General features: G+C 41.2%; 2 protein-coding genes across 12 annotated transcripts in view; both read right to left on the reverse strand.

The window, feature by feature from the left end:
- Positions 1–28,445: 28,445 nt before the first annotated feature.
- Positions 28,446–36,290, reverse strand: LOC137017638 (uncharacterized). Of its 3 annotated transcripts, none has more exons than XM_067382073.1 (9): positions 36,217–36,290; positions 33,453–33,476; positions 32,992–33,309; positions 32,431–32,748; positions 32,018–32,308; positions 31,483–31,803; positions 29,521–29,841; positions 29,305–29,442; positions 28,446–29,213 (listed from the first exon to the last, which is right to left on the reverse strand). In XM_067382073.1, the coding sequence occupies exons 1-9, from the start codon at positions 36,248–36,250 to the stop codon at positions 28,867–28,869; spliced, it is 2,112 nt and encodes a 703-aa protein (XP_067238174.1). In that variant the 5' UTR covers positions 36,251–36,290; the 3' UTR covers positions 28,446–28,866. The 3 variants fall into 3 exon arrangements, with proteins under 3 accessions (XP_067238174.1, XP_067238173.1, XP_067238175.1); XM_067382072.1 differs by having other exon boundaries at positions 32,018–32,311; XM_067382074.1 differs by lacking the exon at positions 29,305–29,442 and having other exon boundaries at positions 32,018–32,311.
- Positions 36,291–69,354: 33,064 nt separating this feature from the next.
- Positions 69,355–72,089, reverse strand: part of rarab (retinoic acid receptor, alpha b) — a 123,044-nt gene continuing 120,309 nt past the window's right edge. For all 9 annotated transcript variants that reach the window (XM_067382093.1, XM_067382097.1, XM_067382091.1 and 6 more), the window contains 2 exons: positions 71,910–72,068; positions 69,355–71,833 (listed from right to left, as the gene is read on the reverse strand). In XM_067382093.1, coding sequence (XP_067238194.1) covers positions 71,634–71,833; positions 71,910–72,068 — 359 coding nt within the window. In that variant the 3' untranslated portion in view covers positions 69,355–71,633. The remainder of the gene's footprint in view (positions 71,834–71,909; positions 72,069–72,089) is intronic.

Consider the following 72,089-nt stretch of genomic DNA (forward strand, 5'->3'; position numbering starts at 1 on the left):
ATCTGGGGAAACATGTATACTTTTACCCTGTGAGCAGACGACACCTGCATCTTCACCGTGACCACAGTTATGGCTTCCAATAGGATTGTGTGAGCACTGTGTGAGGGTTAATTCACTTCCTGAACATCTCACATCATCCAACCAGATCTGACCACTTCCCTGGCCAAAACTGGCGCTGGAGGTTGCATTAACAGCTCCTCCACATCCCAACTGTCTGCACACCACAGCAGTATCATTCATGTCCCAGGAATCATCACACACTGTTCCCCACTGACCATTATGATGGATCTCAACTCTCCCAGAGCAGTCATTATTACCATTCACCAGCCTGATACTATATCCACCTAAAAAATAAAATATCTATATTATGAATCAACTCACATCTTACAACATGTTAAACATGCAAACTAGCAAAAACTGTCAGTCATCTCATGTAACTAGAATAAGATGTGAGTTTTAAAAGAGTGACTAACAGTCTGTTACTTACCAGCTGCAGAAATCAGAGCACTGGCTGTTGAGATAAAAAACAGAGACATTTAAAAACATTGTAGACTTACAACAAGATATTATTTACTTTATCATCATAATCATTAAGCTTCTGACAATTATTTCAGTCTTTATGTAAAAACATATTTTCCCTGAAATTTGGAGTTATAATAGCTTGTAAGAGTGTGATTATAAACACAACGAAGCTGTGAAAGTCAACTAGTGACATGAGTTTCTGTTCGGCTGAAGACACTTAATGTCGCAAACAACCTCTGTAGTCCCTGTTAGCCACTTGTTAACAATGTCTTTTTCAAGAAAAGAAAAATCTTTAAAGAAAATCACAAGAGTATTTTATTTGATAGAGTACAACCTGAAAATATCTTGAGCTTGTTTTAACCACAGGCCTTATTTAAGGCATTTAACCAAAAAAACCCATTTTAAAAAATCTATTGATTTCAGAATGATGAAGCCAGAAGTGCTAAACACTAACTTCTTTTTTTGAGGTTTGGCCTACAAAAATACATCATCGGTCCGTGTACGTTTTGATAGTTTGTTTTCCAATTTGAAATGAAATACGCAGAAACGAGAAAACGGTCGTTTCCCGTTTTTTCGTTTGTTAAAAAAAACGGAAAAACGAGATTTTGACTGGATTTTCGTTTTTTTCGGGTCACGGATAGAAAACGGAAACACGACTTCAAAACTCGTTTTCCACATGTGGGCGGTCATTACACGCCCCTTTCAGCCGATTGGTCAATCAAATCTGAGCCAGTGACGTCATCTTCAGTTCGTTCAACAAAATAATAGTCCTCTGCCGCTATATCAGTATGTCATAAATCGGCTTTCTTCTGTGCAACCTAACGCGTATTTCACAGAAATATGTTTGCACAGATAAAAAAAAGTTTTAAAAAACCTACAGTAAATTTAATTAAGTCTGTTTTTAAGCTGTTTTTAAAATGTAAATGCCTCTACATCTGTTACTAAGCGCATGACATCCTTTGGGCTACTACCACCGATCAATAGGCTATACATAATTTTCTTATTTTAATGTTTTGTTTACATTTTATACATTTAAATTCAATAATTTAGCAGACGCATTCCTTGCAGTAGACTATACAGTCATATTAGAAAATAGGCTATCCACTAGGTGGCAACACCTAATAACGGTATCACCATCGGGGGGCTTTTTAGTTTTCCTTAGCTTATAAATGGCCATACAGATTTTATCTCTTAAATTAAACACTTTTATTAACACAGTGAACATTACTATTATATGTCACAGTTTACTTGCTATCCTCACTTTTTCTGTCTTTCCTTCGCTTTTGAATGAATTAGCTATAAATGGCCCTGAACATTTTACTTTCAATTTCGATTTAACGGCTATTGGCGATTCTGCGTCAATTGCTTCAGTGGACAACAGCAAAACAAAAACTCTCGTATATTAAACATAGAAGTTTTATTATCTTTGTAATTATTTTATTTTGTAAATATTCGTGGCTTAAACAGCGGGAAAATTTACTGTATGCAGTTCTGTGGATGTTTTGAAAAACTTAAACTAAACGAAAATTATTGTTGCCTTGTCAATATAATTTCTGTTTTTTCCCCCTGACTTTCAACTGATGCGATCATCGTTTCATTAACCGATAAAATTATATTAAATTAGAATTAAACGAAATTTGATAAATGTCTGTGAATCATTAAAAAATTCCAGGGGTTTAGTTTTAGCCTACATAAACAAATAGCAGAATAAACAACAGAACATGAGGATTCATTATCATCACGCACCTGCAGCGCTTCTGTGAACGGAGAACAAAGGATTCAAAAAGGAATAGGCTAAATAGCCTATGTCTATGCGCGAAATTTATTTCACTTAAGTAATTAATATTACCAAAATGAAAGGGGAAAAAATGCGACAATATGAGTGTCGGTTTATTTTTGAGAAGTTCACAGAAAGGAAACCAATACGGCAGAAAATTTCTTTGTTTATTTTACGAGCAATGTTTTGTTTGTGAGTGTACAAAAATAATAGGCCTATTTAACCTTTCACAGATTCGAATGGTGTTACATATATTTGACCATAAATGTCTAAGTATTAAGTTGTTTCCGCTTTTATAAGAAAATTCAAGTGAACGCGCCGGCGCCTCACGCACACACAACATCAGTTTTAGGAACTTGACGCCACAGCCTGTTAACTGTCAAAATATGTACATTCAACCAAATATATAAAACGTTATAGGCCTACTGCTCATTTTAAGTAGTCTGTGTAGGCTACAATAAAAGCGTTTAAATAATAAATATAGTTTAGCCTCCAAATCGTGAATATTGAAACATTTGGATTTGTGTCAAATTAGAGAGGTAGTTATAACGCCGGTTTCTGTTTCAGTTCAGCTTTAAATTAATTCGTTTTGGCTTAACATTTATATATTATTTTTGTCATAACTAAAAAGGCTATGTAGCTGTAATTTTGATCTTTAATGTTTGATCTTTACATATTCCCTCAATCTTTTAACCAAAGGGTTATTAACATTTCAGCAGGCAATTAGGCTATATAAAATAAATAAATAGAGATGAGCGATTGTTCGTTTTTCAAAATTGCTATTTATTTATTGTGATTTATTCTATTTATTCAAAATAGAATAAAATAAAACCTGTAGGTTTTTTTTTTTTTTTTTTTTTTTAATCTCTGCTTTTCATCCGCTCCTCTGTGTGGGTAGTTTCACTATTAAACTACAAACAGCATTACAACAGTCTGTGTGCTGATTAACATTTCTGAAATAAATATTTCTGTGAAATACGCGTTAGTTTGCACAGAAGAAAGCCGATTTATGACATACTGATATAGCGGCAGAGGACTGTTATTTTGTTGAACGAACTGAAGATGGCGTCACTGGCTCAGATTTGATTGACCAATCGGCTGAAAGGGGCGTGTAATGACCGCCCACATGTGGAAAACGAGTTTTGAAGTCGTGTTACCATTTTCTATCCGTGACCCGAAAAAACGAAAATCGAGTCAAAATCTCGTTTTTCCGTTTTTTTTAACAAACGAAAAAACGGGAAACGACCATTTTCTCGTTTCTGCGTATTTCATTTCAAATTGGAAAACAAACTATCAAAACGTACACGGACCGTCAATCAAATCTAAGCCAGTGACGTCGTTCAACAAAATAACAGTCCTCTGCCGCTATATCAGTAGATGTCATAAATCGGCTTTCTTCTGTGCAACCTAACGCGTATTTCACAGAATATTTATTTCAGAAATGTTAATAAATCAGCACACAGACTGTTGTAATGCATAGTGAAACTGCACTACCCACACAGAGGAGCGGATGAAAAGCGCAGATTAAAAAAACAAAAAAACAAATAGTTTTTATTTTATTCTATTTTGAATAAATAGAATAAATCACAATAAATACGTAAGAAATTTTGAAAAACGAACAATAGCTCATCTCTCTTTATTTATTTATTTTATATGGCCTAAATATAGGCTAATGTTAATAACCCTTTGGTTAAAAGATTGAGGGAATATGTAAAGATCAAACATTAAAGATCAAAATTACAGCTACATAGCTATTTTAGTTATGACAAAAATAATATATAAATGTTAAGCCAAAACGAATTAGTTTAAAGTTGAACTGAAACAGAAACCGGCGTTATAACTACCTCTCTAATTTGACACAAATCCAAATGTTTCAATATTCACGATTTGGAGGCTAAACTATTATTTAAACACTTTTATTGTAGCCTACACAGACTACTTAAAATGAGCAGTATAACTTTTTATATATTTGGTTGAATGTATGTTATTTTGACAATTAACAGACTGTGATGTCAAGTTACTAAAACTGATGTTGTGTGTGAGTGAGGCGCCGACGCGTTCACTTGAATTTTCTTATAAAAGCGTAGCCTAAACAACTTAAAATACTCAGACATTTATGGTCAATGTAACACCATTCGAATCTGTGAAGGGTTAAATAGGCCTATTATTTTTGTACACTCACAATAAAAACAAAACATTGCTCGTAAAATAAACAAAGAAATTTTCTGCCGTCTCGGTTTCCTTTCTGTGAACTTCTCAAAATTGAACCGACACTCATATTGTCGCATTTTTTCCCCTTTCATTTTGGTAATATGTTAATTACTTAAGTGAAATAAATTTCGCGCATAGACATATGCTATTTATTCCTTTTATATAATTTAATCCTTTTTTTCGTTGACTGAAGCGCGGCAGGTGATGATGATGAATCCTCATGTTCTGTTGTTTTTCCTGCTATTTGTTCATGTAGGCTAAAACTAAACCCATGGGATTTTTTTTAATGATTCACAGACATTTATCAAATTTCGTTTAATTCTAATTTAATATAATCTTGTCGGTTAATGAAACGATGATCGCATCAGTTGAAAGTCAGGGGAAAAAACAGAAATTATATTGACATGGCAACAATAATTTTCGTTTAGTTTAAGTTTTTCCAAAACATCCACAGAACTGCATACAGTAAATTTCCCCGCTGTTTAAGCCACGAATAGGTATTTACAAAATAAAATAATTATAAAGATGATAAAAGATAATAAAATAATTACAAAGATAATAAAAGTTCTATGTTTAATATACGAGAGTTTTTGTTTTGCTGTTGTCCACTGAAGCAATTGACGCAGAATCGCCAATAGCCGTTAAATCGAAATTGAAAGTAAAATGTTCAGGGCCATTTATAGCTAATTCATTCAAAAGCGAAGGAAAGACATGAGTGAGGATAGCAAGTAAACTGTGACATATAATAATGTTCACTGTGTTCATAAAAGTGTTTAATTTAAGAGATAAAATCTGCATGGCCATTTATAAGCTAAGGAAAACTAAAAAGCCCCCCGATGGTGGTAGCCTACCGTTATTAGGTGTTGCCAATAGCCTACTGCATAGTCTACTGCAAGGAATGCGTCTGCTAAATGATTGAATTTAAATGTATAAAATATAAACAAAACATTAGAATAAGAAAAAAATGAGTGCAGTAGCCACTGATCTATAATAGAGAATTGTCTATCATTATAGCCTATTGATCGGTGGTAGTAGCCCAAAGGATGTCATGCGCTTGGTAACAGGCATTTACATTTTACATTTTAAAAACACAATGACAGCTTAAAAACAGACTTAATTAAATTTACTGTAGGTTTTTTAAACTTTTTTTTTTTATCTGTGCAAACATATTTCTGTGAAATACGCGTTAGGTTGTACAGAAGAAAGCCGATTTATGACATCTAACGTTACTGATATAGCGGCAGAGGACTGTTATTTTGTTGAACGAACTGAAGATGACGTCACTGGCTCAGATTTGATTGACCAATCGGCTGAAAGGGGCGTGTAATGACCGCCCACATGTGGAAAACGAGTTTTGAAGTCGTGTTTCTGTTTTCTATCAGTGACCCGAAAAAACGAAAATCGAGTCAAAATCTCGTTTTTCCGTTTTTTTTAACAAACGAAAAAACGGGAAACGACCGTTTTCTCGTTTCTGCGTATTTCATTTCAAATTGGAAAACAAACTATCAAAACGTACACGGACCATCATCCTTGCCATAAAAAAGTATATGCAGATTCACTGTGTCTGCCATCTTGGAATGGTCAACATTTCATTTCAGATGCTGTCGTCACTCACAGTAAAAATCAGTGAGGTTTCATGTACTTCACAGCCTCTTTTTAAAACCACAGAAATTTAAATTCCCAAAGAAATGGGATAACATTTCTCAGGTGAAAATGTGTTGGTTTGTTTTTATATGTATTAACTCAATATTACAGGTTTTTAAACTATGGTCACTTTTTTAATGTCATGTTAGCTTACACCTTGTCTTATATAAGATTAATGATAAACTAAATCCTATGAATATCATCTGCTGAAGTCTATTTCAGACAGATATACATGTGTATAACTATACAGTTGCAGATACACAGTCAACCGTTCTCTCGGCTTTGACCATTCCAATATGGCGGACTGCTTATGTATATGCTAATGAGGCATCTGTGAATATATTGATCCCTGCAGCTCTCTAAATGTTGCAACACCATAAAAGCTGATGTGTGACGTCATACTTAACAAGCGGATTGGTTTGATCTGTTCAGACCTTTTTCACATTTCTGGGGTTTTCAGAAGTGAAAGTTGTCATAGTTGGGCCAACTTCTGTAGCGGTGAATGGGAGATGATAGCAAATATAATGTTTTGTGTTTGCAGTTGCTCCAAAAGCAAAAGAAAAAATCTTTGATAAAACTTTAATGTTAAATGACAAAACGGACTAAGATCGGTTAATGGGTGCATTTCAATCAGCTAGTTCAGTAGACAGGACACTGATCAGAGAGTCGGCCATTTTAAGGGCTGTCTCAATTGAAAAATCCTACCAGTGCACTGAGACGTTTGCTCCCTAAAAAGTCCCACGATGCACCATGAAAACCAGGGACTTGCCAAAAGTGTGAAACAAATCATGAGATATAAGCTATGTTTTTTTTTTTTTGTTTGTTTGTTTTAATACCATTATTTAATTATGTTTCAGCATAAACATACTTTGCTAGAATGGTAATGAACATAATCTAGCTAACATTTATAATTGATTCACGGCTGGAATGTTGCACGTATACATAAAATATAGTCTTTATCATTATTGTTACGGATGCTGGTGTAGAGATGAGGCTGATACGGATTTCCACAATCATACAATACTTTAATGAACACAAAGGCAGAGTACATGCAACATACGGTAACATAAACAGAGAACGGACCAGGAGTGAAGGGAGTGAGTGCAATATATAGGAGTGCTAACAATAGAGTCCAGGTGCAGGTGATCCGTGATGATGAGGAACTGACGAGGGAAGTGTGTGCAGGTGAGGAGAACAGGAGGATTCTGGGAAATGGAGTCCAGGGAAACAAGGGATCTGTAACAGTACCTCCCCCCGGGAGGGGGGCGGGCGCCCTGGAGACCTCAAACCGGAGCAGGGGGAGGAGTAGACTGGAGTGGAGGTCTCCAGGGCAGGTCCAAAAATCATAGCGGGTCAGGAGCCGTGGGCAGCCATGGTGGATCTGGAGCCGAAGGCGGCCATGGAGGGTCAGGGGCCGAAGGCGGCCATGGGGGGTCAGGAGCCGTGGGCAGCCATGGGGGGTCAGGAGCCGTGGGCAGCCATGGCGGGTCAGGAGCCGTGGGCGGCCATGGCGGGTCAGGAGCCGTGGGCGGCCATGGCGGGTCAGGGGCTGAAGGCAGCCATGGCGGGTCAGGTGTAACGGGCAGACATGCAGCGGGCAGACATGGCGGGTCAGGTGCAGCAGGCCGCCATGGCGGGTCAGGGACCGAAGGCTTCATGCCGTAGTGCCCAGGCGGCGCTGAAGGACCGGCGGGAGATGGCGGAACCAGCGGCTCCGCCGACCGAAGCGCAGCCGGTGCTCCAGAAGGCCGCAGTGTAAGACAGATGACATACAACAAAGTGAACACTGGGGAGAGTGAGGAGGCCAACTGGAGCTGAGGGACGGAGTGACGGAGCGAAGACGGAGAAGTGCAGTCCAGAAGTGAGGGCAGGCCGACGAAGGAACAAGGTGTGAACGGGGGCAGGATGGAGACTGGTGACACTGGTGGACTGCTGGACAACGGTGGAGCAGAGGGAGGTTGGAGCCGGGGTGTAGGTAATCGCCCAGAGGTCCGAGGTGGAGATCTGGGCGAGGGGGCTTGAGGTGGAGGTTCAGTGTAAAGACAAATGGACGGAGGCGGGAGAGGGAGGCAGGGAGGGGAAACAGTCTTAGGGCTGGCAGGTACAAAAACAGAGTTCATAATAGGGGTAGCTGGCTCGGCGGCGACTGGAGCTGAGGGCTCGGCGGCGGAGACTGGCGCTGCTTGCTCGGCGGCGGAGACTGGCGCTGCTTGCTCGGCGGCGGAGACTGGCGCTGCTTGCTCGGCGGCGGAGACTGGCGCTGCTTGCTCGGCGGCGGAGACTGGAGAACTTGGCTCGGCGGAGACTGGAGAACTTGGCTCGGCGGAGACTGGAGAACTTGGCTCGGCGGAGACTGGAGAACTTGGCTCGGCGGAGACTGGAGAACTTGGCTCGGAGGAGACTGGAGAACTTGGCTCTGTCCAAAAGTCTATAAGCCAGTTCATCCCCTCAAATCCAATTAAAATCCCCACAGGCACTGGAGCTGGCTCTGTGGGGACTGGAGCGGGCTCTGGAGATACTAGAGCGGGCTCTGGAGATACTGGAGCGGGCTCTGGAGATACTGGAGCGGGCTTTGGAGATACTGGAGCGGGCTCTGGAGATACTGGAGCGGGCTCTGGAGACAGATTGATAGTATCGCTTAAGGAGAAACAAAAAACAGGTTCATCAAAACGGATAGTGTCGTCATCCAATCCATCCAAAAACAGGGAGATCAACTGAGCGTCGGGCCAGTTAGTCAAGTAAGCAAGCTCAACAAACTCCTCCACATACCTCTCCAGCGAACGTCCTACCTGCAGGAGCCCGATAAGGCGTTCGCTGGCTGTTAGGGTGAGAGGCGATGGAGGAGCTGGATCCAGGGAGCTGGGGAAAGTCTCCATTTTTTTTTTCTGTGGAAATCCCAAGTTTTGGTCCGTTCTTCTGTTACGGATGCTGGTGTAGAGATGAGGCTGATACGGATTTCCACAATCATACAATACTTTAATGAACACAAAGGCAGAGTACATCCAACATACGGTAACATAAACAGAGAACGGACCAGGAGTGAAGGGAGTGAGTGCAATATATAGGAGTGCTAACAATAGAGTCCAGGTGCAGGTGATCCGTGATGATGAGGAACTGACGAGGGAAGTGTGTGCAGGTGAGGAGAACAGGAGGATTCTGGGAAATGGAGTCCAGGGAAACAAGGGATCTGTAACAATTATGTACATTAAATAACTTTAAAAGTAATGGCAGAAAGATATCAGTTTTGCTGTTGTCCATAAATACCAACAGTGATGTTGTACAATGATGATATTGTCATGTAGACGGAAATCAAGTGATCAGTGTCCCAATGTGTAGAGAGCCAGAGTCCTTACTGTCCTTACCAGTGCCTGAATTCATGTACACATGATTCATATCATAAATCACCATCTAAGAAGCTGATTGAGACGCACCCATAGTTGAATTTGTTAGAATGTAGATAGACCTGGGCTGTGTTTCCCAAAAGCTTCTTAAACCAAAGCAGACTGTAAAAACCAATAAGCTTACAATGCTTCTGGGAAACGCAGCCCTGGGCGTCAACAGTGTGAAAGGCCAACGCTGTGACTCTGACTGCGGCAGGAATGAGCGGTGGGTCTGTGGTGAGGCATAGGTCTGCGTCATAGTTTCGATCCCTTTTAGTATAAATCCTGATGTCTAGATGATTATGAAAATTACCTGTTCAATAAACTAAAATAAAGGGGCACTAACAGAAATATATTTATATGGCTTCTCACACCTGAATGCAGATATTTACAGGTGCATGAAGCTATATAAATATATTTCTGTTAGTGCCCCTTCATTTTAGTTTATTGAACAGGTAATTTTCATGAAGCAGCTAAAAGATATTTAGAGCAGTTAACTTGTTGTTGAATGTCTTTTCAAAATCATGTCAACTCAAACATAAAGATAATCTATGTTTATCATTTTGATATTAGCCACGAGTTTCAGTTAAAAAAACACATGAAAACTCAGTAAAATTCTGAGAGAAAATGAAACAAATATAAAAGATGTAGACTATTGCAAGATTTATACAGTTCATAATCTTTAAATAGATTTATGTTTAATAATGTTTTATTAAGAAAGAAATTTTAAATTATGACTATACTATAAGAAGAAGTCTTTTACAGTCCTGTTCCGCATGTACAAACTATGTACTTATTATAGCAATTACAACAAATGGGTAATTAATAAACTAGGTAGTAACCCTAAACCTACCCCTAAACTTAAACCCATGAAGTTACCTTATGTTACCAATACTTTCTTGGGTAAATAAACTTTAAGTACACGTACAGTAAAATAAAGTGTAATGTCAATATTTTGATCTGTCATAAAAAAGTGCAAGAATTAAAAATTTACCCAATATAAAAATGTGAAGATAAGGTCTTGGCATTGCAGTCCTTGCTATGTTTCAAAGTGCCAATGAATTGAAGATGTTACTTCCTGTCTCAAGAGAAAAGCTGATGGTGCTTTAATAAGAACTGGAACTAACACTTTGTGGTAAGAATGATCTGCCCATCAGTCTATTATAAGACTGTGCCCATAAATAAGACATACCACATACCAAAATAGTTTGAGCATATAGATAAAACAAATAATGTTTTTATTTGTATTCTATTTTGTTTTATTTTTTATTGATAATATTGGTGAGACCTTCACAGTTTTTACCTGGGGGTCAGGAATTGTTTCTTTTCAGGTGTAGCCAACACTTCTAACTGTGGCATTCAAACACAGCTTGTTTCTTCAAATGAAAGTGCTTGAAATCTCCTCAAAGGCTTGTGCTCTATGTGTTGCTGCAGATTCTTGTTAATCTGATTTCAATTTGCAGTTTAATCTTCTCAAATCCACCTGTGGATGGAGGCACATGCTTCCAGCATCAAAGGAGACACGTGGAGACAGCGGTTACCCCCTGTGCTGTAGTCACATTTACCAATGAAGCGGTGGTCCACCAATGACATCAGTGCTGAACAACACTGCAGTATGGATGATAGCAACCTTGAGTGTCAGAATAGGAGGGGCTGTTGAAAAAGAGGAAGCTGTTCTTTGGTGAGCCAAGATATGTAACATATGGCTAGTTTTCACACATGGCAGAAAGTCACAGATATGTTTCACCTTATTTTATCAGACTTAAAAGTCATCGAAACATTTATCTCTTACTTTCCTGTATTAAGTTGTCTGCAACAATCATGCCACAAATTAGTTTGTAGCAGACCATGACCACACAAATTAGAGTATTTGACACGTATATTATTAATCAGTGCACTTAATTACTTATTCATTATTCTGTTCAAATTTTATGCATGAATTTAAAATAGAAATCATTTTGAGTACTTGTTGAAGTGAATATTACTTTGTCTATCAAAATTACAGTCATAAATGTAGCAAGTTTAGCTGTAATTTTGCAGAAGATGCAGCTCAACACTCTTAAAAATAAAGGTTCCAAAAGAGAGTTTTCGCAGATGTCATGAAAACCATCTTTTTTTTTCTCCCTTAGAGTGAAGAATATTTTACGGTAACGCTTTGGATTACAGCCCGGTAAGTACTGCGTAATTACAACGAATTTACAGCATAACTTTCAATAATTATAGTGTAACTATACAGTAAGTACATGTAAGTATAGGGGAACAATATGTAAAGTATTGGGAATAAAGGAGTAACAACCAGGAAACTATCAAATTATTTATACTGTAAGTATTTTAGAACTAAGGGGTACTTACAATGTTATGATAGACAACAAGTTTATGTTTGGGAGCAATTTAGTGAGAAAGTGCACTGATTAAGTTGTTTCAAGTAGAAAGAACTATTGCAATCTTTTTTAATACATGGGGAAATATAATTTTTCATGTAGTTACACGGTAAGTATGACATTGCGGGCCGTAAATTAAATTGGTGCTTGTTACCCTCTTGTTTCATGTAGTTACAGGGTAAGTAAAAAAAAAAAAAAAAAATGCAAACAATCTGATATCACTTGGAAACCTTTATTTGAAAAACAACTTATTTCAAAACAGATTTAAAGTTACAACACTTCTTATTACTTTCTCTAATACTTCTTATTACTTATTACTTTCTCTTGCTTGGCTTCCTCCTCTTCTTGTTCCTCTTTTTCTTTCTTTCCACTAATGAATCCTAAGAGGGAATCCCATTTGCTATTCTGTATTAAAAGAAAGTACAGTAGCCTACAGCCGGAAATGTGCTCGTTTACTCATCTTTTACCCTCATGCCATCTGAGATGTATACTGTACGACTTTCCTTCTTAAGATGAACACAAAAAGGTTTTTAGGAAAAAATAAATAATCTGGAAATGCTTTATAATGCAAGCTCACGTGTTCCTGAAAATCGAAGCATCAAACAGCACAAACAGTAATAACTACAGTAATCCATACGACCCTAATGGATGAATTGATGTCTTCTGAAGTGAAACGATACGTATTTGTAAGAAAAATACCAATTATTTTAAAATTTTAAACTTTCGACTGTCTTCTACGCGTGTATGCGAGGGTTGAGAGTTCATGCTTGACGTAACTTGAAGCGTGACGTAAGCGTGCCGAGAAACTCACGCAAGATGTTGGATGCCGTCAGTTTTTTTTTTTTTTGTTATTTCTTTATTAATGCTCAAAACAAAATACACAGAACAACAGATCACGAGAATGAGAAACAAACAAGACAGAATAACAGAGACGGCAGTTCTCGCGCGAGTTTCACACGAATCTCCCGTGAGAACGTCATGAAGCATGAAGCTTCACGTTGCTCATTTCAATGTTTTTCGTCAAACGCAAAGTTGACTCTCATGCAGGCGCTGGTGACAGTTGGTCAGAAGCGAAAAGATGAATAGCCTGAATCTGCAAATATGAGTGTTGAAAATTATGGTGAAATATCGCTCTTAAAACTTGTGGGCAAATAGGGGCCGGTGACGATGGAGACTGTGCATTATCAATTGTACCACTTCAAGTTAAATCCAGTAAGGGACAAAGGGTAATTGAAACTTATGCATTTTTGGATCCTGGCAGTTCTGCCACATTTTGTTCAGAACGCTTAATACACAGCTTGAAATTAAAGGGAAAGAGAACTAATATTGTCTTGAAAACAATGGACAATCAAAAGGCTACTAATAGTACTATTTTGACTGGATTGGAAGTGTCTAGCCTTTCTGATGACATCTTTTACAGCCTTCCAGAAGTCTTCACTCAAGAGAAATTGCCTGTGTCCAGAGACAACATTGTTGGGATTTAGATAAATGGTCTTATCTGAAAGGTGTTAAGATTCCTCAAATTCCTGCTGATGTGGATTTGCTGATTGGAGCAAATGCTTCCAAGGTAATGGAGCCCTGGGAGGTTATAAACAGTGATGGAGAAGGACCTTATGCAGTTAGAACCTTATTGGGATGGGTTGTAAATGGACCACTCCAAGGAAGCAAGGATAATGGGAACAAGATCAAATGTCCAGATCTTATTGTTAACAGGATTTCTGTAAGCAAATTGGAGGAGATGCTCAACAAACAATATAATCATGACTTCAATGAAAATGCTGCTGATAAAAAGAAAATGTCAAGAGAAGAGCTTGCATTTATGGAAAAGGTTAGCAAGTCAATTGAGCTTCAAGATGGACATTACAAAATGAATCTTCCTTTCAGGATGGAAAAACCTGTGTTACCCAATAACCTTTGTGTGGCTAAACAGCGCTTAATTGGATTAAAAATGAAATTTCAAAGAAATTATGTTTTCCATCAACAATATAAAGATTTCATGGATGAGGTAATGAAGCAAGGTTATGCTGAAAAGATACCATTGCATCACTTAAAACCGGATGAAGGGAAAGTTTGGTATATCCCTCACCATAGGGTTTATCACCCCAAGAAAGGAACATTAAGAGTGGTATTTGATTGTGGAGCCACTTTCAAAGGTACATCGCTTAATGATCAACTTCTACAGGGTCCTTATTTGACAAGTTCACTGTTAGGATTTCATGTGAGGTTTTGGCAAGAGCCAACTGCATTTATGGCAGATGTAAAGGCAATGTTTCACCAGGTCAAAGTTGCAGAAGAGGATACTGATTTTCTTTGTTTTCTGCGGAATACAGGATGAACGTGCATTTGTTTGGAGGCGTGTGATCTCCAAGTTGTGCTTGCTATGCTCTACGCAGAACTGCTGAAGACAGTAAAACTGACTTTCCGGAAAAGGTAATTGACACAATTCACACAAACCTTTACATGGATAATTGTCTGAAAAGCGTAGCCTCAGAGGAGGAGGCCATATTGATGATCAAAGATCTCACGGATATTTGTTTAACAGGAGGTTTCCAGTTAACAAAGTGGGTTAGTAATAGCCGTGCAGTGCTGCAAACTGTACCTGAAGAGCAAAGAGCCCATGACATAAAAATGATGGATCTGGACAAGGATCAACTACCAATGTAAAGGGCTCTTGGTTTGTGGTGGTGTGTTGAATCAGATACTTTCAAGTTTAAAATGACTATCAAAGATCATCCTTGCACCAGGCGTGGTGTTCTGTCGACGGTATTCTCTGTGTATGACCCTTTAGGATTTTTGGCACCATTCACTCTTACAGCAAAATTTCTTCTGCAAATGTAGGACAAAATGTGGTTGGGATGATCCGCTACCTTCAAATCTCCAAAGACAATGGTCTTTTTGGTTGAAAGAGCTTGGGAGGATGGTAGATTTCAAGGTGGATAGTCATGTTGCACGATATACCGGTACTAGAAAGTATCGCGATACCCTGCTTTTAAAAACGGTTCGGTTCTTCATTTTATTAGTAACGGTACTTTGAGTGCCAGCTGTATTTCCTAATGTGCGACAGCAGGGGGCAGTGTACGTGCAGCGTGCTGCTTCACATTGAGTGCGTGTTTATTCCTCTCAACTGCGCAATGGCTTTTATGGTGACGAAACGAGAGGTGTGGTTGCAAATACAGCTGCTCTTGCAGACCGTCCACAAATTGTTGAGAAAGCAGATGCACGAAGTGAAATGTGGCATTATTTTGCTTACATTCCCGACTGTCAGAGCAAGTCCACGGACAACACAAAGCCCGTCTGCAAAAGATGTTACAAAATAACGCAAGCGAAGGGAGTCAAAAGCATCTTGCCGAAAAACATCCCGATTGATACAAAGAATTTAAAGAGCGACAGGTTAGTGTGATACCAGCATTATGTTTATGCTCTCAAACATTAAATGAGTGTTATTTACTTATTTTACTCATGCAAGCAGACCTCAGAAAAGAGGTATTATTAAGTCTAAGTTTAATAAGTGATATCTGGTGGCAAATTTAAAAATACATAAATATGTGAAGGGTATATACAGTTATTTTAAACCAATTTATGCTTTAATAACATTGCTTTTAAGTATTTACAGTAATCTAAATTTTACAATAATCTTACTGTCAAAAACACCTACATATATATATATATATATATATATATATATATATATATATATATAAAAGCATAACAGCAAATAATTTACAGTTTTATTGAGCATGAAAATAATAAACATTAAAAATTATATTAACTCTAACAACTTCATGGCAATGAAGCTAAAATCCAGAATTATCAGCCTGCACACTGGTGAAGAAAGAAGTTCTGTCATGTGTCATTTATTTACTTTTCCTGCTGTCTTAGGTTTTTGCCGTAGTAACGTCTGTAAAGTGTCGGTATCGTGATATTTAATTTAGGTATCGTATCTCAAAATATCGTAAGTCAAAATTTTGGTAGCGTGACAACACTAGTGGATAGATGTCTAAAACCAACAGGGATGGACAAGTTTACCAACATTCAGCTGCATCATTTTGCAGATGCAAGTACACTTGGATATGGCACTGTAACATATCTTAGAATGGAGACAAAGCATGATGTCCACGTAGCTTTTCTACTTAGCAAAGCTAGAGTAGCACCTTTGAAACAAGTAACCATTCCACGTGTTGAATTGACAGCTTCTGTACTTGCTGCTCGAGTGGACAAAATGTTGAGGGCAGAGATACAGTTTCCATTGGTGGACTCGGTGTTCTGGACAGACAGTACGTCTGTATTAAAATACATAAAAAATGAGGACAAACGTTTTCTTACCTTTGTGGCTAACAGAATCTCTGCAATAAGAGAAATTACAACACTGTTACAGTGGAGATACATACCTACATCTCAAAATCCAGCAGACTGTTGTTCCAGGGGTCTGAAAGCAGACCAGATGCTAACAAATGGAGAATGGATCAATGGACCAGGTTTTTTGTGGAAATCAGTGGAAGAATGGCCAGTGCAAGTATTTGATTCTACTCTTAAAGAGGATGATTCTGAGACTGGACAAAGTTGAAGGTTGCTGTTGCTTGGCTCTTGAAGTTAAAGAAAGTTCTGAGACAACGAAGTCAAAAGCGGAAAGGAAATTCAAGCCTCTGTAGACTCTTCTTGAGTATTAGAGACAGAGCTTCAAAAACTAACAGACTCCGCGATCACACAGAATCTAATTTTGGAGCACCTGAATGAAGCTGAAGCAGCTATTGTCGCATTCAGTCAACGGCAGAAGTTCAGAAAGGAAATTGCTGCTTTGTCGTCTTCACCTGTTTCAAAAATAAAAAGAGACAGCAAGTTGTATAAATTGGATCCTATCTATCAACATGGTCTTTTGAGAGTTGGAGGACGATTGAGGAATTCTGCTATGCCTGAGGAAAGAAAGCATCCGATTATTCTGGCTAAGGATCCGCATATTGCCACACTCATCTTGCAGCATATACAACAGTTAAGCCACAGTGGAAGAAATCATATGCTTTCCAAGCTGAGGAAAAGATATTGGATCATTAAGGGTAATGCAGCTGCCAGAAAGATCATGAGCAGTTGTGGTTTATTAGACCATTATTTTGGTCCTGTGGAAGTTAAAAGAGGACGTTCCACTGCAAAACGTTACGGAGTCATCTTTACTTGTATGGCAAGTCGAGCAGTTCATCTGGAAGTCGCCTATTCTTTAGACACGGATTCATGTATCAACTCTCTATGAAGAATTATTTGCAGACGAGGGCAAGTAACTCACATAAGATCAGACAACGGTACAAATTTTGTTGGAGCCGAAAGGGAGTTAAAGGAAATGCTCAGTTCATGGAATAAAAATAAGATTCAAAAGGAAATGCTTGTGAAAGGTGTCCAGTGGAGTTTCAATCCTCCGGGAGGTTCACATTATGATGGAGTGTGGGAGTGTATGATCAAAATGGTCAAAAGAATTTTGAGTTCCATCTTACATCAACAAAATTTGGATGATGAAGGATTCCATACTGTGCTGTGCGAAGTTGAGGCCATTCTTAACGATCGCCCAATAACCAAGCTGTCAGAGGACCCAAATGATTTAGAGCCACTTACTCCAAACCACCTTCTTCAGATGAAAGGTAAACCAGTATTACCACCTGGACTATTTGACAAATCTGAAAAGTTGGAAACAGGTCCAGTATATGTGTGACTTATTCTGGAAAAGATGGACAAATGAATACTTGCCTTTGCTTCAAGATTGACAGAAATGGAATAAGGAAAGGAGAAACTTTGCTCCTGGTGACATTGTTTTCATTGTGGATTCAACAGCTCCACGTGGATCTTGGTTAATGGGATGAGTTCTGGAAGTCTTTCCAGATAAAAATGGACTTGTACGTTATGTGCGAGTACAAACTAAAACCAGTGTACTCGAGAGACCTGTGACAAAGCTTTGTTATGACCGCATGGAAATATAATGGACTGATTTCAAAGACTGTGTTTAATTTCTAACCTACAGAGGACTGATTGATGCAAGGTTTACAGTGTTGCTTTGGGCTTTAATGGCTCTTTGTATTTGTATTGAATTGTAATGTCTATTTGCCATGTACAATAGGGGCTGGGGTGTAAGAGCCATTATGTCTGTAATTCTGTTCTTTGACCACTGGGTGGAGTGTTGGCCTTAATGAGTATATAAGCAGGCAAAGAGTAAGAAAGGGCAGGTGTGTAATTAGAGGGAAGCACAACATTTGCACTGGGCAGAGGAACTATGAGAGAAAATGACCTGTATGAACTGTGTGATGAATACATTTGATAAAGCAGTATTTGGAGGACGATTTATCGATCTCACGCATCAGAAACCACCCTACAACACCTCAAGTGACAAAATGGCTATTTGTGTCACTACAAATACTATACATACATTTATAGGTAAAATCGAGCTCCAAGCCTCCTGTATCCATTCTGTGACGTCAAACAACTTCCCTGTGCAAAGGATCATGGGGGCCCGAAGTGTCCATCAGTTGTACCCTTCGAAATCCTTCATTCCGAAGGGCCCTTTGAAGTGGCCAGTTTTGAGCACTTCAGTTTGGAACGACCCTTCAATATAGCGGCCATGATTGTTTTCACTCCGAAGTGCCCTTTCAGTGTCAGACCATCTGAAAATGTCATGATATCCTGATCCGGTGTGTAGCATGTACATATTCACAGAATCTGTGGAAGCAATTTAAGACTGCACTAAGGTCCATGAGATTTGGACAAGAATATGAGTGTGTCGTGCTCTCATCAGGATGTCAAGACAGGTGGCCTTTAAGAGAGTGATCTGGGGCCGTATTCACAAAACATCTTAAGGCTAAAAGTAGCTCCTAACCCCAGTAGCCCCTCACTGCAGAACACATGAAATCCAGGGGGCAGAGATGGGTATAAGGGATACATAAACTGGGAGGAGTTGGATCCAGATCCAGGGGGTGGAGATGAGTAGGTTTAAAAAAAGAAAAAGATTTCTCCTTCTCTACTTAAGCAATGTAACAGGAGCAAGAGTGCTGCTGGTCTGTGATGTGAATCTCTGCTGTCCTTCATGACTGAGGAAGAGTCACAGAGTCATTAGTTCTGTGAGAACATAATTACAAGGAGAGATACTAAATTTCTCTGCCGATACTGATAGTTTGCTAAAAATATATCTCCCAACTAATGCTGTAAATATACAGGAAACTCTCTCATATTAGAGGTTCAAATTAACAACAGAACCCAAACTATTATATTCAACTGCTATTTGTTTTCAGAAATAAGTACACTCTAATGAAAGAAACAAAATGTTTGTATAAATAATGTTTATTGTAGGGAAAAATTACAGACCTGAACTACAAATGATTTAGGGTCAAACAGACCCTGCTTTAGAATCACTGTTTTTTTGTTTTTTTGTTTTTTTTAAATGTTGATGCGTTATTAACCAGGGACGTGCACAGACATTTTTGGGGGCAGGGGACAAAAGGGCACTTCTCATAATTATTTATTAAAAAAAATAAAAAATAATTAAACCCATAAATATTTTAAGACAACTCTGACTTGCTTACCAATTTATTTTTATTCCCTCACACTCATGAAATTGTTTTATACTCCACAGATTTCTACAAAATAATCAGTTCACACTTTAGAAGGCAACAGCAAAGGAAACTATGCCACAATGTTCATGTTTTCAAGTAGCTATATATTTACAATAAATGACTGCACTGAGGAAAGGGACATAGTTTCAGTAATAATTTTATTTTGCACAAATCAATAAATCGATTTAATTCTTTTGGTGTTATTGGAATACTTTCAGACAATTTTAAGATTGTGGTCCATTTTTGCTTCCATGTCTTTTACTCTAATGGAAAGAAAACGTCTCTGGTTACGAGTGTAACCCCTGTTCCCTGAGTAAGGGAACGAGACGCTACGTCAATGACGTGATGGGAACCCTCTGCATTTTGTGTTCGTGAAGCACCTCTGTATCCAACCAATGAGAAGATGTGACGTCAGAGGCGGGTGACGTCACGGACCAGGAAACTATAAAGCATACCCAGAAACAGAGAACGCCAGCTTCTGGAATATGTCTGAAGCAAAGCGCTCCAGGTATGAAGGAGGTACGGCAACGCGACGTAGCGTCTCGTTCCCTTACTCAGGGAACAGGGGTTACACTCGTAACCCGAGACGTTCCCTTTCGTGGGAACTATCGACGCTACGTCAATGACGTGATGGGAACGCTGTCCCAACTACGCCGTATCTTCAAGTGCCTGGCTGCTATCTTGCAAGACCAAGGAACCTGGAGTAGAACTTATATTAAGATTATAAAATCTGATGAAAGTGTGCTGGGATGACCATCCAGCTGCACCACATATGTCGTCCAGAGACACTCCTGACAGAAGAGCTTTAGAAGCGGCCATACCTCTTGTAGAATGAGCTCTAACGGCTAAGGGACATGGCTGTCCCACTGCTTTATATGCAAGTGAGATGGCCTCGACCACCCACTTGCTCATCCTCTGCTTGGATGCTGGGCCCCCTCTTCTAGGGGACCCGTAACATACAAATAATTGATCTGTTTTTCTCCACAGGGCAGCTCTGTGGGTGTAGGCATCCAGCGCCCTCACAGGGCAAAGCAGATTACGTTTTTCCTGATCCTGATTTTCAAATGGTGGAGGACAGAAAGCCTCCAGTACAATGGGACCTGGGACTCTAGTGGGGACCTTTGGCACGTAGCCCGGTCTAGTATGTAAGAAAGCCTTGATCATACCAGGCGTAAATTCTAAGCATGATGGAGCAACTGACAGTGCTTGCAAATCACCAATCCTTTTCAAGGAAGAAATTGCCAACAGAAAGACTGTTTTTAGTGTTAGAAATTTATCTGACACTTCTTCTATTGGTTCGAAGGGAGCCTCAGCTAACCCTTGGAGCACAATAGATAAGTCCCAGGTCGGAGTTTTTGTGCGCACCGCAGGCCTCAACCTCAGTGCACCACGGAGGAAGCGTATGACTAGGGGGTCTCGACCCACCGAGGAGCCCCCTACCGGGTTATGATAAGCCGAGATGGCTGCAATATATACCTTCAATGTTGAAGGGGTTAAGCCTTCTGAAAATTTTTCCTGAAGGAATTGTAGCACACAGCTAATAGGAGAGTGGACGGGGTCCATATTACGCTGGCCACACCATGTGGCGAACAGTTTCCACTTGTACATATACAGCTTCCTCGTGGAGGGAGCTCTGGATTGAAGGATGGTCTCCACAACCTCGGTTGGGAGACCAGATTCTATGAGCCTTGCCCCCTCAGAGGCCAGGCCCATAGCTTCCACATTTCTGGGCGGGGATGGAGAATCGTGCCGCCTGCTTGAGACAGGAGGTCCTGTCTGAGAGGAAGCTCCATTGGAGAGCCGTGAAGGAGAGATATTAAGTCCGCAAACCATATTCTTGTCGGCCAGTAAGGAGCCACCAGTATTATGTCGGCCCTTTCCTGGCGAACCTTGTCCAGAACTCCCGGGAGCAACGAGACTGGGGGGGAATGCGTACAGACGTAGCCTCGGCCACGTCTGTAGCATAGCATCCAGCCCTAGGGGTGCTGGGTGCTCCAGAGAGTACCACAGAGGGCACTGAGTTGACTCCTCTGTGGCAAATAGATCGACTTGAGCTCGTCCGTAGACTTTCCATATCAACTCCACCACCTCGGTGTGGAGTTTCCATTCCCCGGCCTCGCGCCCTGCCTCGACAGGGCGTCTGCTCCCACATTCAACCGCCCGGGAATATATGCCGCTTTCAGTGAAAGGAGTTTTCCCTGGGCCCACAGGAGGATGCGGCTGACCAAATTGCATAGCAGGCGAGACCGCAAGCCCCCCTGGTGGTTGATATATGAGACCACCGTAGTGTTGTCCGTGCGGACCAACACATGGTTTCCCCTCAGGTCTGGGAGGAAGTGTTTTAGAGCTAGAAACACCGCCATCATCTCCAGCCGATTTATGTGCCAGGAGAGCTGGTGGTCCTCCCAGAGACCCTGAGCTGAGCGACCACTCATGATCGCCCCCCAGCCCGTGAGGGAAGCATCTGTCGTTAGCATTACGCGACGACGAGGAGTTCCCATCACGGGTCCTTGGGACAGGAACCAAGGCTTTTTCCACATGACCAGAGCACGAAGGCATCGCCGCGTGACTTTGATCATGCGAAAAGGATTTCCCCTCGGGGAAAACCCCTTGGTCCTGAGCCACCACTGTAAGGGTCTCATGTGCAGAAGGCCAATAGTAATAACGTTGGACGCAGCTGCCATCAGACCCAGCAGTCTCTGAAACTGTTTTACAGTGAGTGACTGGCCTAACTTCACCCCATTCACGGCCCCGAGAATGGCATTCACACGAGCAGGAGTCAATTGCGCCTGCATCGTGGTGGAATCCCAGATTACACCTAGATAATTCGCAACCTGACTCGGGACCAGCACACTCTTTTTGGCATTGAGTCTCAACCCAAGCTTCTTTATGTGTGACAGAACAACATCTCGATGTTGAACTGCTAGTCGCTCTGTTTGAGCTAGTATCAACCAATCGTCGATATAGTTCAGTACGCGGATGCCCTGGAGTCTCAGCGGAGCCAGCGCTGCATCCACGCACTTCGTGAACGTGCGGGGTGATAGAGATAGGCCGAAAGGAAGGACCCTGTATTGGTAAGCTTCGCCCCTGAAAGCGAACCTGAGGAACTTCCTGTGAGAAGGATGGATGGATACATGGAAATAGGCGTCTTTCAGATCTATTGCCACAAACCAGTCCTCGGACCTGATCTGTGGGATAATCTGTTTGAGTGTGAGCATTTTGAACTTCAACTTTTTTACAGATCGATTTAACACACTTAAATCTATGATCGGACGCAACCCTCCATCCTTCTTTGGAACAATGAAGTAGCGGCTGTAAAAGCCTGACATTTTGCTGGGAGGAGGAACCCTCTCTATAGCTCCTTTTTGCAAAAGCGTCGTAACTTCTTGTTCCATCACCAGAGACTGCTCTGGGGCTACCACTGTGTGGAGAACCCCATTGAACTTGGGCGGTCGAGAACCGAACTGAATTCTGTAACCCTGTTGTATCATGAGCAGCACCCATTTCGAAATGTTCGGGAGACGTTTCCATTCTTCCATATATTCTACTAAGGGAACCAGTCTCTCGAGACTGGTCTCTGGTGTTTTTTGAGCACTTGGCTCGTTCATCTGGCGCGGCGCACCGGCAGACAAACGAATCGAGCGCTGACCGATCCCCCTCGGAGGATCGGTGGAGACCGCTGCGCCCTGACGCACGCTGGGTGGCAGGGTTGGCAGGACGGCCCCCTGAGGGCACCGGGGTAAAATGGGCGCCCGAGATGATAATTGAATTACCCCGGAGGGGACTGCCCTCAAAGGTCCCAAATGATTGGCGTCAGGACCTTTTCTTCGAAGCCTTCCGGGAGATAATGACGGTCCTCAGATCCGTCCTACCCCCGGAAGGCTTCGCCTGTGCTGACCGCCCCGGTCCCCAAGCTTTCTGCGGGGGAGCCCGGGTGGCCACACTGGCTTTCTGCTGCGCCCTGTGCACCGAGGAGCTGGCTATCGGCCGAGACTGCTCCCGCCCAGCAGTCTCGGGGGGATGAGAGCGACGGGGGAGAAGCTTTTGGAACGCCGCTGACTGTTTGCGTGTCTCCTGAAACCTGTCGACGACAGATGTCACTGCGTCGCCGAACAGGCCAGCAGGAGACAGCGGCGCGTCCATCAGGACGTTTTTATCCTTCTCTTTGATGTCGGATAAATTAAGCCATAGATGCCTCTCCGTGGCCACCAGGGCTGCCATAGAGCGGCCGATTGATTTGGCCGTCTCCTTGGTGGCCCGGAGAGCTAGATCTGTTGCCTTTCTAAGTTCCTGAATGGCTTCAAATGATGCTTCCCCACTCTCATCTATTTCCCCCAGCAGGTCGGCTTGGTATGCCTGCAAGATAGACATAGTATGCAGGCATGCCGCCGCTTGACCTGCCGCCGAATAAGCCTTGCCCACTAAGCTGGAGGTTGTTTTTAATGGCTTAGTGGGCAACGTCGGGGTCTTAAGGGACGATGCAGACTCGGGAGAGAGATAGCTCGCGAGCGTCTCTTCCACCCGAGGCATCGCCCCATAGCCGTGGTGTTTCAGCCCCATGATGTTACTGTATAATGATGTTTGGGGGCTGTAAACACGGTATTGAACTGGTTTCTTCCACGACCTCGACACCTCGGTGTGGAGGTCGGGAAAGAACGGCAGACCCCGGCGCTGGGGTAGTGACCGCGTTGGAAGAAATCTTTCATCAAGCTTGCTTTTAGGTTGATTTTCCCTTTTTTCTACGGGCCAGTCTATGTTTAACTTTTCAACTGCCCTGGTCACTACCTCCAAAAGCTCCTCGTGCGCTGGAGATGAGGATGGCGGTCCCTCATCTCCTTCTTCGGCACCCTCCACATCAACCTCCTCGGAGGAAGACATGTTGAGTGCCGGTGTCTCTCTCCGGGGGGAAGAAACCGCAGCGCGTGCTTCCGCCACCAGAGGAGAGACACTGGGTTCAGCAGGTAAGGGGAGCGATAGGGCAGGACCCGTCTCTCCCCCCTCTGCTAAATCCATTTGTGAACCCCACGAGTGCAGCCTTCGCTGTGCCTCAGCAGCAGCGGGACCAGACCCGCGGGGAACACTCGCTGCGGCGCCCTCCTCAAAGAGCGCCCGGCGTGAACGCAGCACTCTGAGAGTGAGCCGTTCGCAGTGCACACAGACAGCTCCCTCGAGAGCTGCCTGTGCGTGCTCAACTCCCAGGCATTTTACACACATATCGTGTGTATCCCCGTCCGTAATGAAGCGCGGACAGGGAGGAACACACTTAGTAAAGTTTTGCTGCTTTTCCGCCATTTATATATATATATATTTGTCTTATTTTGTGACTGTGAAACTCTTGTCCTCAGACGAAGAGATGAGTGTATGCAATGTGCAGGGACAAACAACAGTAAATAAGACAGACAAGATACAGATAGCGCTTGCTGAAGACAACAGAAGCTGGCGTTCTCTGTTTCTGGGTATGCTTTATAGTTTCCTGGTCTGTGACGTCACCCGCCTCTGACGTCACATCTTCTCATTGGTTGGATACAGAGGTGCTTCACGAACACAAAATGCAGAGGGTTCCCATCACGTCATTGACGTAGCGTCGATAGTTCCCACGAAAGGGAACTTAACCCTAACCCTACACATTTAGATGGTGTTTGTTTTAATTACGCCTACTACCCTCCTTCTGTTTGCATCAGTAGATTTCTTCTAAATTAACCAAAACAAGCTAATCTGTATATTTGAACACATCAAGGCTTTTGGCGCTCTCTGCAGGCATTTGTTATAATATATATATATTATGTACTTATAACATTTCAGGGGAAAAAATATGGAGGACCACAAGTGTCACAGAAATAGTAATAAAGCATAACTAATTGTAGGCCTACAATAAAAATGTGCATTAGTCCATTTGTTTACAAAAATAATTAATCTAAAAATAAATAGATTAAATTGCAAAGTAATTCATTATTTTATTTTTAATGGCCAAAAAAAGTTGTTTTTATTGAAATTATGAAAATAATTTATAAATGAAATATTAATGCATCAATAAATGGTTCAAATTAAAAAGGGATTTACTAAAAACAACATAAAACACTCAATAAATACATAATTTAAAAATACATTTATGAATTCATAACTAGTGGAATTTTAAATTGTACAAACCCGATTCCAAAAAAGTTGGGACACTGTACAAATTGTGAATAAAAAAGGAATGCAATAATTTACAAATCTCATAAACTTATATTTTATTCACAATAGAATACAGATAATATATCAAATGTTGAAAGTGAGACATTTTGAAATGTCATGCCAAATACTGGCTCATTTTGGATTTCATGAGAGCTACACATTCCAAAAAAGTTGGGACAGGTAGCAATAAGAGGCCGGAAAAGTTAAATGTACATATAAGGAACAACTTATTTGGTCAGTTGGCAACATGATTGGGTATAAAAAGAGCCTCTCAGAGTGGCAGTGTCTCTCAGAAGTCAAGATGGGCAGAGCATCACCAATTCCCCCAATGCTGCGGAGAAAAATAGTGGAGCAATATCAGAAAGGAGTTTCTCAGAGAAAAATTGCAAAGAGTTTGAAGTTATCATCATCTACAGTGCATAATATCATCCAAAGATTCAGAGAATCTGGAACAATCTCGTAAGGGTAGTGATGGGCAAATGAAGCTTCATGAAGCACTGAGGCTTCGCAACCCATTGCTTCACCAAAAGGTTCATTACCCGAAGCTTCATTCAGCATTGCTCACTAGTGACACCTAGCTACTGTGCAAAGAAATAGCAGACAAAATTAATCCTGAGCCTATGACCTGAATAGACATTTGTCCATTGCCTGAGTATAAAATAAAATATGTATCTTCTCTGTCTGACTTTACTTGTGCAGAGACAACTGGCTCAGACACACACACACACAGATAATTAATTATTCATAAATTATACCATACAAACCTAATATAACCTAATATAATGTAATAATATAGCTCTAATAATACAATAACAGCAATGACACAACTCTCTCTGACTCTCCGACACTCTACTACTATTGGTTATACTACTCCTGAAACACCCACAAGGTGGCGTGTGTTTCAAACCCCCTTTATCTGGAAGCGACACTCAAACCGAACCGATGACGTATTCCACACAAACCGAGGCCTCGTTTGTCATCGGTCACGTGATTTCTACATTCCCAACACAAGCCTCGAATCGACGCTTCATCTGGCACGCCCATTTATGCTCGACACAAGCTCCGACGCCTCGGTTCAAATGTCCCATCACTACGTAAGGGTCAAGGCCGGAAAACCATACTGGATGCCTGTGATCTTCGGGCCCTTAGATGACACTGCATCACATACAGGAATGCTACTGTAATGGAAATCACAACATGGGCTCAGGAATACTTGTCGGTGAACACAATCCACCGTGCCATTCGCCGTCGCCGGCTAAAAATCTACAGGTCAAAAAAGAAGCCATATCTAAACATGATCCAGAAGCGCAGACGTTTTCTCTGGGACAAGGCTCATTTAAAATGGACTGTGAACTTACCTGGGTAGAAACTAAAACTGGCTTTGTGCAACAGGCCAAAGGTAAGTTATCTTCAGGATCAGGTAAGTTATTTTCAAAAATTAGTTGTATTTTGTTTTGCTACAGAATTTTCACTCACCATTTCTACCTTGCACTGTCTGTTCATCTTTATTGGTGCTGTGGATAACAACAGGTTTTGTCGTAAGTGCATTTGTGTGTGTGCCTTGACTTTGTTACAGTTTCACCATTGAAAGGATGAAATGTGCTGCCAGACAGGGAGTGAGCAGAACATGCTAGGAACCCTCATGCTAGGAACATGCTAACATGCTAGGAACCCTCGAGAATCAGAAGAAGAGTAAATGGCAAGATCATGTCAAACCGTTTGTACTACACACCTATAATTGTACTAAAAATTAAGTGACCTCTTTTACCCCTTACGAGTTGATGTTTGGACGACAACCAAGACTGTCTGTCGACTTAGCCACTGGCTTACCAGTCAGTCATCAGCAGGCTCACACCCCCAGTATGTCAACAACTTGAGGCCCAAGTTAGAGAGAGCTACAGGTTAGCTACAGAGAGTCCTATTGAAACACTCAATGGGGTTCCCACTCAGATGATAGGGCGTTGTTCATACTTTCTAGATGCCAATGAGCTTGCACAATTCTCTTATGATCCGGGACTTAAAGTCGGGCCCTTTATCACTATGGATTTTCTCAGGGATGCCGTAGTGGACAAAGAAGTGGCCCCATAAGTACCTAGATCCTTTTGGTTTGGGGTGGGGACAGCCACTGCATACTTAGTGAATTAGTTGGTAACGACCATAATGTCTTTGATATGGTTTGAACCTGGCTTCACTGAGATGAAATCCATGCATACAAGTTTAAGTGGCCAGATTTTTCAGGTAAAGACTTGCGCCATACACAGCGGTGACAGGTTTTGATCTTGCTTTCCACTTCGGCTGACATCTTAGACCAATAAAAACATTTGCGAACAAGGTCTAAGGTTCACTCTACACACCACTCCATGTGACCCATATCATCATGCATACTTTTCAGAGCTAAGGGTCTTCACTTCACCAATTTCGTTTTTTTAGCGTGACCGTCACTGATTCTGGAAATCAAATTTTTGAGAAGTTAAGAGAAATTTGAATGCGTGCGTCACACAGTAAACAGGTGTAAAATCAGTTCCTGAAATATTTCCACTGGTTCAAGCTGGCATGAATATTCATGACAATATTCTTACAAAAGCATAATAGACAATAAAAGTTTGTATTATGTTATTTACATTTAATGGTTTCTTTTAGTGTAGGTTCACAACCTAAACTAGCCCTTACTTTCAAGACACACAAGATTTTTTTTTCTTTAAAAGCAGTTTTATTCACTTTCTTTAGCAGTATATCACAATCTTTAAATTTCAACATTAAAATTTTATCCTTCAAAAATTATTTTAAATCATCATTTACAGTTCCCCTGCAGTACCTCCATGACCCACTGGGGGTGTGGCGCACAGGTTGAAAAAGACTTTAAGAGCACTTTATATATTTCTAATACTAGTAGTATTAAACAACACCCTGTTGAGTTTGTTCATTTTCCAATATTTGACTCATATGCCATTAAATTGTTTGTCTATACCCAAAATAATGTATCTCCTTTTATATTCTTATTTTAAACTTATTTTAAGGTTACCATTAAAAGTGTTGCAAGTTTTTGCTAATGTTTGAATTAAAAAACAATCTTATTAATAAAAATATAGTTTGCGAGATTTATTCATCTGTTGTCTCTCTGTTCATCACACCATAAAGGTCTTTTTTCATTAAAACCATCTGTTTGGAGCCTCATTAATTACAGTATTTTGGATTCACTCACAACAGCTTTCATAAATATTATCATCAGATTTGTGTACCACACTTTTATTCTCTGTAACATCTGCATTGACATAGTCCTCTTCAGAGTCATCCTCATCCACATTGACATAGTCCTCTTCAGAGTCATCCTCATCCACATTGACATAGTCCTCTTCAGAGTCATCCTCATTCACACTGATATAGTCCTTTTCAGAATGATCAGAGTCTATATTAATATAGTCCTGTTCAGAATCATTGTGATCCATGTTTTCATCAAGTTCTACATTTTCATAATCAGCCTCATCATCATCTTCATTTTTGTTATCTTGGGATCCACCTGCATATGTATTAGCTGATCCTCCTAGAGACATTGCATAGAGATGAAGGGACATAATTATTAAAGGAATTTGTTAATAAAGACATCCTATAGTTTTCATGAAATGCTATATTACGTTTTTTAAAAGAGCACTTCAATTGAGTTTCCTTATTCTTTTGTTTTTGTCTTCTCTTGACCAGGAGGATGATTATGAGGACAGACAATAAGAGCAGCACAGCTGACACCGCAGCACCAATGACAGGAAGCAGGGAGGCTGAGACAGACACACGGTTTTGAGTTAAACTTTCATTATTATCAGTCCAGCTTGTTTTAGACTCTTACACATCAATACCTGTGATAGTGATGACCAGCAGTTCAGAGGCAGGTGAACGGAAGGAGCGTGAGGACAAAATGACTTCATAAACACAGCTGTAGTTTCCCTCGTGTGAATAATCTGCCTCAGTAAAGAAGAAGGAGGCAGAGAGATTGAAAGCTGACTGATTTCTGGTGATATTGGCTTCTCTAAACAGGTGGAAGGAGCCTCCAGTATACTGGGATTGAGTGGAACAGATGATAGTGAAACTGTGACCCCTGGTGATCACTGACCCCTGAGGCCCAACATCAAACTGTCCATCAGGAGCAATGCGGGGAATGCTGGGCTGCTGCAAGTGCACTAGAAAACAAAAACACATTTATATTACAGAGCCTCAAGCATTAAATACGGACAGTTTTAAAAAATAAATTAAAATGTATTCAAGAGCTGCATCCTCTCAGGATCAAAATGTATACATGTAAACTTCATTAAACAAAAAGTATACATGAATACATTTATATTACAGAGCTTCAAGCATTAAAAAGGTCATATGCTGCTATTTTAAAAGTTGATTATTTTGTTTTGGGTGTAATAAAATAGCTCAACATGCTTTAATACTCAAAACACATTTTTCACATACTGCTCAGCATTGCAATACATTTATTATGTCTGAAACGCACTGATTTCTACAAAGCCCCACATTATGATTGACTAAACACCTCAAGCATGTGTTGGAAATGTAATGCCCCTTGATATAATCGCAAGGCTTCTATACAATTGTAAACACACAGTTAATAATGTCGTCAGTATTAATGTATCAGTTTGAGCGCAAGTAAGATTCTGAAAATGTGGATGATCAAGAAAATAGACCAGAACCAGTTTTGTAAGCACGACTTCACAGTTTCACAGTGTTAAGTTTTTATTTTGTAACTTTCTTACCAATCAGATACTGTCACGATCACCAGTGAGAGTGCCTGTCAGTGCCACCAGAGGGCACTCCAATCTGGACTACACACATCATTTGGACTCCATTTCCCATCTACCCTCATACCTTGGATTGATCACCCTGCACCTGCTACCCATTATACTATCACTCACTCACACATAAAAGACACTTGCACCCACACCTCCATGCAAAGTCTTGTTTAGCGCCGTCTGACATTTCTGAGCATTTCCCCTGGATTCTTGTGTTTGATCTTGGACTGTTACTCATTTCTGATTCTCTGCTGCCTGCCTTGACCCTTGCCTGTTCCTGGATTGTGTTTGTTTGCTGCCTACACTGATCTCTGCCTGTTACTGTTTCTGCCACTAGCTAATCTTTGCTGTTATTTTGTCTGTGAACTTGACTTTAATAAAAGCTGCAGATGGATCCTCACTTTGTTGACCCAATCCTTACAGATACGATGTTATAATAATTTAATTGGTCTTCTTCACTGTAACAACTTTATGTCCTGAAGTGACATAAAATACAGTTTAAAAAACGTACTGAGGCATATATTTCTAATTTATTTAGGTGTGCAGCTGCCAATTAATCAAGTAAAGTGTGCTGTACTTGATTAAAACTTTTGGGTTGTATTGCTTAGGAACCACGTTATTTCTCGTGTTTTTTTTTTTGTTTGTTTGTTTTTTTTTTTTGTTTGGTTTTTTTGCGTCTTTGTATGTAATTACATTATTGTATCATTTCACATTGTGACAGACGTTTGCGGAAGTAATATCTGGAGTTTGATCGAGTTGTAGGCAGGGTGTTTTCTGTTAGATTAAATAAATCCCTTTGTGGGAGACTGAGCTTTATAACTTTGCAGATTGTATAGATGCACAAACAGATCATTACACACTAAAAGAAAAGAAAAACATAAAAAAAAAAAAAACATCATATGACCCCTTTAAATTCAAACAGTTTTAAGTAAAAATTACCTCAAGAAAAGCATCTTGTCGGGATCAATATTTATTCCACAGCTATTTTGCAAATCAGCAGCACAAACACAAAAAAGACATCAGTACCTGTGATAGTGATGACCAGCAGTTCAGAGGCAGGTGAACGGAAGGAGCGTGAGGACAAAATGACTTCATAAACACAGCTGTAGTTTCCCTCGTGTGAAAAATCTGCATGAGGAAAGAAGAAGGAGGCAGAGAGATTGAAAGCTGACTGACTCTTGGCGATATTTGCTTTTCTAAACAGGTGGAAGGAGCCTCCAGGATACTGAGATTCAGTGGAACAGATGATAGTGAAACTGTGACCCCTGGTGATCACTGACCCCTGAGGCCCAACATCAAACTGTCCATCAGGAGCAATGCGGGGAATGTTGGGCTGCTGCAAGTGCACTAGAAAACAAGAATACATTTATATTACAGAGCCTCAAGCATTAAATTCAAACAGCTTTAAACAAATAAAAATGTCTTCAAGACCTGCACAAACCTCAGCAGCACAAACAAAACATAAGACATCAATACAGAATGAATTCACTTTCATCTAATCAAACTAATTTAACAAATGTATTGATATGATGTAGATAATGAGCTGAGATCAAACACTCACCCACAGTGATTTTAACAGTGTCACTCCAAGGTGACTTTATAATGCTGTTTTTGTAGGAGTAATTACAGCTGTAGCTGCCCTGATGTGAGACGCCTACATTAACAAGGTTGAAAGTCACACTAGATACATGTTTCTGGGAGGATAATATAGATGATCCATTTATGAAGAGGTGGAATTCAGCATCAGCATTGCATCTTGATTTAGGTGTTGTGCATCTGAACTGAATGTTTTCTCCAGGAGAAACAACTGCATGTGTGGAGATCAGGGAAAGAGTGGGCTTCTGCAGGTCACCTGCTAAAGTAAAGAAATATGCATCTATTTAAAATTACTTGTTAAGATGTGATGAAATACATGAAGCTTAATGTATTTCTATTGCTCATTTCTCCCATAATGTCAGGATGCAAAAGATTTACCTGAACAAACAACACCAGCATCTTCACCATGATTACAGTCATGTTTTCCTAGTCCACTGTGTGAACATTGTGTGAGTTTTCCTTCACCTCCTGAGCATCCGACATCATCCAGCCAGATCGATCCACTGCCTTGACCAAAGGCAGCACTTTGAGGTGCACTGATGGCTGATCCACACTGTAACTGTCTGCACACCACAGCAGTATCATTCATGTCCCAGCTATCATCACACACGGTTCCCCACTGACCATTATGATGGATCTCCACTCTTCCACAGCAGGAATCAGATCCACCGACCAATCGTATGCCTGGTAGCTTGTCTTAAAAATGTAAGTACAATGTGATTAAAAACTATGTTGTAAGTTTATTGTAAATGTTTGACAATGTTTGGAGCCAAGCACCTAATGTGCAGAGCCCCTTTTCTTTCTCTTGTTTTTTATTTGATATTATTATTTGGGGCCAAACATTGTAGGTTTGTGTTGTTTTAATTTCTTTGGTACTCTTTCATCACAAGCAAAACAGCAAATATACAATGCCATCTGGGGAAACATGTATACTTTTACCCTGTGAGCAGACGACACCTGCATCTTCACCGTGACCACAGTTATGGCTTCCAATAGGATTTTTTGGGCACTGTGTGAGGGTTAATTCACTTCCTGGACATCTCACATCATCCAACCAGATCTGACCACTTCCCTGGCCAAAATAAGCCTGGGACTTTGCACTAACAGCTCCTCCACATCCCAACTGTCTGCACACCACAGCAGTATCATTCATGTCCCAGGAATCATCACACACTGTTCCCCACTGACCATTATGATGGATCTCAACTCTCCCAGAGCAGTCATTGCTACCATTCACCAGCCTGATACTATATCCACCTAAAAAATAAAATATCTATATTATGAATCAACTCACATCTTACAACATGTTAAACATGCAAACTAGCAAAAACCACCAGTCATCTCATGTAACTACAATAAGATGTGAGTTTTAAAAGAGTGACTAACAGTCTGTTACTTACCAGCTGCAGAAATCAGAGCACTGGCTGTTGAGATAAAAAACAGACATTTAAAAACATTGTAGACTTACAACAAGATATTATTTACTTTATCATCATAATCATTAAGCTTCTGACAATTATTTCAGTCTTTATGTAAAAACATATTTTCCCTGAAATTTGGAGTTATAATAGCTTGTAAGAGTGTGATTATAAACACAACGAAGCTGTGAAAGTCAACTAGTGACATGAGTTTCTGTTCGGCTGAAGACACTTAATGTCGCAAACAACCTCTGTAGTCCCAGTTAGCCACTTGTTAGCAATGTCTTTTTCAAGAAAAGAAAAATCTTTAAAGAAAATCACAAGGTTTTTTATTTGATAGAGTACAACCTGAAAATATCTTGAGCTTGTTTTAACCACAGGCCTTATTTAAGGCATTTAACCAAAAAAAACATTTTTAAAAATCTATTGAATTCAGAATGATGAAGCCAGAAGTGCTAAACACTAACTTCTTTTTTTGAGGTTTGGCCTACAAAAATACATCATCCTTGCCATAAAAAAGTATATGCAGATTCACTGTGTCTGCCATCTTGGAATGGTCAACATTTCATTTCAGATGCTGTCGTCACTCACAGTAAAAATCAGTGAGGTTTCATGTACTGCACAGCCTCTTTTTAAAACCACAGAAATTTAAATTCCCAAAGAAATGGGATAACATTTCTCAGGTGAAAATGTGTTGGTTTGTTTTTATATGTATTAACTCAATATTACAGGTTTTTAAACTATGGTCACTTTTTAATGTCATGTTAGCTTCCACCTTGTCTTATATAACATTAATGATAAACTAAATCCTATGAAAATCATCTGCTGAAGTCTATTTCAGACAGATATACATGTGTATAACTATACAGTTGCAGATACACAGTCAACCGTTCTCTCGGCTTTGACCATTCCAATATGGCGGACTGCTTATGTATATGCTAATGAGGCATCTGTGAATATATTGATCCCTGCAGCTCTCTAAATGTTGCAACACCATAAAAGCTGATGTGTGACGTCATACTTAACAAGCGGATTGGTTTGATCTGTTCAGACCTTTTTCACATTTCTGGGGTTTTCAGAAGTGAAAGTTGTCATAGTTGGGCCAACTTCTGTAGCAGTGAATGGGAGATGATAGCAAATATAATGTTTTGTGTTTGCAGTTGCTCCAAAAGCAAAAGAAAAAATCTTTGATAAAACGTTAATGTTAAATGACAAAACGGACTAAGATCGGTTAATGGGTGCATTTCAATCAGCTAGTTCAGTAGACAGGACACTGATCAGAGAGTCGGCCATTTTAAGGGCTGTCTCAATTGAAAAATCCTACCAGTGCACTGAGACGTTTGCTCCCTAAAAAGTCCCACGATGCACCATGAAAACCAGGGACTTGCCAAAAGTGTGAAACAAATCATGAGATATAAGCTATGTTTTTTTGTTTTTTTTTTGTTTTTTTTTTATAATACCATTATTTAATTATGTTTCAGCATAAACATACTTTGCTAGAATGGTAACGAACATAATCTAGCTAACATTTATAATTGATTCAAGGCTGGAATGTTGCACGTATACATAAAATATAGTCTTTATGATTATGTACATTAAATAACTTTAAAAGTAATGGCAGAAAGATATCAGTTTTGCTGTTGTCCATAAATACCAACAGTGATGTTGTACAATGATGATATTGTCATGTAGACGGAAATCAAGTGATCAGTGTCCCAATGTGTAGAGAGCCAGAGTCCTTGCTGTCCTTACCAGTGCCTGAATTCATGTACACATGATTCATATCATAAATCACCATCTAAGAAGCTGATTGAGACGCACCCATAGTTGAATTTGTTAGAATGTAGATAGACCTGGGCTGTGTTTCCCAAAAGCTTCTTAAACCAAAGCAGACTGTAAAAACCAATAAGCTTACAATGCTTCTGGGAAACGCAGCCCTGGGCGTCAACAGTGTGAAAGGCCAACGCTGTGACTCTGACTGCGGCAGGAATGAGCGGTGGGTCTGTGGTGAGGCATAGGTCTGCGTCATAGTTTCGATCCCTTTTAGTATAAATCCTGATGTCTAGATGATTATGAAAATTACCTGTTCAATAAACTAAAATAAAGGGGCACTAACAGAAATATATTTATATGGCTTCTCACACCTGAATGCAGATATTTACAGGTGCATGAAGCTATATAAATATATTTCTGTTAGTGCCCCTTCATTTTAGTTTATTGAACAGGTAATTTTCATGAAGCAGCTAAAATATATTTAGAGCAGCTAACTTGTTGTTGAATGTCTTTTCAAAATCATGTCAACTCAAACATAAAGATAATCTATGTTTATCATTTTGATATTAGCCATGAGTTTGAGTTCAGTTAAAAAAACAAATGAAAGCTCAGTAAAATTCTGAGAGATGATGGAACAACTATAAAAAACTTATACAGTTCATAATCTTTAAATAGATTTATGTTTAATAATGTTTTATTAAGTAAGAAATATTACACTATGACTATATATCTTTTACAGTCCTGTTCCGCATGTACAAACTATGTACTTACTATAGCAATTACAACAAATGGGTAATTAATAAACTAGGTACTAACCCTAAACCTACCCCTAAACTTAAACCCATGAAGTTACCTTATGTTACCAATACTTTCTTGGGTAAATACACTTTAAGTACACGTACAGTAAAATAAAGTGTAATATCAATATAATATTTTAATCTGTAATAAAAAAGTGCAAGAATTGAAAATTTACCCAATATAAAAATGTGAAGATAAGTTCTTGGCATTGCAGTCCTTGCGTTGTTTCAAAGTGCCTATGAATTGAAGATGTTACTTCCTGTCTCAAGAGAAAAGCTGATGGTGCTTTAATAAGAACTGGAACTAACACTTTGTGGTAAGAATGATCTGCCCATCAGTCTATTATAAGACTGTGCCCATAAATAAGACATACCACATACCAAAATAAAACGTTTTTATTTGTATTCTATTATGTTTTATTTTTTTATTGATAATATTGGTGAGACCTTCACAGTTTCTATCTGGAGGTCAGGAATTGTTTGTTGCAGGTGTAGCCACTTCAAACTGTGGCATTCAGGTTTATGTGAAAATAACAGGCAGGGGTGTTGGAGCAGGGCTGGAAGTGACGTCTATGGGACAGTAACTCTTTGGGAGCGGGATGGACACCCCTGGTCTGGTTTGCTAGATGCTGTAACTACACCACACTCTAAAAAATGCTGGGTTAAAAACAACCCAAGTTGGGTTACATATGGACAAACCCAGTGATTGGGTTAAATGTTTGCCCAATGTGCTGGGTAGTTTTACTTAACTCAACTATTGTTTAAAAATGACTATATGGCTGGCTTAAAATGAGCGCAAAATATGTTGGAAATTAAAAATCAGACCCATAATTACTAGAGGCAACAATAATAATCAAAAGATGAACATATATTAATAAGCAATTTAATAAATGTTTATTATTTAATTATTATTAATTAAACATATTAATAAATGTTATTTTCCAACCTATTTTGGGTTCATTTTAAGTGATCAATAAAGTGATTTTTATTCAATCCAACAGCTGGGTCAAAACAACCCAATCGCTGGATTTGTCCATTTTTAACCCAACTTGGGTTGTTTTTAACCCAGCATTTTTTAGAGTGCATTATAGTGGTAAAATACATGTTTCTTCATTAAGGGGGAAATGCATAATGCATGCCCACACAATGTGTTGCTGTGTATGTTAATTTAAAATCTGTAACATAAAGGGAAATGGCACTACTGCATGTGAAACCCCTTGAATGATCTCTGCAACAAATGTGAAACTCTTTAACTTTAAACCATGAATATGCTCCTATACAATACTTGGAAATTGAGATGAAGTTGAGCATTAGAAATCATACTGAATTAGCAGAATGCATTCAGAGAATATAGCTCTGATGTTAAAAGAAGAACTAGTTAACAAGCTGAAAAAACTGTGAAGCATATTTGAGGAAGTACTTTTGAGCAAGGAAAGATGAAATTTAAATCCTCATTATACAGAGTACAAGGAGATGTTAAGCTTTTTGTTTAAAACTATATTTTATTTGAAATAGAGTCAGAGTTAGAGTTGACATCTTCATGATCTCCATCATCCATATCTACAATCTCATAGTCATTAGCATCTCTTCATTTTGGTCTCTATGGAGCACATCTGCATATTATCTGCAGGATACAAAGTAGACTAAAAAAAGTGTCCGTGGTAAAAGATGAGTGGCAGGAAAATCAAAGAAAGGAACACAGGAACTGAAAAAATACAAAATAAAATGCATGAACAAAACTAAACTGAGCATAATGTTGACACCTTTAAAGTCACTGTTTTTTAAACTGTTAATGCATTATTAACCCGTTAACTTTGACAGCCCTAAATCCAACACAAGAGAAATTTTCTTTACACACAGTATGAATTGCAGTATGACACATTTTCAATGGCTGATAGTGAAAATAATTGTTTTTATCGGCCAACATCAATAATTGCCCGATACATTGGTGTATCCTTAATTACAAGTTTTGCATGGCACTATCCCTCTCAACAAAAGTACATCAGGAGAAAAAGTGTCAGTATTATTTTGTTCAATTTGTGTTTCAGTCGTGTTCTACATTTACATCACATTGACTATTTAGATGATGTTCTTTCTAAATGATAAGCTGTTTTAAGAAACCATCCTCACTAAAAATACCCGATACACTCCTGTACTAAACCTGCAGAACTTGCTTGTGTTCAGCTACACTTTTCAGCATTCTGCTCACTGATGTGAACTTTATTCTAGTCAGTTTGCACTAGACTTGCATTTTTTTTGCAAATAATTAATTTCCTGTCAGCTTATTTTGTTCTTTAGGAAGCAAACACAGCTTGTTTCTTCAAATGAAAGTGCTTGAAATCTCCTCAAAGGCTTGTGCTCTAAATGTGTTGCTGCAGATTCTTGTTAATCTGATTTTAATTTGCAGTTTAATCTTCTCAAATCCACCTGTGAATGGAGGCACATGCTTCCAGCATCAAAGGAGACACGTGGAGACAGCGGTTACCCCCTGTGCTGTAGTCACATTTACCAATGAAGCGGTGGTCCACCAATGACATCAGTGCTGAACAACACTGCAGTAAGGATGATAGCAACCTTGAGTGTCAGAATGGGAGGCGCTGTTGAAAAAGAGGAAGCTGTTCTTTGGTGAGCCAATATGTAACATATGGCTAGTTTTCATGCATGGCAGAAAGTCATATGTTTCCCCTTATTTTATCAGACTTAAAAGTCATCGAAACATTTATCTCTTACTTTCCTGTATTAAGTTCAATCATGCCACAAATTAGAGTATTTGACACATATATTATTAATCAGTGCACTTAATTACTTATTCATTATTGTATCAAGTTTTATGCATGAATTTAAAATAGAAATCATTTTGAGTACTTGAATATTAGTTTGTCTATCAAATTTACAGTCATAAACGTAGCAAGTTTAGCTGTAATTTTGCAGAAGATGCAGCTCAACACTCAGAACTCATAAAGGTTCCAAAAGAGAGTTTTCGTAGATGTCATAGAACCATCTTTTTTCCTGTTAGAGTGAAGAACTTTTTCCCACTATAAAGAACCTGTTGTGCTTTGAAAAGGTTTCAGAGATGTTAAAGTTTCTTTATGGAACCATTAATGCCAATAAAGAACCTTTATTTTTAAGTGTATAGCGAAGAACAAATAGATGAACAATATAATGTAATATGAAAAAATATTCCATTTTAAGTGTGACATCTGAACACACAAACAATGTTGATGTGACACACCCTGAGAATGTTATTAATATTTTACGTGAAAAGGAAATTTGTAATTCACAACAACAAAAGATCACAAATAAAAACCCACCATGGTCAGAAACACACACAAAACTAGGGTTGCCACCTTCAATACAGAAAAATAAGGGACGCCTACCGCAGCGGGGGCCACACCCCTCGGGACCACGATGACCACAGTCCCGATGGCGTGCCAGGGGTGGTATATCATAACTTAAAATATGTTTTCATAAAAATATTAAGATTGATACCATTGGACATTATAATAAGATATCTGCTATTGAAATCAGTGTGAACAGATGCCGTCTCACACTATCACAACTTGAATACACAGCTATGGTAATTATAATCATAGGCCAACAAAGTGTGACTGAGACCACAAAAAATAAGCTTTTGGAGGAACTTGTGAGATGTGAACCATATTTTACTAACTTATTAAATTAACAGATCCATAACTTAGTAATTATAAATTAAACAAATTGTAAATTGTCATTGTTGTGAACAAAGATTTTGGCTAAAATATTTGTCATTGTTTGCAGTAACACCATCTAAACAGTGAAACCACACCTAAATAACTGTGAATGATATAATATCTACAAACATTTCTTATTTAAGTAAAACACTTAACAATATTTTTATTATTGGTAAGTAAATATATTTATGTATTTATTTATTGCATTTTTATATTGTCTATTGCTAATTCTATAGTATTGAATGATGCAATTATTTAAATTGGTTAAGCATAACAAATAGTTGTTTATTTTTTTCACATAGGTACTATATTTTGATTAAATATGTATTAAATATATCTCTTTTATCTCTTATTAAAGTAATGCTTATGTGTCTGACTGTACAAATTAACCTTAACCAACAAATCATACCATAAAATGATTAATGCACATTATTAACATTATTTATTAACCCTTTGATGCATAACATGGGTCAAAAATGACCCGGCTGAGTTTTTATTTTCTATATCTTTGCAAGAAATTAATTTCTTCATTCAGTATTCCAGGTATTCCTCAATTAACTTGTTTTTGATCATAACAAATCCTCATTTTAATTTTTTCTTTCTTACTTTTTTAATAAAAATCACCCTTCTAATGCATAACATGGGTCAAAAATGACCCGTATTCATTTCCTATGTAATTTCAATAACGGTTGAGTGTTTCTTTGCTGAATCTTTAAAAGAAATGTATTTTATCATTCATTTATTCCAGGTATTACTTAAATATCTTGTTTTTGATTGTAAAAAATCATGATGTTCATTTTTTCTTTCTTACTTTATAAACAAACACAGTTTTTGTTTGTCTACATCAATTTTACACACATGGGTCAAAAATGACCCGTATTCATTTCCTATGTAATTTCAGTCATGACTGAGTGTTTCTTCGCTGAATCTTTGAAAGAAATGTATTTTGTCATTTATTTATTCCAGGTATTCCTTAAATATCTTGTTTTTGATTTTCTACAAATAATTATGTTTATTTTTCTTTCTTACTTTATAAACAAACACAGTTTCTACATCAATTTTACACACATGGGTCAAAAATGACCCATATAGAAATCTTTAATATTTGCAAATTTTTGCAAGTAGAAAAATATTTACTGCAGACATCTATTCATCTGCCACACATTTCACATCTTAACAAGGCTACTTTTGTATATTTGATGGATGTAAGTCTTATTATATTTAATATATTAGGCTATATATTTCATAATTTTTTATTTTTTGTCATAAATCAATGCAATTGGTCACCCTTTATGTCTGTCAGCGTTCCTGAAATGTAACAGTTTTGGACAAATACAACATGAGTCAAAAGTGACCCGAATTAGTTATTTTCTATATCGCATATATTACAATAAATTAATTTTATCATTCATTATTCCATGTATTACTCAATAAACAAATCCTTGTTTTGATTTTTCCTTTCTTTTTGAATTAAATTTTTTTGTGTGTCATTACCTTTCTAAAGGCCAACGTATACTTCACTTTTTATGTGTACGTGAGGGTCAGCATACAGATTTTTGTAACTTTTTATAATTTCCGCCGGATTTCTGTAACTGTGTATGTGCAACCTGCACATACACATTTAAATTGCGTTTGTGCGCAAAGTAAACTTTCATTTTTTTTTACAGTGATGTCATCATCCACCTCAGTTCTGTTGAGGACCAGCCGCTAACACTCTAGATAAACAAATTCAAAATCACTGTTGATCGATACACTTATTATATATTTTCACTGTTGGACAGAAACCTTGTTCAAAACTGTTACTTTTCAGGAACACTGATAGATGTAAAAAGTGACCAGTAGCATTGGTTTATGACAAAAAATACAAATTATGAAATATAATATACAGCCTATTATATAAAATATAATATGACTTTCATCCATCAAATATACAAAAGCAGCCATGTTGAGACATGAAATGTGTGGCGGAGGAACAGTTGTCTGCAGTAGATATGTTCGTACTTGTGAAAATTTGCAAAGGTTTCTATATGGGTAATTTTTGACCCATGTGTGTAAAATTGATGTAGAAATACAAAAGCTGTGTATTTAAGATATTTAAGGAATACCTGGAATAAATAAATGACAAAATAAATTTCTTTCAAAGATTCAGCAAAAAAAAACTCTCAGTCTTGACTGAAATACCTTAGAAAATCAATACGGGTCATTTTTGACCCATGTGTGTAAAATTGATGTAGACAAACAAAAACTGTGTTTGTTTATAAAGTAAGAAAGAAAAAATGAACATAATGATTTTTGTCAATCAAAAACAAGATATTTAAGGAATACCTGGAATAAATGAATGATAAAATACATTTCTTTTAAAGATTCAGGGGCAGAATAGGACGTGTCTTCACACAATGCGGGTGGGGTGATTTGTATGGGATGCTGCATAATGTGGACCTATGTCATTTTGCCTGTAAATACGGGACGATTCCGTATTTCACGGGACGGGTGGCAACCCTACACAAAACAGAAGTCTTTATTAAACATTACTCTTATCATCCAGGGACCTGACACAACAGAAACATTTTGTGCGTTTGACTGTATAACAACTGTTAAAGCAGTACAGGGTTTGTGCTGTACGTCGTGTAGATCTCGGTTTGTCATCCTTTGAGTGAGAAAAGAGGCCCGTCGCGCTCTGTGACGCAGTATGGCTCAATAGCAATGAACCTTTGGGCAGCGACTGAATGCAGAATCAAATGAAACGAACAGTACTGAGCAACTGGAAGAGGCTTGTGATTTTCACAACAGGTAGAGAAGTGAATAGACTCGAGCTCTGTGCATGTCGTGTGCATAGTTGCAGTGAAACGGTTCAGACTCCACTCTCAGCAGAACATGTTGAGGAGGAAGTCATTTCGGCCCACCGCACTGGCCAAAGGTTCATGCGACGGGTTCAGCAGACGTAATGCAGAGGCAGAGCTGTTGTAAACTGGTACAATAATGATATGCTGACACTGATCCACCAGAACTGGATCACATGGAGATGCCCTTTCATTTTATTGGTCCATTTCATCTATTGTTTTTATTCAAAGGAAATCTCCTAAAAAAGAAAATTGTGTCATTTACTCATCCTCACATTGTTCTAAACCTGTCAATTTCTTTCTTGTGCAGAACTCAAAGATGCTTATATAACGATAGTCAAATGGTGATCAAAACCACTTTGGACCCCACTGACTTTCATAGTATGGGAAAAAAAAATGTTTAAACATCTTTAAGTGAGTTTAGTAAATAAATCTCAGAATTGTGAATTTTGATGCTTTTTAATAAATGTTCAGATATGGGGACAGACGTGTTCACACATCGGTGAATGCTAGCGCTCTCATGAATCCAGCTGTCTGGCAGGGATCAGTGTGTTACAGAGGCAGAGTGGTTTGTGAGCTTTACTTAAAGTGATTGTCACACAGAGGCAGTGTTGTTGTTGACAATTGTTCAATGATTGTTGCAGGAGAGCAGAGGCAGTGATGTTGTAAAGTACAGAGGCGGTGAAAGCATCTCAGCACACGTGACAAATGATTGAATACAAACCTAACAAACCAAGTTCCGTGTGAAATGCTCAGTTACAACATTCTCAATACTTGTGAAATGATGTGGTGGTTTTCACATGAGCGTTTAGCTAAAAATACATTTTGTGTTCTTTGTCTGCAAGTCATTATGTTTGGAAATCTCCTTTTTTATTTTAGAATCTGATAATACTGTGTAGAAGGGGTATCAGTGTCTTTCGACAGTTGACAATTACAAAATTAAAAGTTCATTAAACAATATTAAAAAGCTACAAGAAGGCATTTACCACACCTTTAAAATCTATAAAAATAAAAAAAACTTGAAAGTTAAAACATAATTAAAAAAAAAAGTCCAATATAAAATAAAAACATATGAATGAACGAAAAAACAAACAAACAAACAAAAAAGCCAATACTTGCGGAAAATGGTTGTAGGGCAATATTTGCATGGCAAGTCCAGAATGATATAATTGATTCTATAAATGATTCTCCAAGATATATCATTCTGGTCAGTCCGCCCTCCGTCGCGCCTCAAGTCAACTCCAAACCGTATCCTGCAATCAGTTTCGTTTATTTCAGTGACGCAAACAGCATCACTCTAGTGCGGCGAAAGTCCCTTCAATATCAACAAACATTGTGCACGGGAGACCCGAGAGTTTGTTTTATTCAGCCGTGAATTCAGTTTTAAATGACCAAAAACACATTAAGTCATCAAAACCCCAGCAGTTTATTTACTTTTCGCTGTTGACTCTCTTGTCGCTTTGCTAACGTCATATCCGCCCTTCTCTGATTGGTTTACTCCGCTTCCTGTTTGCTCGGATTTGCTCCGCCCTAGAAATCGAATTGATTCAATGGCGACCAGACTCATCCGCTGGTACAGCAGTGAGGCTGGATTTTCCAGGCAAGGGCAATATATGTATATAATACGTACATAAATTATATGAATCACAGATAAATCTATAAAAACCTAGAAAATTATGACCAAAATCAAATAAATAAATAAATAAGTTCCTCTTATATATTTAACTGCAGTTTTCTTTTTTTGGGCTTTACAGTTTAAAAATAGAGTTAATAAACATAAGTCAATATGTAATTCCATATTATTACTGACTGCATGGGAAAATTCATGAAGACAACATTCACAAATCAAAACCAAATGTATCTAATCTGGTTGAAAAAGCTGCAGTACCTCCACACAGCAGACAGATGGCGCTAAGAAGCCCAGTCTCCGCATCATCCATCTCCAGAGGCAGGAGCTGGTTGGCGAAAGCAAATACCAGATCTGTCAGTGGACCGAAACTGGCGTTGTGCATCTGCGTCCGATTCACCCTGCGTTCCTTTCGGATGGGCTCATCCTTATTATTCCCTAATCCATTCAAAGTGTTTACCCTCCGGAGTGAGAGATTTGAAGGGATGAAGGGTGTAAGGGTAAAAAAAAACCTTTTTTAGAATGCACTTCTGTGACTTAACGATCTTAACGAGACAATCAAGGAGGATAGATTGTGCAAGCTGCGTCCTTTGTTTAGCGTTAGTTCATTTATTTAGTTAGGGTGAATTGCCCTAAAGTGGGACACCGCCTAATGTGGGACACCTAAGGTTTAGTGTTTGTAGGTCCCGCATAAATACATGAATGTCAGCGAAACTATAGGTTATCTGAAGCTGTGGTGCCATGTGACCTCTCAAATGTCCAGTCATGAGACTGTAGCAATCATCAAAAAGGAAGGACCTTGTATGAAAGCCACCCAAAGGTCAATGACAGAGTTTTGACAAACTTGACATTAAAGGCAGGGTAGGTCAAAAATGTATAAAAAAACTTTTTTTCAAAATTTGTTTAAACTTTATTTATATATCAATACATAATTAAAATGTAAGTACTCTGAAAAAGAAAGTATAAAAATCGAGTGTCTGTAGACCTCTCAAGACTGTTTTAAAGACAGCTCATTATTTCCATTCACTCCACCCCCTCCCTTCTGGGCTCCTTCCAAAGCCACGCCCCCAAAACGCATGAACGCGCGACTCCGACCACTGAGCTGGAAGACGCATTATTTACCTGAGACGAGCGGAGAGGAAGGAGCACAGTGCATGTAGTGACATCATGTCAGAATCACATGTAATAAAAAATAACTTTATAATTATGAAGATAAACAAACAAGATGTATTTTAGTACTCACTTTCAAGCTAGCATGTTGATATTGGTAAAGTTTAAAATATATATTTTTTGATTCGCTAACGAGCTAGTTATCTATAAGGCAAAGCTAAAAACAGGTTGCATGATACACGTTTTTCCATTACCATCATTTACACTGTGATGAAGATGAATTTCGTGTAAGATTCATATATACGTTGTTCTACAGATAAACAGAGTAACATACACTCAAATATCAACTCACAACTGCATTGCAGACACAAAATAATAACACACAATTACAACAAAGTGTGTACGACACACAGATACAAGATAAAGACATCAGTAAACATAGGTAGAGAATATAAAAACAAAACAAAGGCGAAAACATGGTAAAAGAGTTAGACAGAGGGTAAATATAGTTCTAAGAAAAGTTCCTAGATGCGGAGTAACGTTAGGCCTACTATCTGTTAAACATGTATTTAGTTATCTAAAGCAAAATTATGCACAATTCAACACTATAGCTTTCATCTTGAGCTAGGCCTATAGATTATTTATAGTCTCTACTACGGCTCGCTAAGTAAGGTTATGTTAGCTATATTACGCAGCTACGTGTGCTAATGACACATGCTTCATGAACAAATAAACAAAAAAATATGTATGATCAAAATACAAAAAGAAAGATTTACCTGTCCAGCAGAAATAAAGCCATCAAGGAGTCACTTTTCAGCCCCTTGAGTTCCCTCAGTTGAGAGGGACTAAAATCTTTGCGTGGCAGGGGGAGCTGCCACTGGACCTGCCACGGTTATGCGCGCCTGCCTCGGGACCTGCCACTGTTATATGATGCATATATGATAAATGCCGATTGATGCATGCGTGCAAACTGTGCACAATCCTGCTCTCAGTTCTCGCCATCGCTGGAAAGCCACGCGATATTAACTCGCGTTTTATTTCTTTGTTTATCCAAATACTTTTTGTTCATTGCCTTTTAGTGTACTGTTACTGTCTTCCTTTTTTTGCCTGGTTTGCCTTCACTAACTGCATAGGCCGGTACTGTGAATTTTGCTTGCTGTTTCTCTGCCATTGTTTTGGTATTCCTAGGATCCATGCCTCTTGAATTCCCCAAATCAAACGTGCACGCGCAAGTGGGCAGGTCATGTGTGTCAAAAGGGTGGTTGCCATGGTTACGAGAGAGTGACAGTCGCCTAAGCCAATCCTATGTTTCGTCCCGGATGGAAATAATGAGCTGTGTTTAATACAGATTAAACGGTCTAGAGTCACTCGATTTTTATACTCTTATTATCAGAGTTCTTACATTTTAATTATGCATGGATATATATAGAAAGTTTAAACAAATTTGGAACAAAATTTTTTGCCTACCCTGCCTTTAAGGAGTATAAATTAATTTTAAACAAAAAAATCAAGATATCTTTTGGCCTAATGTGCTTATGAAATGTATGTCCATCAAAAAATACTATAACATTGTATGTGTAAACTATATATTTTATATTTTTATCAAATTTCCTACTGTCCCACTTTAGGAAATGTGGTTTCAAAAAGTGGGACAGTATGATTGCCTAAGTTGGGACAGTACTTTAGTCAGTCAAAAATGTGTGGTGGGGCATGGTTTGTGGGACAAAAATGGTTATTTAAAGTGTTTTAGTGTTGCTATGTATTAAATTAATGATTGTGTGTGTTTGTTGTTTAGTGAAATAGAAAACATTAGGCCAAATAAACATTTATGCAGTTCACAGCACTTTTATGAATTTTGACTCAATGTTAAATCCAGCCTAAAGTTTGTTCAAGGCTTTTTTAAATTTATTTTTTGCAGGTTGCAAGATTTTATATTTTGCCTTCAAATAAGCCTAGGCTATATGTTGAAGAGAACAGTAAAGAATTCTGACTGTGCATTTAATTATTTTCTATATATAACATAACATAGGATTTACTAAAAACAACATAAAACACTCAATAAATACATAATTTAAAAATACATTTATGAATTCATAACTAGTGGAATTTTAAATTGTACAAACCCGATTCCAAAAAAGTTGGGACACTGTACAAATTGTGAATAAAAAAGGAATGCAATAATTTACAAATCTCATAAACTTATATTTTATTCACAATAGAATACAGATAATATATCAAATGTTGAAAGTGATACATTTTGAAATGTCATGCCAAATATTGGCTCATTTTGGATTTCATGAGAGCTACACATTCCAAAAAAGTTGGGACAGGTAGCAATAAGAGGCCGGAAAAGTTAAATGTACATATAAGGAACAACTTATTAGGTCAGTTGGCAACATGATTGGGTATAAAAAGAGCCTCTCAGAGTGGCAGTGTCTCTCAGAAGTCAAGATGGGCAGAGCATCACCAATTCCCCCAATGCTGCGGAGAAAAATAGTGGAGCAATATCAGAAAGGAGTTTCTCAGAGAAAAATTGCAAAGAGTTTGAAGTTATCATCATCTACATTGCATAATATCATCCAAAGATTCAGAGAATCTGGAACAATCTCGTAAGGGTAGTGATGGGCAAATGAAGCTTCATGAAGCACTGAGGCTTCGCAACCCATTGCTTCACCAAAAGGTTCATTACCCGAAGCTTCATTCAGCATTGCTCACTAGTGACACCTAGCTACTATGCAAAGAAATAGCAGACAAAATTAATCCTGAGCCTATGACCTGAATAGACATTTGTCCATTGCCTGAGTATAAAATAAAATATGTATCTTCTCTGTCTGACTTTACTTGTGCAGAGACAACTGGCTCAGACACACACACACACACACAGATAATTAATTATTCATAAATTATACCATACAAACCTAATATAACCTAATATAATGTAATAATATGGCTCTAATAATACAATAACAGCAATGACACAACTCTCTCTGACTCTCCGACACTCTACTACTATTGGTTATACTACTCCTGAAACACCCACAAGGTGGCGTGTGTTTCAAACCCCCTTTATCTGGAAGCGACACTCAAACCGAACCGATGACGTATTCCACACAAACCGAGGCCTCGTTTGTCATCGGTCACGTGATTTCTACATTCCCAACACAAGCCTCGAATCGACGCTTCATCTGGCACGCCCATTTATGCTCGACACAAGCTCCGACGCCTCGGTTCAAATGTCCCATCACTACGTAAGGGTCAAGGCCGGAAAACCATACTGGATGCCTGTGATCTTCGGGCCCTTAGATGACACTGCATCACATACAGGAATGCTACTGTAATGGAAATCACAACATGGGCTCAGGAATACTTGTCGGTGAACACAATCCACCGTGCCATTCGCCGTCGCCGGCTAAAAATCTACAGGTCAAAAAAGAAGCCATATCTAAACATGATCCAGAAGCGCAGACGTTTTCTCTGGGACAAGGCTCATTTAAAATGGACTGTGAACTTACCTGGGTAGAAACTAAAACTGGCTTTGTGCAACAGGCCAAAGGTAAGTTATCTTCAGGATCAGGTAAGTTATTTTCAAAAATTAGTTGTATTTTGTTTTGCTACAGAATTTTCACTCACCATTTCTACCTTGCACTGTCTGTTCATCTTTATTGGTGCTGTGGATAACAACAGGTTTTGTCGTAAGTGCATTTGTGTGTGTGCCTTGACTTTGTTACAGTTTCACCATTGAAAGGATGAAATGTGCTGCCAGACAGGGAGTGAGCAGAACATGCTAGGAACCCTCATGCTAGGAACATGCTAACATGCTAGGAACCCTCGAGAATCAGAAGAAGAGTAAATGGCAAGATCATGTCAAACCGTTTGTACTACACACCTATAATTGTACTAAAAATTAAGTGACCTCTTTTACCCCTTACGAGTTGATGTTTGGACGACAACCAAGACTGTCTGTCGACTTAGCCACTGGCTTACCAGTCAGTCATCAGCAGGCTCACACCCCCAGTATGTCAACAACTTGAGGCCCAAGTTAGAGAGAGCTACAGGTTAGCTACAGAGAGTCCTATTGAAACACTCAATGGGGTTCCCACTCAGATGATAGGGCGTTGTTCATACTTTCTAGATGCCAATGAGCTTGCACAATTCTCTTATGATCCGGGACTTAAAGTCGGGCCCTTTATCACTATGGATTTTCTCAGGGATGCCGTAGTGGACAAAGAAGTGGCCCCATAAGTACCTAGATCCTTTTGGTTTGGGGTGGGGACAGCCACTGCATACTTAGTGAATTAGTTGGTAACGACCATAATGTCTTTGATATGGTTTGAACCTGGCTTCACTGAGATGAAATCCATGCATACAAGTTTAAGTGGCCAGATTTTTCAGGTAAAGACTTGCGCCATACACAGCGGTGACAGGTTTTGATCTTGCTTTCCACTTCGGCTGACATCTTAGACCAATAAAAACATTTGCGAACAAGGTCTAAGGTTCACTCTACACATCACTCCATGTGACCCATATCATCATGCATACTTTTCAGAGCTAAGTATGTATTTTCACCAATTTCGTTTTTTTAGCGTGACCGTCACTGATTCTGGAAATCAAATTTTTGAGAAGTTAAGAGAAATTTGAATGCGTGCGTCACACAGTAAACAGGTGTAAAATCAGTTCCTGAAATATTTCCACTGGTTCCAGCTGGCATGAATATTCATGACAATATTCTTACAAAAGCATAATAGACAATAAAAGTTTGTATTATGTTATTTACATTTAATGGTTTCTTTTAGTGTAGGTTCACAACCTAAACTAGCCCTTACTTTCAAGACACACAAGATTTTTTTTTTCTTTAAAAGCAGTTTTATTCACTTTCTTTAGCAGTATATCACAATCTTTAAATTTCAACATTAAAATTTTATCCTTCAAAAATTATTTTAAATCATCATTTACAGTTCCCCTGCAGTACCTCCATGACCCACTGGGGGTGTGGCGCACAGGTTGAAAAAGACTTTAAGAGCACTTTATATATTTCTAATACTAGTAGTATTAAACAACACCCTGTTGAGTTTGTGCATTTTCCAATATTTGACTCATATGCCATTAAATTGTTTGTCTATACCCAAAATACTGTATCTCCTTATATATTCTTATTTTAAACTTATTTTAAGGTTACCATTAAAAGTGTTGCAAGTTTTTGCTAATGTTTGAATTAAAAAACAATCTTATTAATAAAAATATAGTTTGCGAGATTTATTCATCTGTTGTATCTCTGTTCATCACACCATAAAGGTCTTTTTTCATTAAAACCATCTGTTTGGAGCCTCATTAATTACAGTATTTTGGATTCACTCACAACAGATTTCATAAATGTTATAATCGAATTTGTCCAGCACACTTTTATTCTCTGTAACATTCGCATTGATATAGTCCTCTTCAGAATGATCAGAGTCTATATTAATATAGTCCTGTTCAGAATCATTGTGATCCATGTTTTCATCAAGTTCTACATTTTCATAATCAGCCTCATCATCATCTTCATTTCTGTTATCTTGGGATCCACCTGCATATGTATTAGCTGAACCTCCTAGAGACATTGCATAGAGATGAAGGGACATAATTATTAAAGGGATTTGTTAATAAAGACATCCTATAGTTTTCATGAAATGCTATATTACGTTTTTTAAAAGAGCACTTCAATTGAGTTTCCTTATTCTTTTGTTTTTGTCTTCTCTTGACCAGGAGGATGATTATGAGGACAGACAATAAGAGCAGCACAGCTGACACCGCAGCACCAATGACAGGAAGCAGGGAGGCTGAGACAGACACACGGTTTTGAGTTAAACTTTCATTATTATCAGTCCAGCTTGTTTTAGACTCTTACACATCAATACCTGTGATAGTGATGACCAGCAGTTCAGAGGCAGATGAGCGGAAGGAGCGTGAGGACAAAATGACTTCATAAACACAGCTGTAGTTTCCCTCGTGTGAATAATCTGCCTCAGTAAAGAAGAATGAGGCAGAGAGATTGACAACTGACTGACTCTTGGTGATATTTGCTTCTCTAAACAGGTGGAAGGAGCCTCCAGTATACTGGGATTGAGTGGAACAGATGATAGTGAAACTGTGACCCCTGGTGATCACTGACCCCTGAGGCCCAACATCAAACTGTCCATCAGGAGCAATGCGGGGAATGCTGGGCTGCTGCAAGTGCACTAGAAAACAAAAATAAATTTATATTACAGAGCCTAAAACATTAAAAAGGTCATATGCTGCTATTTTAAAAGTTGATTATTTTGTTTTGGGTGTAATAAAATAGCTCAACATGCTTTAATACTCAAAACACATTTTTCACATACTGCTCAGCATTGCAATACATTTATTATGTCTGAAACGCACTGATTTCTACAAAGCCCCACATTATGATTGACTAAACACCTCAAGCATGTGTTGGAAATGTAATGCCCCTTGATATAATCGCAAGGCTTCTATACAATTGTAAACACACAGTTAATAATGTCGTCAGTATTAATGTATCAGTTTGAGCGCAAGTAAGATTCTGAAAATGTGGATGATCAAGAAAATAGACCAGAACCAGTTTTGTAAGCATGACTTCACAGTTTCACAGTGTTAAGTTTTTATTTTGTAACTTTCTTACCAATCAGATACTGTCACGATCACCAGTGAGAGTGCCTGTCAGTGCCACCAGAGGGCACTCCACTCATTTCTGATTCTCTGCTGCCTATTCCACAGCTATTTTCAAATCAGCAGCACTAACACAAAAAAGACATCAATACCTTTGATAGTGATGACCAGCAGTTCAGAGGCAGGTGAACGGAAGGAGCGTGAGGACAAAATGACTTTATAAACACAGCTGTAGTTTCCCTCGTGTGAAAAATCTGCCTGAGGAAAGGAGAAGGAGGCAGAGAGATCGACAACTGACTGACTCTTGGCGATATTTGCTTCTCTAAACAGGTGGAAGGAGCCTCCAGTATACTGAGATTGAGTGGAACAGATGATAGTGAAACTGTGACCCCTGGTGATCACTGACCCCTGAGGCCCAACATCAAACTGTCCATCAGGAGCAATGCGGGGAATGCTGGGCTGCTGCAAGTGCACTAGAAAACAAGAATACATTAATATTACAGAGCCTCAAGCATTAAATTCAAACTGCTTTAAAAAAAAAAAAAAAATTTCTTCAACTGCATCCTTTCAGGTTGAAAATTTAATTCACAGCCATTTTATAAATCAGCAGCATAAACACAAACATAAGACATCAATACAGAATGAATTAACTTTCATCCAAATAATTTATTGAATATAATGAGCTGAGATCAAACACTCACCCACAGTGATTTTAACAGTGTCACTCCAAGGTGACTTTATAGTGCTGTTTTTGTAGGAGTAATTACAGCTGTAGCTGCCCTGATGTGAGACGCCTACATTAACAAGGTTGAAAGTCACACCAGATACATGTTTCTGGGAGGATAATATAGATGATCCATTTATGACGAGGTGGAATTCAGCATCAGCATTGCATCTTGATTTAGGTGTTGTGCATCTGAACTGAATGTTTTCTCCAGGAGAAACAACTGCATGTGTGGAGATCAGGGAAAGTGTGGGCTTCTGCAGGTCACCTAAAGAAATATACACTTGTTAAGATGTGATGAAATACATGAAGCTTAATGTAATTTCTATTGCTCATTTCTCCCATAATGTCAAGATGCAAAAGATTTGACTTACCTGAACAAACAACACCAGCATCTTCACCATGATTACAGTCATGTCTTCCTAGTCCTCTGTGTGAACATTGTGTGAGTTTTCCTTCACCTCCTGAGCATCCGACATCATCCAGCCAGATCGATCCACTGCCTTGACCAAAGGCAGCACTTTGAGGTGCACTGATGGCTGATCCACACTGTAACTGTCTGCACACCACAGCAGTATCATTCATGTCCCAGCTATCATCACACACGGTTCCCCACTGACCATTATGAAGGATCTCCACTCTTCCACTGCAGCATGAATCAGACCCATTGACCAATCTTATGTCTGGTAAGAAATAAAAATGTAAGAACAATGTGATTAAAATTTGATTTAAATATTGTACGTATTTGTATATTATATGTGTTTGTCATTGTTTGGAGCCAAGCACCTAATGTGCAGAGTCCCTTTGCTTTCTCTTGTTCCCTTTCGATACTTCACTCGTACTGCGTATGGGGAAAGGTCTCCTTTTCCCCCATTACTGAAGCCTTTTTCAATAACGCAGTAACTGCATCGTCATTGGTTCACTCATAGACAAGTTGTTGAACCAATGACGGCGCGACCTATGGCAACAGAGTGCGCAAATATTCCTGCCGAAATGGGCGGGGTTTAGGGCTATATAAGCGGGCGTTTCGCCATAGGATTTCAGTTCTCTCTCCTTCAGCGACGACTTCACATCGCTCCTCGCTGATCTCCGGCTGCAGCCTTCGCCGCCTGGAAGAAGCTCGTCTGGAAAGAAGCTCTCGCCGCCGTCGAAGAGGCTCCCACAGCGGACTGCTGAGCTCGCAGAGGAAGAAGCGCCGGCGCCCTCGTCGACTGCCGTCTCGAGCTTCCCGCTTCCGGCCGCCTGCCAGCCCGTCTCCTGCCGGCATCCGGCGCACCTAAAAGAGCGATTTTCCCGCGGTTTATTGCCGCTCTAAAAGAGCTTTCCAACAGCGGTTTTCACCGCTCTAGCGGCCCTCGCCACTCTAAAAGAGCCCCTCAAACACCGTTTTCACGGCGGCGGCGTTGTTACAAATGCCGCGCCACTCGTGTGGCACATGCAGAGCCCCTCTGCATGACGACGACGGACACGGTGAGTGCGTTGGCTGCCTGGGCAGACCCCATGCAGAGGCCGCTTTCACCAGGACCTCGTGTTCTCACTGTGAGAACATGAGTCTCGCCTCTCTGCGCTCACCGATCGCCTTCTTCAGTGAAGGTGATCTCGCCGCTCGCGTCCTCCCGTCTTCTTCCTCCCGCGAGCCGGCTAGGAAGAGACAGCGGGGCAGAGCGGCCCAGTGCACGGAGTTGGATGACGTCACGCCGGCTTCCCTGCGTGCCTCACCCTCTCCCCCGAGAGAGCAGTCCCCCGTCCTGTTCTCCCGCCCTGAGCTGCGTCCCTCGGCAGATTTGAGCGACCTCATCTCTTTTGGCGGTTCTGAGGACGAGCCGCTTGATGACTTCATGTCTCTCGCGGCCTCTGAAACCGAAGGTTGGGCCGGTGATTCTGACCCCGCCCGCTTTCCCTCGCTGGAGCCCATTGACTGCAAGCCAGATATGGATGCCGAGCTCTTCCGCATCCTCTTGAAAGCAGTAGAGGTTTTGGACCTCGAATGGACTCCGCCAGAGGAGCTATCACGGAGCAGGCTCGATGAGTGGTTCCTGACGGGTTCCGGCCAGGCCCCTCATCAATGCGGCGCACCGTTTTTCCCAGAGGTTCACAACGAGCTGACGAAGTCGTGGCGTGCCCCGTATTCTGCCTGCCTATGTACTACGCATTATTCATCTCTCACCTCTGTGGACGGCTCTGAAGAGAAGGGTTAAGAGCATCTACCGCCCCTGGACGAAGCAGTGGCGGCTCACCTCTGTCCCCCCACAGCTGTGGGTTGGAAAACTAAGAGGGCCCTTCCATCCAAGCCCTGCAGGACCACTTCTGCCCTGGCTGGCAGAGCATATACGTCCGCGGGTCAGGCTGCCTCAGCGCTGCACACCATGGCTATTCTCCAGGTGTTTCAAGCGAAGCTCCTCCGTTCTCTGGATGAGTCTGGCGTCGATGCACCTGCCTTCCGTGACCTCCGCAGCGCCACTGACTTAGCCCTGCGTGCCACAAAGGCCACAGCTCAGGCCATTGGATGATCCATGGCCAGCCTGGTCGTGCTTGAGCGCCATTTGTGGCTCAACCTGACCGAGATTAAGGAGATGGACAAGACGGCCTTTTTGGATGCCCCGGTCTCTCCTTCAGGTCTCTTCGGGCCAGCAGTAGAGGGCTTTACGGAGCGTTTTACTGCAGCACAAAAGTCGTCTCAGGCTATGCGACACTTCCTGCCTAAACGCTCTAGCTCCACGTCTGCTTCCAGCCACCCCAAGTCTGCGCCGGCTCAGCAGAACAAACCTGCCCCCTCTACCTCTCAGGCAGCACCACCGAAGGAACAGCGCCATCGTAAGCGCTCCTCCTTCCCGAGGCAACGTCAGGGACCCCGGCCTAAGATTACGCTGGACTCAAAACCTCCTAAGCCCTCCTGATGTTTCAGGAAGGAAGAGGATGGGGCAAAGTCTCGCCACGGCCGGACCACCCCAAAAGCTCTTTCGTTCCACCCCCCCCCCCCCCCCCCCCCAGCTCCGGGCGTGGGAGATATGTTCAGTGTTGTGCTAACTGGGCCCAGTGCTGTGTCCATGCAAAACGCTATTCTTATGGTGAACACTATGAATATTTTACCTTCGCTAAGAAAGAGCGAAGTTCCTCTTCCACTCTCTCCGGTGCACGGGCCCCCGATTGGCGGCCCATCACCCGATACCATTCAACCCCTTGTCACGCGGGCCGAGGCCTGGCGGGCCATCCCCGGAGTGTCAAGCTGGGTTCTGGGAACCATAAGTCGAGGCTACTCGCTTCAGTTCGCCCGAAGGCCCCCGCGCTTCAGTGGGGTGCTTCAGACTTCAGTCAACACGGATGACGTTCATGTCCTCCGAGCTGAAGTCACGTCTCTTTTGAGGAAAGGAGCTATAGAAATAGTCTCCCCCTCAGAGAGCAATTCAGGGTTCTACAGCCGTTATTTTCTAGTTCCCAAAAAAAGATGGCGGTCTCAGACCCATCTTAGATCTCAGGCTCTTTAACCTCTCCCTCATGAGACGGAAGTTCAAGATGCTAACGCTGAAGCAGATCCTCGCGCAGGTTTGCCCCGGGGACTGGTTCTGCTCGCTGGACCTGAAAGATGCATACTTTCACATCCAGATAGCCCCCCATCACTGGCGATTCTTGAGATTTGCGTTCAAGGGTGTGGCTTACCAATATACGGTCCTTCCATTCGGACTGTCCCTAGCTCCTCGCACTTTTACCAAGTGTATGAACGCTGCACTTTCCCCACTGAGACAGATGGGAATCCGGGTTCTCAATTACCTCGACGACTGGCTCATCCTAGCCCAGTCACGAGCCGAGCTGGAGCATCACAGATACGTGTTACTCAGCCACTTGGAGTGCCTGGGTCTCAGGATCAACTTTGCCAACTTTCCTGGGTGCGGTTTTCGACTCAGTCCGTATGACGGCTGTAGTCTCTCCAGAGCGCTCTGGCCATTCAACAGCTCGCGGCATCGGTCAGGAACAGAGCCTATTTCCCTCTGAAGTTTTTCCAGAGGATGCTAGGGCTGATGGCTTCCGCCTCCCCGGTTCTGCAGCTCGGCCTTTTTCGGATGCGGCCTTTGCAGTACTGGTTGAAGTTACGGCACGGCCGCCTGCGTCTCAGGGTCAATCATGCCTGTTTGGCAGCTCTGAAACCCTGGATGAACCCTGTATGGTTCAGCCAAGGGGTACCCCTACAGGCGGTGTCCAGAAGGATGGTGCTCTCAACGGATGCGTCCAACACAGGTTAGGGCGCTCTTTGCGAGGGCAGACCGGCCTTCGGCTCGTGGTCTCATGAGGCATGCCATCTGCACATCAACTACCTCGAGATGTTGGCAGTGATTCGAGCCCTTCATGTGTTCCAGGCACACCTGACAGGGCGCCACGTCTTAATCCAGTCGGACAGCATGACAGTGGTGTCATACATAAATCACTAGGGTGGTCTTTCATCCAGTCGCTTATGCGCTCTGGCGAAACGTCTTCTGGAATGGGCATCACCAAGGTTTCAGTCGCTCAGGGCGACTCACATACCAGGGAGAACAAACTTGGGAGCAGACATGCTATCTCGGAGCAATGTCCCCTCAGATGAGTGGATGCTCCACCCCCAGACGGTTCTCATGATCTGGGAGTTCTTCGGAAAGGCAGAGGTAGACCTCTTCGCTTCAGAAGGCAACTCTCACTGCCCAATTTATTTCTTGAAGGAGGAAGATGCGCTTGCCCATGTCTGGCCCAGCACCCTCCTTTACGCTTTTACCCCGATCGCTCTGATCCCACAGGTCGTCAGACGAATCAGGGAAGACAAGCACAGAGTCCTCCTGGTGGCCCCGCTCTGGAGGAGCCAAGTTTAGTCCTCAGAGCTGTACAGGCTTTCCACAAAAGCTCCGTGGCCGATCCCCCTGAGACGGGACCTCCTCTCTCAGGCGAACAGGACGATTTGGCATCCCCAGCCAGAACTCTGGGCTCTGCACCTCTGGTCCCTCGACGGGAGCCTGCTAACCTCCCTGGGGACGTGCTGAATACCATTTCTCAGGCGAGAGCTCCGTCCACGAGACGCCTCTACGCCCAGAAATGGTCGGTCTTTGTTGACTTGTGTTCTACACGCAACATTGACCCAGTGGAGTGTGACGTATCTCCAATACTGTCTTTCCTCCAGGAGCGTTTGGATCTGGATCGCACCCCTTTAACGCTCAAAGTTTACGTAGCAGCCATTGCAGCATTTCACGCTCCTATTGCTGGCCAGTCAGTGGGACGAAACAACCTCGTGGTGCTTTTCTTGAGAGGTTCTAGGCGATTAAATCCTCCTCGTCCTCTCACTGTTCCCACCTGGGACCTCTCTTTGGTCCTCAGAGCTCTTAAAGGGCCTCCCTTTGAGCCACTGCGTTCAGCTGACCTCAGGCCCCTGACGCTCAAAACCGCTCTGCTACTTGCACTAGCATCGGTTAAGCGAGTTGGTGACTTGCAGGCCCTCTCCGTGAGCCCTGCATGTCTTGAGTTCGGGCCCAACGACTCCAAAGTCGTTTTGAAACCTAGGCATGGCTACGTCCCTAAGGTGCTCTCGATTCCATTCAGAGAACAGGTTATTTCCCTCTCAGCGCTTCCTCCCTCGTCGGACGAGTGAGAGTTGGAACTACTCTGCCCTGTCAGGGCATTAAGGACCTACGTTGATCGATCACAGCCTTTTCGGCAATCTGATCAACTCTTTATCTGCTTTGGTGGCCGCACTAAGGGGTCTTCGGTCTCAAAGCAACGTCTTTCGCGTTGGTTAGTCGACGCTATTCCTCTTTGTTACTCCTGTATGGGCCTCGACTGCCCCATAGGAGTTAGAGCTCACTCTACTAAAGGAATGGCTTTCTCTTGGGCCTGGTCTAGTAGAGTTTCGATTAAAGACATCTGTGAGGCGGCCGGCTGGTCCTCGCCGTCCACTTTTGTCAGATTTTATCATTTGGATGTCCCGACCTTACAAGCTCAGGTCCTCTCGGTATGATCCAGCGGCCTCTATCGAGCTCCGCTTCATGCCACTCTGGGAGTTAACTCCCTTTTTGTAGTGTAACGAGGGTTCGACGGCTCCGGCCTTCTCACTTGTCCTCTGGTTCCCTCAAGGTGCCCAAGACAAGTCCAGTCGTTCCCTGCTGTGGCACGGCGTGGTTGAATTCGTTCCCCATACGCAGTACGAGTGAAGTTTTGAAAGGGAACGTACTCGGTTACTAACGTAACCTCGGTTCCCTGAGATACGTAACGAGTACTGCGTTACATGCCGTGTCACAAGGCTGCGGCTTCAGTGTCGTCACTTCATTCGAATGACCTGAAATCCTATGGCAGAACGCCCACTTATATAGCCCTAAACCCCGCCCATTTCGGCGGGAATATTCGCGCGCTCTGTGGCCATAGGTCGCGCAGCTATGCCGCGCCGTCATTTGTTCAACAACTTGTCTATGAGTGAACCAATGACGATGCAGTTACACTGCGTTATTGAAAAAGGCTTCAGTAATGGGGAAAAAGGAGACCGTTCCCCATACGCAGTACTCGTTCCGTATCTCAGGGAACCGAGGTTACGTTAGTAACCGAGTAAGTTTTTTTTATTATTTTTTTATTTATTTAATATAATATAATTATTTTGCGGCCAAACACTGTAGATTTATGTTGTTTTAATCTCTTTAGTATCTTTTCATCACAAACAAAACAGCAAATATACAATGTCATCTTGGATCTGGAGAAACATGTATACTTTTACCCTGTGAGCAGACGACACCTGCATCTTCACCGTGACCACAGTTATGGCTTCCAATAGGATTTTGTGGGCACTGTGTGAGGGATAATTCACTTCCTGCACATCCCACATCATCCAACCAGATCGGACCACTTCCCTGTCCAAAACTGGTGTTGGATTTTGCACTAACAGCTCCTCCACATCCCAACTGTCTGCACACCACAGCAGTATCATTCATGTCCCAGTCATCATCACACACTGTTCCCCACTGACCATTATAAAGGATCTCAACTCTCCCAGAGTAGTCATAGCTACCATTTACCAGCCTGATACTATTTCCACCTGAAAAAAAAAAAAAAACTATATTATGAATAAACTCATATCTCACAACATGCTAAACTTGCAAACTAGCAAAAACCGTCAGTCCTATGGAGTCAAAATAATGCCGCATATACGCAAACATTTTTGCAAACGAAAAAAATACGAGAAAAATAAATGTGCTTTTTTGCAAACAAAAATAAAGAATCGCAAAAGAAATTAAAGTATTGGGAGAAAAAAAATGAAGTTTTGCAAACAAAACAAAAGAATTGCAAAACACAAATGAAACCGTGAAAAGCAATGATAGGCTACATATTTTCCATGGTCATATCTATTCATTTATTTGCAACCCTGCTTTAATTTTGCGTGTCAGTCTAGTTTGAGCTTGCGATGTCGTTTTCCCTTTGCGCTTCATTTTTCTGCACGTCTCGCTTTGTGGCACTGTTTCGACGTGGGGTTGGAGTCAAGTTATGGGGGCATGTACAAGATGCCTCCCTGGAAGTGACGTCATCGGCCCGAGACGCAGCTCGCTGATTCAGGTACTGTCATGATGAGCAGAGGCTTGCCAGTGGATCGCTTCTTCTTTTGACTAGCATTAAAACATGCATTTAAAACATTATTTTCTTTTGCAAAACTTTTGTGCATATATGCAGCATTATTTTGACTCCATATCAGTCATCTCATGTAACTACAATAAGATGTGAGTTTTAAAGAATGACTAACAGTCTGTTACTTACCAGCTGCAGAAATTAGAGCACTGGCTGTTGAGATGCAAAACAGACATTTAAAAACATTGTAGAGTTACAACAATATATTATTTACTTTAACATCACCATCATTAAGCTTCTGACAATTCTTTCAGTCTTTATGTAAAAAATATTTCCTCTGAAATTTGGAGTTATAATAGCTTGTAAGAGTGTGATTATAAACACAACGAAGCTGTGAAAGTCAACTAGTGACATGAGTTTCTGTTCGGCTGAAGACACTTAATGTCCCAAACAACCTCTGTAGTCCCAGTTAGCCACTTGTAAGCAATGCCTTTTTCAAGAAAAGAAAATCACAAGAGTGTTTTATGTGATAGAGTACTACCTGAAAATATCTTGAGCTTGTTTTAACCACAGGCCTTATTTAAGGCATTTAACCAAAAACTAATTTAAAAAAATCTATTGATTTCAGAAAGATGAAGCCAGAAGTGCTAAACGCTAACTCGTTTTTCGAGTTTTGGCCTAAAAATAAAAAACATAAATATGTATATAGATTCCACATTTGACATGTCTGCCATCTTAAACAGTCAACATTTCATTTCAGATGCTGTCGTCACTCACAGTAAAAATCTATGAGGTTTCAAGTATTGCACAGCCTCTGGTAAAACCACCGAAATTTAAATTCCTAAAGAAATGGGATAACATTTCTCAGGTGAGAATGTGTTGGTTTGTTTTTTATATGTATTAAATCAATATTATAGGTTTTTAAACTATGGTCGCTTTTTAATGTTGTGTTAGCTTACACCTTGTATCTAACATTAATGATAAACTAAATCATATGAAAATCATCTGCTGAAGTCTATTACAGACAGATATACATGTGTATAACTATACGGTTGCAGATACACAGTCAGCCTTCTCCTGGATTTGACCATTCTAATGAGGCATCTATGAATATATTCTATGATCCCTGCAGCTCTCTATATACAGTACTGCAACACCATAAAAGGTGATGTGTGATGTCATTTCAATCAGCTCCCTAGTTCAGTAGACACTGATCAGAGAGTCGACCATTTCATTTTAAGGGCTGTCTTAATTGAAAAATCCTACGAGTGCACTGAAATATTTGCTCCCTAAAAAGTCCCACGATGCACCATGAAAACCAGGGACTTGTAAAAAGTTCTGAAGTGCAAGACAAATCATGTGAGCCAAGTACACACCATTATTTGATTATGTTTCAGCATAAACATACTTTGCTAGAATGGTAATGAACATAATCTAGCTAACATTTATAATTTATTCACGGCTGGAATGTTGCACATATATGTAAAATACAACGTCTTTATCATTATGTACATTAAATAACTTTAAAAGTAATGGCAGAAAGATATCAGTTTTGCTGTTGTCCATAAATACCAACAGTGATGTTGTACAATGATGATATTGTCATGTAGCAAGAAATCAAGTGATCAGTGTCCCAATGTGTAGAGAGCCAGAGTCCTTACTGTCCTTACCAGTGCCTGAATTCATGTACACGTCATAAATCACAATCTAGGAAGCTGATTGAGACGCACCCATAGTTAAATTTGTTAGAATTTGTTAAAATCATGTCAACTCAAACATACAGATGTTTATCAGTTTGATATTAGCCATGAGTTTGAGTTCAGTTAAAAAAACAAATGAAAGCTCAGTAAAATTCTGAGAGATGATGGAACAACTATAAAAAAAACTTATACAGTCAATACTTATTATAGCATTTACAACAAATGTGTAATTAATAAACTAGGTACTAACCCTAAACCTACCCCTAAACCTAACTTAAACCCATGAAGTTACCTTATGTTACCAATACTTTCTTGGGTAAATACACGGTAAGTACACGTACAGAAAAATAAAGTGTAATATCAATATAATATTTTAATCTGTAATAAAAAAGTGCAAGAATTGAAAGATTACCCAATATAAAAATGTGAAGATAAGGTCTTGGCATTGCAGTCCTTGCGTTGTTTCAAAGTGCCAATGAATTGAAGATGTTACTTCCTGTCTCAAGAGAAAAGCTGATGGTGCTTTAATAAGAACTGGAACTAACACTTTGTGTTAAGAATGATCTGCCCATCAGTATTATAAGACTGTGCCCATAAATAAGACATAGCACATGCCAAAATAGTTTGAGCATATAGATAAAACAAATAATGTTTTTATTTTTATTTTATTTTATTTTTTTATTGATAATATTGGTGAGACCTTCACAGTTTCTATCTGGAGGTCAGGAATTGTTTGTTTCAGGTGTAGCCACTTCAAACTGTGGCATTCAGGTTTATGTGAAAATAACAGGCAGGGGTGTTGGAGCAGGGCTGGAAGTGACGTCTATGGGACAGTAACTCTTTGGGAGCGGGTTGGACACCCCTGGTCTGGATTGCTAGATGCTGTAACTACACCATTATGGTGATAAAATACATGTTTCTTCATTAAGGGGGAAATGCAATAAAGCTAATGCCCACACAATGTGTTGCTGTGTATGTTAATTTAAAATCTGTAACATAAAGGGAAATGGCACTACTGCATGTGAAACCCCTTGAATGATCTCTGCAACAAATGTGAAACTCTTTAACTTTAAACCATGAATATGATCCTATACAATACTTGGAAATTGAGATGAAGTTGAGCATTAGAAATCATACTGAATTAGCAGAATGCATTCAGAGAATATAGCTCTGATGTTAAAAGAAGAACTAGTTAACAAGCTGAAAAAACTGTGAAGCATATTTGAGGAAGTACTTTTGAGCAAGGAAAGATGAAATTTAAATCCTCATTATACAGAGTACAAGGAGATGTTAAGCTTTTTGTTTAAAACTATATTTTATTTGAAATAGAGTCAGAGTTAGAGTTGACATCTTCATGATCTCCATCATCCATATCTACAATCTCATAGTCATTAGCATCTCTTCATTTTGGTCTCTATGGAGCACATCTGCATATTATCTGCAGGATACAAAGTAGACTAAAAAAAAGTGTCCGTGGTAAAAGATGAGTGGCAGGAAAATCAAAGAAAGGAACACAGGAACTGACGAAATACAAACTAAAATGCATGAACAAAACTGAGCATAATGTTGACACCTTTAAAGTCACTGTTTTTTAAACTGTTAATGCATTATTAACCCGTTAACTTTGAAAACCCTAAATTCAACACAAGAGAGATTTTCTTTACACACAGTATGAATTGCAATATGACACATTTTTCCACCTCCTTTGACTGACAGGATATAATCGGCCCTGATCATTGGCTTCTAATCATTCAGCCAATGGCTGATAGTGAAAATAATTGCTTCATCGGCCAACATCGATTATTGCCCGATACATTGGTGTATCACTAATTACAAGTTCCCTTTCGATACTTCACTCGTACTGCGTATGGGGAAAAGTTTCCCTTTTTCCCCGTCACTGAAGCCTTTTTCAGTAACGCAGTGTAACTGCATCGTCATTGGTTCACTTATGAGAAGTTGTTGAACCAATGACGGCGCGGCATAGCTGCGCGGCCTATGGCAACAAAGCGCGCGAATGTTCCCGCCGAAAGGGGCTGGGTTTAGTGCTATATAAGAGGGCGTTTCGCCATAGGATTTCAGTACTTTCTCCTTCAGCGACGACAACGCATCTCCTCGCTGATCTCCGCCTGAAGCCAGGAAGCTCGCCGCCTTCGAGAAGCTCTCGTCGCCGTCTGAAGAGGCCCCGCAGCGGACCCAGCTGAACTCGCCGGTCGGAGACGGCGCCGGCGCCATCGCTGACAGCACTGCGAGAGCATGAGCCTCGGTTCTCTACGCTCGCGGGTCGCCTTCTTCACTGAAGAAGCCCGCGAGCCGGCCAGGAAGAGACAGCGGGGTAGAGCGACTCAGCGCCCGGAGTTTTGCGAGCTCACGTCGGCCCAGCCCCCGCGTGCCTCGCCTTCTCCCCCCAGAGAACATTCTCCCACCATGTTCTCCCACCCAGAGCAGCGTCCCTCTGCAGATGCGAGCGACCTCGTCTCGTTTGGAGGATCTGACGAAGAGCCGGATGACTCCATGTCTCTTGCGTCTTCTGAAGCGGAAGGATGGGCTGGCGAGCCAGATGACCCCGCTCCCCTGCCTCCTCTGGAGCCCATTGATCACAGCCAGGGTATGGATCCCGAGCTCTTCCGCATCCTATCCAGAGCAGTGGAAGAGCTAGACCTTGACTGGGCCCCTCCGGAGGAGCCATCGCGTAGCCGCCTGGATGAGTGGTTCCTGCCAGGCCGCCGCCAGGCCCCTCGCCAGCGTTCCGCTCCATTTTTTCCTGAGGTGCACGAGGAGCTTACGAAGTCGTGGCGCGCTCCGTACTCCGCCCGCCTCCACACAACACACCGTTCTGCCCTCACTGCTGTCGACGGCGCGGAAGAAAAGGGCTACGAGCATTTGTCGCCCCTGGATGAAGCGGTGGCAGCTCACCTCTGTCCTTCCGCGGCTGTGGGATGGAAGACCAAAAGAGCCCTGCCTTCCAAGCCCTGCAGAACCACCTCTACTCTGGCTGGAAGAGCCTACACCTCTGCAGGCCAAGCTGCTTCGGCGCTTCACACCATGGCGATCTTCCAGGTGTTCCAGGCCAAACTCTTCCGCTCATTGGATGAGTCCGGCGTTGATGCACCTGCATTCAAGGATCTCCACAGCGCCACCGATCTAGCCCTGCGGGCCACGAAGGCCACTGCCCAGGCCATCGGTCGTTCCATGGCCAGCCTGGTTGTGCTTGAGCGCCATCTTTGGCTCAACCTAACGGAAATCAAGGACCTGGATAAGACGGCCTTTCTGGATGCCCCGGTCTCCCCTTCCGGTCTTTTTGGGCCAGCGGTGGATGGTTTCACCAAGCGCTTCACAGCGGCGCAGAAGTCGTCTCAGGCCATGAGACACTTTCTGCCCAAGCGCTCCAGCTCTGTGTCTGCTCCTAGCCGCCCCATGACTGCGCCGGCTCAGCAGACCAAGCCTGCCCCATCCACCTCTCAAGCAGCGCCGCCGAAGGAGCATCGTCAGCGCCCTCGCCCTGTTAAGCGCCAATCCTCCTTCCCCAGACGCCAGGGACCCCGGCCCAAGATTGTGCTGGACCCGGTGACTCCGAAGACGTCCTGATCCAGCAGGAAGGAAGAGGGTTGGGGAATGTCCCGTTGCGACCGGACCACCCCAAAAGCTCCCTCGTGCAGTCTCCCCTCCGCCTCGTTTAATTCCAGCCGTGGGAGAAATGCTCTGTGTTGTAGCTGGGCCCACACATGTTGCGGCCAAACAAAACGCCGTTTTCACGGCAAACACTATTTTACTTCTTCAAAAAGAGCGCAAATTTCCTCTTCCACCTCCTTCGGTGTATGGCCCCCTACCTGGCGGCATCATTCAACCTTTTGTCACTCGGGCCAAGGCCTGGCAGGCCATCCCCGACGTGTCAAGCTGGATCCTCGGGATCATAACGCAGGGCTACTCGCTCCAGTTTGCATGACGGCCCCCTCCTTTGGCGGGGTGCTTCAAACCTTGGTAAACCCGGACGATGCTCTCGTCCTCCGGGCCGAGGTCATTACCTTACTGAAGAAAGGGGCTATAGAAATAGTTCCATACAAATAATAATACAGCAGCTCGCGGCTTCCATCAAGAACAAAGCCTATCTTCCTCTGAAGCTCTTCCAGAGGCTCTTAGGGCTGATGGCTTCTGCCTCCCCAGTTCTGCAGCTCGGCCTTCTTCGGATGCGGCCGCTGCAGTTCTGGCTGAAGTTCCGGGTCCCCCCACATGCCTGGCGGCACGGCCGCTTGCGTCTCAAGGTCAATCGGGCCTGTCTTTCAGCCCTGAAACCTTGGATGAACCCTGCTTGGTTCAGTCTTGGGGTACCCTTACAGGCGGTGTCATGAAGGACGGTGCTCTCGACGGACGCATCCAACTCAGGTTGGGGAGCTCTGTGCAAGGGCAGACCAGCCTTCGGCTCGTGGTCCCACGAAGAAAGCCATCTCCATATCAACTGCCTCGAAATGTTGGCAGTGATGAAAGCCCTGCGGGTGTTTCAGGTTCACTTGGCGGGACGCCACGTCCTAGTCCAATCGGACTGTAGCTCTGGGCTCTACACCTCTGGGCTCTACACCTCTGGTACCTCGATGGGAGCCGGCCTACCTCCCCAGGGACATACTAGAGACGCCTCTACGCCCAGAAATGGTCGGTCTTTGTTGATTGGTGTTCCACACGCAACATAGACCCCGTGGAGTGTGACGTATCCCCAGCTTTCCTCAAAGAGCGTTTAGATCTGGGGCGCGCCCCCTCAACGCTCAAAGTATACGTAGCAGCCATTACGGCGTTTCATGCTTCTATCGCTGGCCAGTCAGTTGGTCGAAACAGCCTTGTGGTATGTTTCTTAAGGGGTTCTAGGCGATTAAATCCTCCTCGTCCCCTTACTGTTCCCACTTGGGACCTTTCTCTGGTCCTTAGGGCCCTCAAAGGAAACCCCTTCGAGCCGCTAAGTTCAGCTGACCTCAGGCCCTTAACCCTGAAAACCGCTCTGCTACTTGCACTAGCATCGGTCAAGCGTGTTGGCGACTTGCAGGCCCTCTCTGTGAGCCCTGCGTGCCTTGAATTTGGGCCTAATGACTCTAAGGTCGTACTGAAACCCAGGCATGGCTACGTCCCCAAGGTGCTCTCTACTCCGTTTAGAGCTCAGGTCATCTCACTTTCTGCTCTTCCTCCCTCTGCGGACGAACAGGAGCTGGAGTTACTCTGCCCTTTCAGGGCATTGAGGACCTATGTTGAGCGATCACAGCCTTTCAGGCAGTCAGATCAGCTCTTTGTTTGTTTTGGTGGCCGCACCAAAGGGTCTTCGGTCTCAAAGCAACGTCTCTCGCGTTGGATAGTCGACGCGATTAATCTCTGTTACTCCTCCCTGGGCATTGAATGCCCCATAGGAGTTAGGGCCCATTCCACTAGAGGAATGGCTTCCTCCTGGGCCTGGTCTAATGGAGTTTCCATTAAAGACATCTGTGAGGCAGCCGGCTGGTCCTCACCATCCACTTTTGTCAGGTTCTATCATCTGGACGTTCCGGCCTTACAAGCCCGGGTCCTCTCGGTGTAATCAGGCGGCCTCTTCGAGTCCCGCCTCTCGCCGTTTCAGGAGTTATCTCCTCTTGTAGTGTAACAAGGGTTAACCTCGGCTTTTGCCTTCTTACTTGCTCTCTTGGTCCCCTCTCGGTGTCCAAAACAAGTTATGTCGTTCCCTGCCGTGGCACAGCACGGTTGAATTCGTTCCCCATATGCAGTACGAGCGAAGTATCGAAAGGGAACGTACTCGGTTACTAACGTAACCTCGGTTCCCTGAGATACGGAACGAGTACTGCGTTACTTGCCGTGCCACGAGGCTGCAGCTTCAGGGTCGTCGCTTCAGTCGATATGGCCTGAAATCCTATGGCGAAACGCCCGCTTATATAGCACTAAACCCTGCCCCTTTTGGCGGGAATATTTGCGTGCTTTGTCGCCATAGGCCGCGCAGCTATGCTGCGCCATCATTGGTTCAACAACTTCTCATGAGTGAACCAATGACGATGCAGTTACACTGCGTTATTGAAAAAGGATTCAGTGACGGGGAAAAAGGGAGACTTTTCCCCATACGCAGTACTCGTTCCGTATCTCAGGGAACCAAGGTTACGTTAGTAACCGAGTACGTTTTGCATGTCACTATCCCTCTCTCAGTCTCAACAAAAGTACATCAGGAGAAAAAGTGTCAGTATTATTTTGTTCAATTAGTGTTTCAGTCGTGTTCTACATTTACATCACATTGACTATTTAGATGATGTTCTTTCTAAATGATAAGCTGTTTTAAGAAACCATCCTCACTAAAAATACCTGATACACTCCTGTACTAAACATGCAGAACTTGCTTGTGTTCAGCTACACTTTTCAGCATTCTGCTCACTGATGTGAACTTTATTCTAGTCAGTTTGCACTAGACTTGCATTTTTTTTGCAAATAATTAATTTCCTGTCAGCTTATTTTGTTCTTTAGGAAGCAAACACAGCTTGTTTCTTCAAATGAAAGTGCTTAAAATCTCCTCAAAGGCTTGTGCTCTAAATGTGTTGCTGCAGATTCTTGTTAATCTGATTTCAATTTGCAGTTTAATCTTCTCAAATTCACCTGTGAATGGAGGCACATGCTTCCAGCATCAAAGGAGACACGTGGAGACAGCGGTTACCCCCTGTGCTGTAGTCATTTACCAATGAAGCGGTGGTCCACCAATGACATCAGTGCTGAACAACACTGCAGTAAGGATGATAGCAACCTTGAGTGTCAGAATGGGAGGCGCTGTTGAAAAAGAGGAAGCTGTTCTTTGGTGAGCCAACATATGTAACATATGGCTAGTTTTCATGCATGGCAGAAAGTCATACGTTTCCCCTTATTTTATCAGACTTAAAAACCATCGAAACATTTATCTCTTACTTTCCTGTATTAAGTTCAATCATGCCACAAATTAGAGTATTTGACACATATATTATTAATCAGTGCACTTAATTACTTATTCATTATTGTATCAAGTTTTATGCATGAATTTAAAATAGAAATCATTTTGAGTACTTGAATATTAGTTTGTCTATCAAATTTACAGTCATAAACGTAGCAAGTTTAGCTGTAATTTTGCAGAAGATGCAGCTCAACACTCAGAACTCATAAAGGTTCCAAAAGAGAGTTTTCATAGATGTCATAGAACCATCTTTTTTCCTGTTAGAGTGAAGAACATCGATTGATCGATGAACAATATAATGTAATATGAAAAAAATCTTCCAGTTTAGAGTGTGACATCTGAACACACAAACAATGTTGATGTGACACACCCTGAGAATGTTATCAATATTTTACGTGAAAAGGAAATTTGTAATTCACAACAACAAAAGATCACAAATAAAAACCCACCATGGTCAGAAACACACACAAAACAGAAGTCTTTATTAAACATTACTCTTATCATCCAGGGACCTGACACAACAGAAACATTTTGTGCGTTTGACTGTATAACAACTGTTAAAGCAGTACAGGGTTTGTGCTGTACGTCGTGTAGATCTCGGTTTGTCATCCTTTGAGTGAGAAAAGAGGCCCGTCGCGCTCTGTGACGCAGTATGGCTCAATAGCAATGAACCTTTGGGCAGCGACTGAATGCAGAATCAAATGAAACGAACAGTACTGAGCAACTGGAAGAGGCTTGTGATTTTCACAACAGGTAGAGAAGTGAATAGACTCGAGCTCTGTGCATGTCGTGTGCATAGTTGCAGTGAAACGGTTCAGACTCCACTCTCAGCAGAACATGTTGAGGAGGAAGTCATTTCGGCCCACCGCACTGGCCAAAGGTTCATGCGACGGGTTCAGCAGACGTAATGCAGAGGCAGAGCTGTTGTAAACTGGTACAATAATGATATGCTGACACTGATCCACCAGAACTGGATCACATGGAGATGCCCTTTCATTTTATTGGTCCATTTCATCTATTGTTTTTATTCAAAGGAAATCTCCTAAAAAAGAAAATTGTGTCATTTACTCATCCTCACATTGTTCTAAACCTGTCAATTTCTTTCTTGTGCAGAACTCAAAGATGCTTATATAACGATAGTCAAATGGTGATCAAAACCACTTTGGACCCCACTGACTTTCATAGTATGGGAAAAAAAAATGTTTAAACATCTTTAAGTGAGTTTAGTAAATAAATCTCAGAATTGTGAATTTAGTCCAAAAGTGTGAATTTTGATGCTTTTTAATAAATGTTCAGATATGGGGACAGACGTGTTCACACATCGGTGAATGCTAGCGCTCTCATGAATCCAGCTGTCTGGCAGGGATCAGTGTGTTACAGAGGCAGAGTGGTTTGTGAGCTTTACTTAAAGTGATTGTCACACAGAGGCAGTGTTGTTGTTGACAATTGTTCAATGATTGTTGCAGGAGAGCAGAGGCAGTGATGTTGTAAAGTACAGAGGCGGTGAAAGCATCTCAGCACACGTGACAAATGATTGAATACAAACCTAACAAACAGGGCTTTAAATTTGAGATGCAGGGGGAAAAAAGGTGTGAAGCTCCGTGTGAAATGCTCAGTTACAACATTCTCAATACTTGTGAAATGATGTGGTGGTTTTCACATGAGCATTTAGCTAAAAAATACATTTTGTGTTCTTTGTCTGCGAGTCATTATGTTTGCAAATCTCCTTTTTTATTTTAGAATCTGATAATACTGTGTAGAAGGGGTATCAGTGTCTTTCGACAGTTGACAATTACAAAATTAAAAGTAAATTAAACAATATTAAAAAGCTACAGAAAGGCATTTACTGCTCTTTTAAAAGAGATCTCATACACATCTTTATCACAAGCTGCTTGTTTACATACTTCATTTCATTGCCACAAACTGCCACAAATGTTGATCATTCTGATGAAGTCTAATAAATCTCCAAATCATCTGGACAAAATAGCATTGCAACCCGGTCGCACTTCTCTTCTTGAAGTACACGCATCATTTTCAGTGCTAGTGTGACGTGCCCTTGAGCTTGATGTGAATCTTGGAGTGAGCGCAACAGTGGGTCGACCATAATCGTGTTCAACTCTTGAGAAAAGTGAGAGAAAAGATAATTGTTCTGCATTCCACCTAAGACAAAAAATTCAAATCTCATATTTCTGTCAATATAGATTTCATATATTCATATATCATTTGTAAGAAAACAAAGAAACATAACCAAAACAGCTGGAAAGTTCAAAATGTCCCTGACTTGCGGACATTTGACGTCCTAATGTCCTTTAGCTTGCTTTAAGGGATTGAAGTTTATAAAATAACATCACAGGCCGGAGAACGCATCTCTTGGACAAGGAAGAGAGCTTCCCTGGGCCTTCACAGTCCGTGATGGGAGCAGAGCCGGGAAGACACAGTAAAGAGCCGCTTCGGCACACACAGGGCATTTGTTCTGCTGTCTTCGTGAACCACCGCCACATGAAAAGCTTGTCACTGAATCACTGGTGGGTTTTAATGACTGTGTGAGTTTTGATCAGGCTCGGCCTGTGTGTAACTCAATTGGTCTTCAGCTAATGAAAGCCGGCCAGATTTACTGTTAGAATCGGGTCCGGTCACCCCGGATCAAAGTCTACCGGAATTCTGGTCTCTGGCGCTCGTCTGCTGTGGCTTATTTCTGGTTTTTAACCAGTTTCATTCTGTAGGGAGCCCTGTCTGGAGGTGAGAGTCAGGGGGAGTGAGCTGAAGGGCTGCTGTGTGCCGAGCTGGGAGACAAACTGGGGCTGCAGCTTCCTGGTGGGGCTCCTCCTCCACCGCCTCTTGCCCCGCTACCTCCTTCCAGGCCCTCCGAATTCTCCAGCATCTCCTGAATGAGTGGAGGCATGGAGCCGGGGATCTCCATTTTCAGCGTTATTACCCGTTCCGCTCCTGATCGAGAAAGCAGACGTTAGATTGGCTTTCGGTTGATCACGTTTGATCTTTAAAGTGCGAGAGGGAATCTAACCTTTAGCGCTGATGCTCCTGAGGTCTGTGATCTTCATCAGCATCTTGGGGAACATGTGTGGTTTATGAGGTCTCCTCTTCCTCACGTAGATCTTTAGGGCCTCCAGCAGCGGCTCCTGAAGCACATCTACCTTATCCGACTGCTCCAGATCCTGCCGATCTGAGCACAAGTGCACATCAG

Source organism: Chanodichthys erythropterus, chromosome 3, assembly GCF_024489055.1.
Source record: "Chanodichthys erythropterus isolate Z2021 chromosome 3, ASM2448905v1, whole genome shotgun sequence".
Lineage (NCBI taxonomy): Eukaryota > Metazoa > Chordata > Actinopteri > Cypriniformes > Xenocyprididae > Chanodichthys > Chanodichthys erythropterus.

Bases quoted from the DNA above. Each gene is read 5' to 3' on its own strand.
- LOC137017638 (XM_067382072.1), bottom strand. From the start codon at position 36,250: ATGCCAAGAACTTATCTTCACATTTTTATATTGG. The intron at 33,477-36,216 runs GTAAATTTTCAA...TTATCTCAACAG, and splicing joins TCTTCACATTTTTATATTGG to CCAGTGCTCTGATTTCTGCA. The intron at 32,312-32,430 runs GTAAATCTTTTG...TCTTTACTTTAG, and splicing joins TGCTGGTGTTGTTTGTTCAG to CAGGTGACCTGCAGAAGCCC.